This window comes from Castor canadensis, chromosome 5, assembly GCF_047511655.1.
Source record: "Castor canadensis chromosome 5, mCasCan1.hap1v2, whole genome shotgun sequence".
NCBI classification, from domain to species: Eukaryota; Metazoa; Chordata; class Mammalia; order Rodentia; family Castoridae; genus Castor; species Castor canadensis.
Genome location: NC_133390.1, coordinates 3,729,899 through 3,800,746, shown reverse-complemented (window position 1 = coordinate 3,800,746; position 70,848 = coordinate 3,729,899). Strand labels below are relative to the sequence as shown.

Below are 70,848 nucleotides of genomic sequence, written 5' to 3'. Positions count from 1 at the left end.
GTGAGTTCAGAGAGCAGCTGAACTGGTCCTATTCTTGGGCTTCATGCTGAGGATCTGCAAAGTCATCAGTTGATCTCCTTAATGTTGATTCTTCAGAAGTGAAAAACAAAGCACATTAAGTAATTTGTTCTTCCCAGTCCCGGACATCTCCCAAGTCAGAGGCTTGTGTCCAGATGGGATGATGTGTGGGCCACTGTTTCTCCTCCTCCATCAGGCCTGCCTTTCACTCCTGTGATGGCTAGGGCCTCCTCTGAGCCAGCTCTGAGCTGGACACCAGGTCCAACTCTGCCTGGACAGACCTGGATCTGCCCAGGTTCACAAGGCAGGGAGCTGATGAGGGCACAACTGACCACCAGGTGATGACTGGGGGACAACTGCAGGCTGCCAGGGTGGACAGGGGGCAGCATGGGAGGATTCAGGCAACTTTAAGCTGATATCTGAAAGATTTGGAGAAGTTAAATAAGGAGAAAGGAGATAAGCATTGCAAGGAAGTGAAGAGTGACCTGTGGAAGGCCTCACTAGGAAAGAGATGGGGCGGGGGCCCAGTGGTGGCTGCAGAGTTAGCAGCCTCCACCAGCTTGTTTTCCTGTTTCTTTCCTTCCTAAGGGAAGGGCAGACCCATGGCCCTTAACCAGAGTAGCTATCATAGTGTCACCAACAGACTTCCTGCACCATGGCTGCTAGCACAGTTTTGTAAGCACAACTGGGAGGTCATTGTGTGATGAGAAAAGCCTGCAGTCAGTGGCCACTTTGTTTTCATGTAAGTTGCAGAAACTGACATACAAGTCAGCTGTATCCATATCATGTTCTAAGTTCACACTACATCTTCTGTCACAAAGATGTCAAATTGTCAGACAGTCATGGTCACTCACATTAGAACATTTCTCTAAAAAAATCCTGGACTGAAGGTCTAAAGAAACTAACAGCTTTGGGGACCCTCCTAATCTAGGGCCACTGTCAGCTGGGTGCAATGGCAGGGGCACAGCTAGACAAGTCCATAAACCAACGAGTTCATGGAGCTGCCACTGACATGAGGTTCATGGAGTATTAGCCTGGAGAGGACCACCTGCTACCAGCATGCTAGCTTTCAGAGCCAGGGAGTAAAAGCAGCAAACCCAGGGCTGCCAGGTGGGGGTGGGGTGTGTACCATCACTGGTAACTGATTATTATCATGGGCCATTCTGCAAGAGTTCATGTAAACACAGGTGAGCAAAAGGGGAAATCTCAGCTGCCTTCAGATGATACAATACTTTTCTCAGTTTAGGTAGCACGGCAGTGACAGAGCCACTTCTGGGACTTCCTGTTCTTTATGACCAAAGTGCAATCAGATCAATGGGACTGGAGTGTTTGTAATACCAAACTGAGTGGAGATGTGAGAGACAGTATCGACACAACTCTGCAGTGGTGTCCCTGGGTGGAGGAGGATCTCTGATTAATGGCTGGCATGGCGATAAGTGTGTATTTAGTGCCTTCTCACTGGTCATTTTCATGGGAAACACTTGAGGAACTTGTGAAAAACACATTGTGCTCCCCACACCCCTCTAACCCAAGCCCTCTAAGTGTGTGGGGGGGCATGTGTTTTTAAGGTCTCTGGGTGACTCCTGTGCTCCCCACACCCTAAGGCCACCAGCCAGTTGGCAGAGCAGCAAGTCATCTCTCCTGCTGTGCAGCTCACTGCCTCATACAATTTTAAAGTATTTCTGGAGTGAGAGCTGGAATTCAGGATCCCCTTTGATACAGAGAACTTGCACTGCTCTGACCACTGATCATCAGAGCACAGAAAAGATCCTGAAAATCATTGCTTAGTCCTCAGAGCTCAGGAGACCTACACCTCATTGTTTAGATGAGACATTAGAAAATAATACCCATTAAGCCCTTCTTGCCAGATCTCATTCAAAAGACACCCTTGGGTGTCAAAAGTACCCTTGCTTTTCACAGGGGAGTGTGGCTGCAGCTGAGAATGAGTCATGAGGAGGCCAGCCCAAGATCTAGGCTGATCTCAGCAAGTTCCCCCAGTCCAGTGGCCTCAGCTCCCATGTCTAGAGATGAAAGTGGCTTAACTAGAATAGTTCAGAGTTCCTTTCTATCTCAAAATGCAAAACAGGTAAAACCTAAAATGGGTGGGGTTATTGTTTCCACTGGATAAAAAAAAATTCCACTTTTCATGAAGATGCTGATTATGATCAAGTTATTAGCAGTGCCTCTTCTGATTCCACAAGTGATAGACCAAGAATGAGTTCTCTCCTCATGGCTGGGTAGAGTGATATCAGGATAGGGTGGGGGCAGGGGGCCACTAAACTGTAGCTCTCTGAGCAGAGAGCAGGCTGGAGTGTCAACCCTAATCTCTGGATTAGTGGGGATTGAGGTGGGGGAAGGCAGAAAGAAACTCCTGTAGGCGTGGCCGCTGGGCTCAGGGCTCCCAGTAGCACAAACACCAGCACCTGCTCACCTACACTGTCTTTACTGTCACAACATCGATGGCCCAGGATACTAGGAGGGTGACAAGTCAATAGCAGGGAGGTGAGTTACTGAGATCCTATCTGCCTGCAAAATCCTCCATTTGAATTCAAATCAAGCAACCCTCCCATTCACCAGGCTATTCTCTGCCAGGAAGACAGAATGATACCATGGCAAGTGATACTCCACCAAAACCCATCAACATCCACACACGATGCCACAGAAGATGCTGGACTGCTCTGAGCGTGAACCTAGTATGTTATTGCTGCTTCCAGGTGGAGACTTGGAAAAACTGATGTCTAAGACTGTAGCACCTGGCCACAGCAGACACAGAACAGAGAAATGCAAACAAGCCAAGTCTCCGTCCACTCCCTGAACACAAAGCCCCCGACTCCCATCATCCACACAGGCTCAAGTGATTGAGATGAAGGGTTTTCATCCAAGTATTTTCTTGGGTACTGTCAGATCTACTTGCCCAATCAAGAGCAGTGCCAGGACAGGAAGTTCCTTCTCTCTTTCCTTCAACAATCCAGACATAAGGGAACCTAGAAGCATCACAACTAAAGTAGTCATATGTTTTGGAAGCCAATTAAAAAATGACAGGGCATGAGCAGACCACCTCAAATTTATAGAAGGGATGGTTACTGCCTCTGGGCCTGAGACCCAACACTTGCTCAAACCCTACAGAGAACAGGACAAGAGTTGCATCCAAGATTCACTCCTGAATCCCAGCTACTAAGAAGGCTCAGATTGGGAGGATTGAGGATTGCTCTCAAAGAGCAGCCTGGTGGGGGGAAGGGGAGAGAATTATCGAGACTCCATCTCAACCAACAAAACTGGGTTGTGGGGCACATGCCCATCATCCCAGCTATGTGATGTAAATAAGAGGATTGGGGTTCCTATCCAAAAACTAACTAAAGCAAAAGGGGCTGCTGAAGTGATACGTACCTGCCTAGCAAGAACAAGGTCCTGAGTTCAAGGCCCAGTACTGCCAAAAACAAACAAACAAAAAGACTTGCATTCAGTCAGGCCACCAGCACACAGTGGACTCAGCCCCAGAAGTCAAGCCTGTGACACCAGGTCAACCAGGGGTCAGTGATAGCAGCTTCATGGGGTAAAAAAAAAAAAAAAAATTGTGTTTGCTCCCAAGTATGAGGACAGGGCTCCAGGAGTGACCCCGGTAAATGTCCAAATCTGGACAGGTGAACACCGATTCTAGACAACAAGACAGATGTTAGTCAGCTGATCCTGAAGCCCTGTTTCATCCAAAAGGTACAGTGATTTTTTTTTTCAAGGGTTCAGAACAAAGTCTCTTGAATTGTTGGATTCAAGCTAACTTACATTCAAAGCTTTTCTGCTTTTTAACTCCATAACCATGTGTGCCAAGGCCATGGCACTAAAATCAGGCTCAGGGCCCGCTGTGGAATATTTTGAAGGTTGATGGGTCCAGCCTTGTGGCATTCACTGTTTTCAAGGCTGGTGGCTACAGGCTTCTCCTCTGGACTGCCCAGCAGGTGCAGGAAGGACCACGTGCACATATGGGCAAGGGGCAGCTGCAATGCTGGGAGTTGCTACCCCAACCCACCAGGCATCCCCCCATACACACACACCTCCAAATACTAGATGCCAGGAGCTTGTCATTAACCAAGGTGTCTTAAAAGTCAAAATAAGTCACCAAGCAATTAATGATGAAAGAAAGAAGCACAGGGGGGTGAATGACCAGCCCCAGGGGTTGTGCTCGAGGCAGCCAGGTTCACACACTGGCTCTGACCTTAACCTCTTTAGGCTTTAGGTTCTCTACCTGGAAAATGGTGAGGGCACCTATGCCCAGGAGTTGTGCTGATTCAGGAATGTTTTATGCATGGAAAGTCCCCAGTCCAGTAAGTGGCTGGACCACAACAAATGCTCACTATTTTTATATGCGCAGAAATGCAAGCCTTTTAGAAACAAATTCTTGGTAGAGTTCAGCTGTACTAAAGATGGAAGAGAATTTGTGTCACAGTTATTCATTTATCAGGTGCAAGATCAGTAAGTGTCCAATGGATTCCAAGGGAGGCTCACCTGACAGGGGTGGCCCCTCTGAGCATCCCTCAAACAGCCAGTCTGTCCTGGGGAGCCCAAGACCTGGGCTCCTGATGTTGAGTGAATGAAACAGAATCACCACCCTGTCCTGACTTCGCATCAAGGGTCCTCCACTCTGCGAGGTCCTAACTTTCACGGATGCTCTGCGGGTAGTGAAGGCTCACTGCAGGTTAGTCAGGGGCTGTGGCCCGCCTCTGCTTAGGAAGGCTCTACCTTGATGGCCCGCATCGGCCATCAGCTGGCCCCGACCCCGCAGCACCAAAGCGCTCCCAGAAACTCACCCCTTTCTTCTCAGCCTCGCCGTTCAGGGCGGTCACCCAGGCCGCCTGCCACTGGCTCCTCCAGCTATCCAGCGTCAGGATCCAGGACAGCAGCGCGTCCGACTCCGGGCGCTGCCCCTCGCCGAGCTCCGCCCGCCGCCGGGGCTGGGGTCGCGTTCTGGCCAGAGCCCACTGCGTCAGGTAGAGGCCCACAGTGACCAGGGCCGCGACGAAGAGCGACACCAAGACGAACCACTGGACCTCACCAAGCCACGAGCCCAGTCGGGCCATGGTGATGGCGCATACCCGACCCGCCTTGCCCCAACTTCCCCGAGCAGCCCTCGGGCCAGGGTGCGCAGCCCGCGGGCGGCGAGCTCAGGACATCCGCTGGCAGCCGGCCGGGGGCTGGAGGGGGGTGCGGCTGGCCGGAGCCTGGCGAGGCGCGGAGCCTGGAGGCCCGAGGCCGGGCGGGGCGCGCTCGGAGGAAGTGCCCGGCCGGCGCACGCAGCCACGGCCCAGGATTGCGCCCGGAGCGCGGCACACCTGGGCAAGAGGGACGCGGGAGCAGAGCCGGCGGCCGGCGCTCCCTCCTCGCGTGTCTGGGAAGTTCCCGGGACCGCGGCCGGGGCGCCCTTCCTCCTCGCGCGCCGCCCCGGGCGTCCAGCCCGCGGCCCAGCAGTGGCCGGAGGAGGCCCGGCCGTGGGGCGGGGCGGGGCGGGAGGGGCGTGGTCGAGGACGGGGCGTGGCCGGGCCGGGGGCGGGGCCAGGGCGGCCCAGGGAACGCGCGGACTGGGACGGCCCTCCGCCCCCTTAAAGGCCCCGCCGGCCCGCGCCCCTGCCTGCCCCTGCCTGCCTATCCGCTCCCCGCCGCTGCACGCGGCCCCGCCTCCTCCGGCGACTTCCCGGGAGCGGCGACCAGGTGACCCGGCGTGTGCCTGCCTCCTCTCCAGCGCTGACGTGGTGCGCGGTCTTGGCTACTGGTCAGCCAGATCCCAGTGGCTGCTGTGGGGCCATCAGGCTGGGCTGTGAGCTCACGTGCGTGTGTGCGTGCACGGGTGTGCGCGGGTGCGTGTGTGAACGATGTGCGGTTGAAGGGTGGCTGCTAGGGTTGTCGTTTTCCCACCAGCAGGACAGTGTCTGGTCCTAAATCTTTGGAAGCTTCCGCCTGTGACTAGCAACCTAAAGTCAGGGCGTGGGCCTCGCCTTTAAGGTCCAAGCAAAACGCCCCCACCTCTTCTTTATCCATGTAGATGTGTTATTTTGTGATGTGTATGGTGAGATGCATGCGTGTGTGTGACATGTGTACCATATGGTACCTGTGTAATGTGCAGGTGTGTGACATGTTCCTGCATGCTTACCTTACAGAGAAAACACTCATCTTTAGGAAATACTACAGAAAAACAGTAGCCAGACATTCTCCAAGGCCTAAAACAGCCTTAAGTTGTAAGATAGTGGTTCAGTTGTATTTGCTATGGTTTCATTAATGGGATTTGACCTTGAATTTGGACTAGATAGACCTGAGCATTCAACCTTCTCTTACATAGCCAGGATCTGGACTGCAGGCGTGGCTCAAGAGGTACAGTGCCTGCTTTGTCAGCGTGAAGCCCTGAGTTCAAAAATGCACTCCCACCCCACCCCCCCCAAAAAAAGAATATAAAACACAGCTGGGATCAGTGGCTGGCCCAGTGGGAATTCTGGCCTAGAATCAGTGGGTCTTTCCTGAACGAAGAATTGGAAGGCAAACAGACAGACAGCTCCTGTGGGAACAGTAGGAAGGTGGCAGAGGTGGAATTAGAGTGGGGTGGCCCAGGTGAACTGGGGACCAGCCCTTGCTCAGCAGGTCTGTGATCAGAAAGTGGAAATAATGAGGGTCCCAGACACTTCCTGCAGGTTACCACCTACTTAACACTAGCTCTCCATTCAACTCACAGGCTCTTAAGACTGGGAATTGCCCTTTTCTCTTATTACACCTGTGTTATTTTAAGCAGAAACAAAGGAAATCCCTCCTCATTTGGAGGAAAAGTCTAATTATTTTTCTGATCTGCAGCCAGGTCTATGCAGTTGAATAATTCAAGTCCTGCTGGACCTCTTGCCAGAATGACTGGGGTAACTGGAAGTGTAGGCCTACATTCCAGCGTGAGTTCACGTGCACACATGTGCTCTGGATGACACTCTGTGGCCCCATGGGTGGTGAAAGTGATGAGGAGCCTGTCCTGTGCAACCAGTGGGACCGGTCTCATTCCTCCATCCAGAAGTCTCAGAGGCTGCTCACCCCACTGGCACATTTACAGGCTTGTAACAAACTGCAAGCTAACAACCACCCATAGTCTGGAATTTGTCACACTTCCATATGTTTTTACAAAGAGAATGTCAACATGTAGACATAGAATGTCAGCATAGCTTCTAGAAGCAAACTGAGGGAAAATAAGGAATGACGTAAGCTTACACGATGGTGCAGGTGGCCAAAATAAGCAACAGGAACTGAAAAACCTTGTAAATCCATGAAAAAGATCAGGCTCCTTTTGTCTCTGCTCCCAATCTGAAGAACCCATTGGTACCCAGTCCCATTCATCCCCTGGGCAGCTTGGTTCTCTTGAAAGAGCAGCATGCCCCTCCTCATAATGTCTGTCCTCTTCTTCATCCATCTCCTTTGATTTCGGGACCCAGACTGTAGCCCTGCCCAAGGGAGGTCTTGCCCTCATCCATAGACCATCAACTGGGTCAGGTTCTCAGTCACTTCTGCAGTGGTTATGTGTTAGGTTTACCACACTTAAAAGGGAAACATTTTGTCCATAGATTTGCCAATGTGCCCACACTGAGATTCTGTGAGCAGGTGGGATGGAGCTCTGGGGGCAGAGGAGGAGCCCAGGAGTGCTGGCCACTGCTGTCCTTCACTCCATGGTAGTGAGTGATGAAGCAGCTCCCAGATGCTTACCCCAGGCTAGAAACACTTCAGTTGACCTACTGGTGTCACCAGGAACAGCTACCTGCCTGGAGTATTCTTGAGAACTGGTTTGAACTTGAACCCGAGCTTTGTGCATTAGCAGGCTGGGTCTCCTGAAAGAACAGAGGAGACACAGAAGCTGTCTTCTGAATCCCCTGCAGTGTGCTTTATATAGGACATGGCTGCCAGAGCCTACGTAAAGGCTCCCTGGCTCCATTTCTTATTGTAAACCATTTGTGAGATGGTCCTTGGGCAGACAGGAGTTGTCTGCTGCCTGTCTCTGCTGAGTCACCTGGTCTTGGGGCAATTTCCTCCTTCACGCATCAAGATTGGAAGGATTCCCGTGTCTTCCTAAGCCCAAGAGTTGAGATGATGCTGTTTCCTGAAATGAATATATCCAGTGTTATTTTTCATGTCTATCAACAGTTATACTTACTCATATGAGAAATTATTCTCCATTATTGAGCCTGATATTATTGTCGATTTTTAAACATACTTCTGAAGCATTGGGATTTGTTCAGTTTCCAGTATAATTAACTTAAATTTCTACAAGAAGAAAGGAAATGTCTCTGAGTGCCCGAGTTTCCTCTTCTCCTTAAAGTGATTCACATTCTTCATCTTCTTATTACTTGAATTTTCAAGTCTGGCCAAATGTTCTGACAGACAGGAGCAGGGTCTATGATGGTCACTTCCCAGGTCTTACAAGGAGCCACCTGTCTATAGAACCACAGCTTCCCTCCCTGTGCTGCCTCTTTACACTCTGAGAATTCCCTCTTAGCAAACCACTCGGTGTCACAGCCTGTGCTGGGGGAAATGACCAACTAGGGAGTGTAAAGACATTTGGCCCAGTCTCCTCCTTTATCCACATGCATGGGCTCTGTTAGTTTCCTGTTGTGCCTGCTGGCCCATGCAGGCAGCCAGTGAACTCAAGCAGAGGTCACCACCATCAGAGGTGGACCTGGGACCAAATTCCCCTTCCCTTCTGTTAGAGGTGCTGCTTTCTCTGGCTGGTCACTTGCATGGCTCCTGCAGTCCTTGCTCTTGCCACCTTCCCTGGGTGGAAACAAGTCTGAGTACCTGCAACAATATGGAAACACAGTGTCTGAGGTTTGAGACTGGCCAGCCAGCTACCTTCACAGGCATGGACAACAGAAATGGTGTGCTGTGCAGCCAGTCCTTCTGCCAGGGACCATTCCATGTCCCCATGGTGTCCTTGCAGATACACCCAGTGTAACGAGCATCCATCACCAGCAGATACTGCGTGAGATGCTGGACTTAAAGAACCCACTTAATTTTCATGTCACCACTTTAAGGACATCACCCCCATTTTATTTATTTGTTTATTTTTGTCATCACTGATGTTTGAATCATCCTATTTTAAAAATGAGGAAACTGAGTCCAGAGAGGCTGAGAAACTCACCCAAGGTCACACAACAAGAAGTGGCTGAGCCAGGTTTTGACCCTGGGGGGCATCTACCCTAAACCCCACATGCCTTCCATTTCCTTTTATAAGGGAACAGGCAAGAAGATTCCATTTTAAAATATTAAAAGCTGGAAGTGAAGGAGTGCCCTTTCTCAGGCCCATGGACAAAGATCTGCCTTTACTGTCTGAAGTCGAGTCTATAGGGACAGTTGAACCCAAGGGAGAGGAAAGTCATTCAGCAATCCAGAAGAGCAGGGAGCTTCTGTGAGTCCCAAGTCCTGTCTGGGGAGACAGATGAATCAGTCCCAACACTGCTCGTGTAGCTGGCCGGGCAGTCAGATGACCGTCCCGAATGGTCAGTGTCTCTGTAGGCACCCACTAAGAAGAGCCTTCCTGGCCACTCACCAACCCCAAATCATGAACAATTAACAAGACACACCCTCACATCCCATCCAGGTGACGTCTCCCGGGGAGCCTGAGTCATACCAAGATCCAGGGATGCATCAGGCAGCATCCAAACACGGCCTGCAACCCCTGGTGGGCCAGTCAGCCTACGCTGGGCACCCAAAAGCATATGCTCCGGCAGTAGTTAAACCTCCTTTGGGATTTCCTGGGACCAATTCCTTGTACAATGGCTGGGACCAACCTTATGAATGAAAATATGTAATCGACATGTTGAAATACTTTTCCTCTACTGTGTGTTTGCTGGTCACCTTCCTGTGCACTGAGCTCTGGAATCACACTGTGGGGTCAGCCTGAGGGCAGTGACAACGAACTGTATCTATCATTAGAAGTGGAGTTCGTAGGGACTCATCTGGCAGCATCAGGGACAGGTAGGGACTTACCTGTCAGGAGGGTACACTGAGGAAAAGAGATATGAAGGTACTGTAGACGGTTTCCCTCATGGAACCATGGGATGGGCTTCATGCACAGACTCCAGTGCGTGGGAGCCAAGGTGGGGCCCTGCTTGCTGGGGTAGGAACCGGGGGCTTGGCTTATCAAAGCCTGCTGGCGCTGCCTTTGCAACCCCGCTCACTTGGCCAGGACTGACTCCTGAGTAACACAGCTCAGCTTTTTTTTTTTTTTTTAAATTGGTCATGGTCTAAGGGGTGACTCTGCTACAGAAGAGCCAAGGCCTTCAGGGTGGACTGGCCAGGTTTTGTCACCCAGTGTAGGTCATAGGAAAATGTCTCTTATCCCCAGGGTTCTGGGCTTTGCCTGTGTTCTGGCCTAACGTTTTCCTTTGGGCTATTTTTTTAAGCTTTATTTTAAGACTTATTAACAGAATCAACAAAAGCCTGGAGGGAAAATTATTCTTACAGTTTTCCTTTAGGAAAGCCTGGGTGCGGTGGTGTACTCAGGAGGTAGTCAAGAGGATGAGATCCAGAATAGGCTGTGACCCATTGAGCCCTTGTCTCAAAAAACAAAGAGAGGACTTTTAAAACAACCAAGAAGCACCTATTTATCTACAAATAATTAATGTACTAATTACAAACAACAGGGCTGGCAGAGTGGCTCAAGTGGTAGAGTGCCTGCCTGGCAAGTGTGAGGCCCTGAGTTCAAATCCCAGTGCCACTTAAAATTTTTTTTACATTGCTTAGCTAATTACAAACAATTTTATCTATTCTGTGTCTTCAAATGGTCCACTAAGACTAAGAGAACTGTTTTCCTGGCTCAGAATATACTAATGCCTCTGTTTACATGGGCTTCGTAATAATTCCCGTTAACAAGTAAAAGGCAGGGATTATCACCCCATCAGGGAAGGTGGGGGACACTTAGAGATGCTGAGTGACTCAGCAGGGCAAGGTGGCTCAAGCAGGCAGAGATAGACCTGGAATGCAGGTATTACCTGCATGATCCTTTACACCACACCTGCAGTGAGTCTACAAAATGCCTGAACAATGAAAGAGCAACTCTGGAGGCTTGTGGATACAGATTTATGGGATGTTCCCTGGTTCTGATGCAGTAGACATTGCCCCCAACTGCTTAGAGTGAGAAGTATACCTGTGAGTACCTGAAGTCAGGTGCAGTCTACTGGAGCATCATTCTCTACAGTGTCGCCCTCTGGAAGGCCACCCAGAGGGGCATGAGCCCTGCATAGCAGGTCCCCCTGTCAAGGCATCAAGGCTGCCTGTGACCCAGCTTCTTCTTCCTGTTGCACCTGCCAGGCTCTCTTCAAGTTAGGAAGCAATCTGGGACTCTCAAGAGAGAAATGGCCTGGGCTTTTCCTTCCAGGTTCTTCCTCTAGGTGGTGGAAGACCCAGGTGATAAGAAGATGGTGACCGCTGGTTCCAGAGGGAAAGAAAAGAGCCTTACTCAGCCCCATGCTTTCTGCCTGTCAAGCCCACGTCCATCCTGCCTGACATAGAATGAAGCACTGCCCTCTTCAGCATTCTTCCTGACATTGTTTGAACTCAATACCTGTATATCCACTAGGATTCTGGGAAAAATAACCTGAGGACCGTCCTCCCCACCCACCTAAGAAGCTGCAACAGGTTCCAGCTAGCAGCCTTTCAAATGCATGGTTGAACCCCATGGAAGAGAGGGAGCATCAAAGCTCCCCCAGAAGAACAGGAAAAGTGTGGGCAGGATGATTTCTGGGAGCTTGTGCCCTGTTGCTTTCAGCAGGGCTGGACAGGGGTGGGGGTCTCTTGTCACTGAGGAGCCTGGGATTGTAAGGCCATGGGGACAGATGAGTGCTGAACAGGTAGAGAGCTCACATTGAACAGACCCTTCAAGGAGAAGTTGGATGTTTCAGGAGTGGAGGTCAAGGTCAGGGACTTTGCTGTAAGGGTCACATTCACACTAACTGGCCATCTCAGAAATCCATGCAGACATTCCTGTGAAGGGAGTGTCTTAGTTCAGCTGCTGTAACAAATACCGTAGGCTGCGTGACTGGTAAACAGCAGACATTTATGCCCATGGCTAAGATCTGAGGTCAAGCTGCAGCTTGATGGGGTTCTGGTGAGGTCCCCTTTCTGGGATGCAGATGGCCATTGACTCACGTGTCTTTACATAGTAGAAGGAAAGCAAGAGAGCTGCTCTCTGAGGCCTTTATTTTATTTATTTATTTTTGAGGTACTAGGGATCAAAACCAGGGCTTCAAGCATTCTAGGCAATAGCTCGTCGCTGAGCTACATCCCATAATCTGGGGCCTTTTTAAAAGTGCACTAATCCCATTATGAGGGCTCCACCCCCATGACCTAACCACCTCCCAAAGGCCCACCTCCTATGCCATCACATTGGGGTTAGGGTTTGAACACATGGATTTTGGGGGGACAGAGTCTACTGCAGGGGTGTTAGACTGGGAACCCTCAGGACCCCCAGCAGAAGCCTCTCTGGAGGTCAACATTGACCTTATCTAAACTGCCTCCTGGAACACAGGTTCAAAGTTACAGAATCTCCAGGGGTGTTGTGGAAACAGTGAAAAGCAAGATTAAACCACCCGGAACCTTAGCCAACAAAACTAACCTTGGACAAGCCAATAAGTAAAAGTGACCAAAGACACTTTAAAGGGAATTGAAAACACTGAAGAGGAGTCAGATATGGCCACATTTTGATTTCAGCTCTCCCGGTTGCACTATGACAAGGGTAAAATAGATGGTATTATTGCTTGTTGGCAGGTGAGGAACCTGATATCCAGAAATTTTGGGGGCTTAGCAAGGGCCCTGCATGCTTTCTACCAGCATAGTTGAGGCTGTACCTTTTGTCTAGTCCTCCTCTTGGTTGCACATGTACCTTTGCAAATAAGAGTGACTGCAAAGCGACTAAACTTGGTCGGAGGATGGTTCCTGAGGCCTCAGTCCCACCAGGTACATCTTTGGGAATCAGTCAGTACAATGGTTTACAAAGCCCGCCCAAGCTGTTACAAAGGGCTGTGTTCTCTAATACCCACTTGCATCAGAGCTGCTTCTCGGTGGCAAATTAAAATGTCCCCACGGACAGGCTCTGGGACAGCTGAGTTTTCATTGCAGAAAGGAAAACTTGGGGAAGTATGCTCTGTTCCACTCAGGGCCAAAGGAGAGAGAGCCTGGGCAGGTTTGTCAGGTGGAGGTCATGAAAACAAACAGGGCCAAGGGCCAGGCAGGTGCGGCCTCAGGATGGTTCTGAGGCCTGAGGGACTCTGTCGTCAGGAGACCTGGTGGGGCCTGAGGTACCATGAGAAGGAGCTGTAGCCACACAGGAAATGCCTTGGTCCCCCCTCTCCTTGACATTTGCCCTAGAACCATTGCTATGGCAGTCCCAGCTTCAGCCACCTGCTGGCACACAGGTGTGGTGGAGGTGCCTGGTGACATGGGAGAGGTGTCCCATGCAGAGCCAGCAGGGCACTCGCAGGTCGAGAGTCCTGGGAACTTACTCTCCAGGGGCATCACTAGAAATGAGTCCTGCTGGCTGCCTTCTCTTCCCTCCTTGGGCTCCCACTGACTCAGCCTCAGGCCAAGTGTGGTCCTTCCTACGCAGTCTTCTGGTTTCAAACTTCTGATTTTTAGTTGCTCCTTTCAGAGCTCCATTCCTGGTCAGGAAGGGCCAACCTGGCTCTCTGAGGTTAGGTTCTTGGTCAGGTTCTTTGCCATGGCCACCCGACTGTCCCCTCTGAGATCCTCACTCCACATATGATGTGCAGAATGTGTGCCTTCCCTAGGCCAAGGCCCTGCCACCACCACACTCCAGAGCCTGGCTCCTGATTTCCTGTGGAGAATTGTGGATCAGGTTAGAAAGCTTCTCAAAGTGTACCTGTTCCCTTTCTGGGGCTAAGGTGAGCTTCTGTCTGTCAGGGTAAAAACACAAGTCAGGGTCTTAAACTACCACCGGAAAACACTGGTGAGAAATGCCCTCAGGCCCCAGTCAATAAATTCTACAGGACTTCAGTGAGACCCTCAGGGGCCGGAGGCTTGTGACACAGACAGTCACAGAGACAGACACTTGCAAATGCCTCCAAAAGGCTTTCCTGTCAGCTAAAAAACAAACCCTGCTCTTGTATGCAGTTAGATTATGAGGAAACAAGACAAAACAACCTGTACCTCACTTCTGCTCCACACAGGAAGAACTTCTCAGAGTTAATGATACACCTTCAGCTTGTAATGAAGTCTCTCTGCTGTTTTGTGTTGCTATGACACACTCTCAAAACCCAGGTGACTGACAGTGAACAGAGACTGGTGTGGCTCTTGGTTCTGGAGACTGGGTTAGGGTTGGTTCACCTTCCACAGCTGTCCTATTTGAGTTTCCAACTCATGAATTTTGGGGACGCAATCAAACCAAAGCAAGCCTTCATTTGAAGACCACTCACGGCCTTGTAGACACACAGACTACTGTTATGTCCCCAGGCCTCCAAGTTCAGCTTCCATACTAAACTCCTCCTTCAGCACCGGCCGTATCTGTGTCCTTGGAGGTTTAACATAAGATGTCACTGTGCCAAGCAACAGGGAAGCTGCTTCCCAGATGCGTCACCTCAGCCTCTGTCCCCTTTCAGGTCTGTTCCTGGCTGCTTTGATCAGTTCTTGGGTTCTTACTTATTCTAATTTGTGTTTAGATTAGTACCTTGGTAACCCTGATAAGAAAGTACATCAAGAGATGGAGGAAAAGAAGGAAACCTACACACTAAAGCCTCAGCCTTGTTATGGGAAGTAAAATCCAGGTGAGAGCCAGGCATTTGCCAGTGAAGAAGGTGCCAGGGACCTCAGCTCTTCCACACCTTGTCCTAGGGCCTTGGGGATCCCGTTGCCCAGAGCCAAGGCTAGACCCTTGTCAGCCCAGGAGGAGCGGGAGATGGAGGATGCTTTTCGGGACTTAGACTGTGGTGCTCTTCAAAATAAAATGTGCAGGGAAGCAATTTTTATTCTTCATTTCACATATTCATATTTCTGTTTTTTCCCTAAAGTCAGTGTTCTCCGTTCTGTTTTTATGGTCAGCAGTTGGTTACCACAGACCAGCCCTTTGGCTTTCTTCCCATCCCAGTGTGTGGACACATCCCCAGGCCAGTCCCATCACCCTCCTTTGAAGGACTCTTATGGCCTGGACCCGGCAGAGGATTGAGCGGGTTCTGAGGTCTCAGGTAGCCTCCCCATGTTTTCTTTCTTTCTTTTTAGCTTAGGCTTTGCCCCGAGGCACGTGATGTTCTAGCATTTAGCATATCGCAAATTTGATCAGCATCCTTGTGGCTTCAAAGTCTTCATCAAGAAATGGGGGTCAGCGTTGGAGGAGGTGTAGGAAACATGGGGGGAAAGTCAGCCAAGGGTGCCCTGGCCCTGGGCCTGTGTCCCTAGGGCTGGCTCTTCCAAGACCCTAGGGACCCAGGCTCTGAGCTCACTGCCTCATCCCGGTCACAAGCACCCCGATTCCGAGCGCTCACCACTGATTCCATCTGATATCCATCTGGCTACTTGTTTCCATCCATTCCTTCATCGCTTCAGCATTCCCTAGGTCACAGCCAGCTGCTAGCCGTGTGCTTCCTGTGGCTGTCCCTGTTCTGGGTCACACCTGAGAAGAACTGCAACCTGCCTTAGGTCACACCCTCCTGATGTCCTCCTGACCTACCTTGTGGCCTCAGCCTCACTCTGGCACCGGCTGTGCACACTCTGCTTCAGCTGCATCACGTATCTCTCACTTCCTGCCCCAGTTTCTCTACTGCCTCTGCAGGGAGCTGGCACCACCACTTGAAGTGACAGGACATTTTCTTCTTGGGGCAGACCTGGGCCAGTGGGTGGCAGGGATGGAGGACAGATGACAAATGCTTGCCTCTGTGTTTGCTCTCTCATGGATGCTTTCCTTGGTCTTCAGAGGGTCCCTGCAGGGGGAGCTCACCATCCCACACCACACTCAGGTCCCCCTTCTTCCCTGCTTTGCCTCTCCTGAACCCTTCTGCAGCCCTGGAATTGCTTCCCAACAGAAACCACTAGGTAGAGAGCAACTCATGTTATTTAGGGGAAATACTAAGGACAGCCTCAGAGCCATGGCCACTGAGATGGGGACAGGTGCCCACAAAGAATTAGGGAACGGTGAAGTGAGTGCCACAAAAGGGGCATGTCTTTGTTTTGTTTTTTTGGCAGTACTGGGGTTTGAACTCAGGGCCTTACACTTGCTAGGTGTGATGTTGGTATTTTCCTAGATAGGGTCTCACAAACTATTGGCCCTGACTAGCCTTGAATGGAGATCCTCCTGACCTCTACCTCCTGACTAGCTGGGATTACAGGTGTGAGTCACCAGCACCAGCTTCTTTGTAATTTTAATGGTTTGTTTTCTTCTAGTACATTGGAGTCATTGAAAATATTGACAGAAAGAAAAATAGGGATCTCCTTAACATTATTTAAAGTTTCAATATTTTATTAACACCATAAACAGAATGTATTATAATTTTACTTTCTTATTATAATTTTACAAACACAATGGTATTTTCTTTGGTGGCACCAGGGTTTACCACAATAGTATTTTCAATATCTACCTCTTTGTTTATCTCATTTTTCTGTTCAGATTGCTGTGATGTTTGACGATGTCTCTTCAAATCATGATCTAAAGTAACTTTAAATGTACATTAAAGATTATTTTCAATATCAAATAACATCAAATATTTTCATAACTTTAAAACTACTTAGTCACCTGATCAAAAGAAATGATTACACATGGCAATTTTCTCATTAAGTGTTATTATAAAATGGCAGAAGCTTTATTAACATTAAAATTATCTAGGAATCGTCACTTCATTGCGTGGATCCAGCGTCCTGGGTGCTGGTTCACCAGTTTTATTGGTGTTTGTCAGTTTTCTCCGTACGCAGGCAAATCGGTTCCTGGTCCCTCCTCCTGGCCAGAAGAGCACCTCCTTGACGGGGCTGGGCGGGGGCTGCTCCTCGTGCTTTTGGTCAGTCACCTGTACAGCCTCTTCGTGGCGGGTCTGCTCGTTCACTAGCTCTTCTTAATCTATGCAATCTACTCTTCAACTCATTCCTTGAGTTTTCAAATTTTTCACATCTTTTATTTTTCGTTTCTAGAAGTTCCATTTGTTTCCACCTGTTCAGCCCTGATGCCCTCGGCACTTGTCATCCTTCTTGTACCACTTTTCACTTCTTTAGGAGTCTCGCAAGCACCTATCACACACCCGGCCTGGACACCTGCAGTGTCCCCACGGCCTCCAGTGCTCTGCCCGTCCTGTGGGCTTGCCTCCTCGTGTGCTGAGTGTGGGCTCTGGCCTCACAGAAGCCCATGTCAGAAAATTCACAGATAGCATTTTCTTGCTAGCCAAGGACACCACAGACTTGAAACCAGGAGCGGGGGCCCCCAACAGCACCCCTCAGGTTCAGTGACTTGCAAGGACTCACAGAATCTGGCAAATAGTGGTGTCATGGTCTTGATTATTTATTTATTACGGCGACAGGATACAGAGCAGAAGTAGCAAGGGAAGAAGATGCAGGATGTCACCAGGAGTCCGCTTCCAAGGGTGGGACCACACAGGGTCCTTAAATCCTTCTGCACCTTCTTGTGGCTCCATGAGCAAGATGTTGCCACCAGGCAAGATTCTTAGATACATGGTGCAAGGCGGTCAACTGGGGTCTGCTACCAGCCGGGACCAGTGTTTCAGACTCTCAGAAGGAAAGCAATGGTCCAGGTGCAGTAGTACACACCTGTAATCTCAGCACTCCGGAGGCTGGAGTAGGAGAATCACGGTACCAGGCCAGCCTGGAATACATAGCAAGACCCTGTCTGAAACACAGAAAAGAAAAGAAGGAAGGGAGGGAAGGAAGGAGGAGAGCAAGAGGGGGAGGAGGAGGGAGAGGGAGGAAGAAGGAGAGGTAGGGAGAGAGGGAGAGAGAGAGAGAGAGAGAGAGAGAGAGAGAGAGAGAGAAATTGGATTTGGATGTGGGAGAGAGGAACACTGGGCATAAGCTTCCCAGTCAGTATGAGTTGCTCGGGCAGAGAAAGCGCTGTCACCAGACACTGCGAGAAGTCTTGAAATCCCTGTACCTCTTGACAGGGAGGGGCTGCCTGGCATCCCTGCTGAGGACAGCCATCTCAGGCTCCCTGGAGAAACTCTGTTTGCCATTCCAGCCCCACCCCCAGAGGGTCCCCATTCAAGGTGAGTCACAGACTCAGCATCCCAATCGCTGGCCGGGGCTCCGGGTGCCCCAGCAGCAGGGCTAGGAGGGTCCATCCTCCCGCAGCCCAGCTGGGCCCCGGCTTCCAGTGCTGATGCTTGTGTGTCTTATCAGCAACCAAGTGTGGATGGGAGGGGGGCTCAGAGTGCCTCATCCATCACGCATCCAAATCCTCTGTATTTACTTTACATTTTTAATAAACCTCAGTAAGAAGCCAGATGCCGGTGGCTCACGCCTGTAATCCCAGCTACTCAGGACTCAGAGAACAGGAGGATTGTGGTTTGAAGCCAGCCTGGACAAATAGTTCATGAGACCTTATCTTGAAAAAACCCATCACAGAAAAAGGGCTGGTGGAGTGGCTTGAGGTATAGGCCATGAGTTCAAACCCCAGTAATGCAAAAGAAAAGAAAGAAATCTCTATTAAGATCTATTAACCCCAGTTATCCAGGCAAAAAAGGAAAAAAAAAAAATTCACAAGCTTTAAGAAGTTGTCATCCATGAAATAACTTTCTAACAGAAACCTTGGAACCCGTTTCTGTTCCTTTGTCAGGGAATCTGCTTCCTGGCTGCCTAGTTTCTTCCTTTCACCCTCCTGCCTCACTCCTTCCTCTAATCAGGCCAACTTATCCACTAAGCACCATAGGCACAGTGCTTCCAGCTTGGCAGAGCCATGAGAGTGGCTTTATTTGAAAATCAGGAGAAAATGACCTTTTAGGATTGAAGATTTTTTTTTCATTTTTAATCCAACCTACATTATAGTTGTCCTTTTATCACTGCAGTCATAAAATATAATTTTAATACCTTTTTTTTGTGGCAGTACTGGGGTTTGAACTCAGGGCCTCACACTTGATAGGCAGGTGCTCTACCACTTAAGCCACTCCAGCAGCTCTTGTTTTTGTGTGTTAAGTATTTTCGAGATAGGGTCTCATGAACTATTTGCCTGGGTTGGTTTCAAACCTTGATCTCTGCCTCTTGAGTAGCTAGGATTTAATACCTAGCTACTGGGTTTAATACCTCTTTTTTTATGGAAAAAGGCCCCCCTCAAGGTGTCCAAAATGTAGCCCTACCCTCACTGTATTAAGAGCGCGCACACACACACGCGCACACACACCCCACTTACTGGGGACGTAAAATCCTCATAGTCTGGTGTTTTAACGCTGCATTAGAAATGTGAGTATTCCAAAGAAGACCATTTCCAAGTTGCATGAATTGTGAGACTGTTTCTGGGCTCTGGTGACTCTCAGCTGTCACTCTGAACCAAGCCAAGTAAGTTTCCAGGGAAGACCTTCGGAGAGCCTGTGTTCCAAGTCTTTTCTTGGTGGTCGCCACTGTTACCTGTAGCCTCTCACTCCAACAAATCAGGGACGGTCCCCATGGGATGTGTCTAAAGTGGTGTGCGCGTGCAGGGGCTGGCAGATAGCCCAGCTGGTCTCAACGTCAGGACAGCCTGGAACACAAGTTATTTTGTTGTAAATGCAAGGGTGAGCGGGTGCTTTGCACTTTATGCCCTCTCACCTTACCAACAAATCAGACAAAAATAACATTAGACTTTACACATCGTTCAATAGTCTGCCCTCGGCCTTTGATTTGGTGAAGAGAGTGGCTCTTGATCAGCTCAATGAAGTCAACTTGGAGACCCAACTTTAATGTTATGAAAGCCTGCTTTTTTTTTTTTTAACCTTTTACTCCTTAAATTCTTTATTTTTTGAATTAGCGTACATTAGTAAAATGAAGAGCACCAGAAATGTAATATATTTGGGGGACTCTAAAGACTTTTTTTTTTATTAATAAATACAGCCTCTTTAGGGACAATTGACTGAAGAAAAAAAAATGAATCACAATGAACTTGGGGGCTTCCGACATGCACAGAAGTGAATGAGTGACGACACAGGCCGGGGCTGGGCGGGAAGCCTGTTCTGGGGTCTCCTACTGTACGTGTGGAGGAAGAGTATCGCCCGAGGGTAGATTACGAGGTAAGGCGAAGGTGTACACTCGGAACCCCAGAGTAACCACTAGACTAAGAGGGCGAAGCAGCAGGGGGTCCAGCAAACCCCTACCTCAAAAAGGCGATTGTTGCCAAGGGAAAGGAAAAGGTTTGAAACAAATCGTATTCTGTTGGTAAAGCAAACAGCAGTGAGAGCAGGAGGAAGGTTTTCAAAGTCGCATCAGTAGGCCTGGAGCAGTGTGTGAAGCGGTATTGGGACCCCACTACTCCTGTTCCCCCACTTGACCATGAGGTGAGCAACTTTGTTTTGCCAATGCTAGAATGTTCTGCCTGACCACAGCCCCAAAAGCAATGGTGCCTGCCACCCGTGGACTGAGCCTCTAAAACTGGGAGCCAAAGCAAACCCTTCCTGTAAGTTATTTCAGGTATTTTGTCAGTGACACAGGGCTGAGTAACACAGGATCCTACTGTGGAAGATGGGGGTCAATGGCTAACTGCATGACACCCAAGGTCAGCTTTGACAGGACTCATGCTGCTTCATCTGTGAAGTGCTTCTACAGCAACACGGGACCTTCCTCTCCCACCATCTGCCGGGTTTGAGCAACACCTGCCACCTAACTTTTTTTTTCCAATTCCCTAGAGCTTATGTTTGCAAGAACAGGCCAAGATGTGCCCCTGGCTGGGGACATGGTTTTGCCAAGGAGGATGAGACAGGAGCCTGACAAACCCAAACCTCAAAAAGACAAGAGAAGGTTTTAAAGAAAACAGTATTTGGTGACGAAGTGAACAGCAGGGTGAAAGCAGGAGGAAGACGTTAAAGAATCATGGCCAGTCCCCAGTGCAGTGCTCAGGAAAGATGCTCCCATGAAAGGCGAGTTTAGGAGACTGGCGAAGGTAAACCAAGCCACCAGAAAAGGAAGGGCCCGCGGCCTGGATCCACTGGCCAAGGCAAGGTCTGTCTGCCCTTCCCTCCTCTAGCGCCTTTGTGAAATGCCCACGCTCAGCTCTCACGTTACAGGGAAAGCTAATATAATACGGAGGGGAAGATATCCCCGTGATACGTAAGAGCCTCGCTAGAAGGAAAAGTGCGACAATGCTGAAGGCTTTAAATCTGGAAATAAAACTAATTTACCAACCGTGTGCTGAAATATCAATGCTTACAAATTCTTTTACTGTATTAACAGCCCCTCCCCCACACAATCACTGTTGAAAGTAAAGAAAAAGGTAGCTTAACAACTACTCATTTCAACAGGAATGAAAAAGGTGGAAAGGCACCTTAAGGTGGTTTTAATCAAACACCTGTGATGCCCAAATAATGGGAGCTTTAATGCACACTCAACTCCACAGCAACTTAGGATGGGGAAAATCGAGTGTCTTCACAATCTACAGGAGGACTTCTTCCTCACTGCCACGCACCATCAAAGTGCAAAGCACAACAACGAGACTGTGACGCAAAGCAAAATACAGTACAAATTTATTGACTCCAATCATTCTTACTCAAGATTTAAGCAAAGTAAACAGACAATAGAATTGGATACAAGTAAGCAATGGATTAACCTTATTTTACTATGAATTTTCAGTTCGAAAAAGCTCATTCCAAAAAAGTTGAATGATTTACTCTGCAAAGGCATGACAAAACTTACACAGTTATAAAGTCACTCATTTGTTTACCTTTAAACAATAAGCGTATATTCAGTGAGAAGTGTGAGCTAGTTTTGGATTAATGTCAGTAACCAATGACCACTGTCTTAGAGATAGTATTAACCAAGAATAACTAGAAATCAGAGAGCACTGACAGATAACCGAAGAGCATTGACTCCAATTATTTTCAAGATTTACGCTAAAATACTTTGGTTCCCCAAAGCCTGTCTCTTAATGGGAATTGTAAAAACACCTGACATTCACTGTTTTTCTCCGCCAGACTGACTGCTGGTCTAGTTTTCTCTCCAGAGAAAACTCCCAGTGGCTTTCCTTCTAGCTGCAGCCCTGGCTGGGACACTGGAGGAGCAAAGAGCGCAGTTAAAATTATGCAAACGTCAAACTTCTTAAAGTGCTAAAGCCACAAAAGAGGAAAACCTATTTTTTAATTTTCTTAAGACAAGATTTCACTATGTTGCACAGGCTAGTCTCCAACTCCTGGGGCTCGAATCAACCTCCCAAGTAGCTGGGACTACAATTGTGCATCACCACACCCAGCTGAAAACCTATTTTAAAAACTTAAATAAGTTTAGTAGCCAGTGTCAAAGAACACTTAATAAAAATGTATATTAGCATTATTTAAATCAATAATGCATCTCACAATTATTCAAAAAACATCAACGAGACATCAGCAATTTACAAATTGACTTGTAATATTCCAGTAACAGTTAACTGAATGAAATGTATAAAGCAATCTGTTAGGAATGATACCCAACTATTTTAGTACTAAGAATCTGAAAACGTTTGACTTTGTAAAGTTCTGCATTACAGTTGCTCACACACATGCACGCACATAGCAGCCCACTGGAGGGAACAAAAAGACCAGTGTTGGCTCTGCCAGTTGTACATTGCCCTCGCCCTGACTTCCAGGAAAGGGTGCAGTTATTCTTGCCCCACAGGCCCTACTCTCATCAGCACCAACAGGGGCTCCAGCAGATTTAGGTGACAGCCAGTTAAGTGCTGGGCAAATCTTTACAGAGAGGCTATAAATTAAGTATTCTAACAGAAAACCAGGACAACTCACCTCTCCCCTCAGATGCAAATGACATCGAGTTGTTAGTTGTACATTTGATAAAACTATAAACGCATACCAGACAATTTTTAAGGTGAGTATTCTATTAATGTTGAGTACTCACATGACTTAAAACTCACACAATTTGTTACCTCCATTGCTTACTCTGAGTGGTAAGAATCCTGTTTTATGCTACTCCCTCCTTCCCCACATAAAGAAAATGACTCAATAACAAGTTCTCAGATTAACAGAGAATATATTAAAACATTTTACATTCTTCCCACAACTGCATAAAAAAAGCAGGCATCCTGAATACCTACAAGGACTAATGAGCTTTCTACACTTGCAAAAATTAATTACAATCAGAAAAAACATTTACAAGAATATCTTTACTATCTAAAGATTTGCAACAATGAAAAACCAACTTATTTTACACCAAGTATTTGCCAACTGGCTGAGATAAACACTCTTTAAAAAACTGCTTACTGAATAAAGCAATTAATGTGTCTTTCATTATTTTACTTAACATTTAAAATAGTTATGTGAGGGGAAGCATTTTTTTGACCACCAAAATAAACTCTTTCAGCCTAATGCTTTTAATAAGGTACAGTATAAAAAGCAATAGAAAAACCAGAACTGCATTATAAATGTTTTTGGTTCAAAATTTTATTGGAAATCTTATATTTCTTACCTACACAAAAATTGCGAACTAACGAGACAAAACACTGGTAATTTTTAAAATCTAACAGATATGCAGAACCTATATTCAGATCAAAAATATTTTTTTACTGATTAACAATATTAGTTTAAAAATCTTCAAAAATGTAGCATAAAGGTTCAAGTCCTTGGGGCTGAACTTTCCATGTCAATAGCGTGTGTCACGGATTATCAGACACTCTACGGCCATGTAGATGAGGGATGACTACTTGGGAGACTGTCTTCCTAAAAGCACTGCCAGCGTCAAGACGCTCAGTGTGAGATCGTGCTCTATGAGGAGGGGTGGCCAATGTACGATGATCCAGCCTGGCGTTCCTTCTGTTTAAAGGGCAAATGCTTTTGTTTCATCTTTAAAATGCATAGATTTCAAGAAAATATCAAGATGGCAAGAATCAGTAACTGCAACCTAACTTTATTTCCCTTCCCCATCAAAATTAAGAACAAAATAGAAATTCCTAAAAATACTTGGGGCCTTTTGGTAGCTTTTTCAAGTGAAAGGATACAAGGCAAATTTTCATACAGAATCTCTATAATGTACAAAGTCAGTAAGTATTGTATAAAAATGCTGTTTCAATCATCAATACCTTTCCTACCACTGGTGTGGAATGTTGGGAATAAGAATGAGGGGCACAGTGATTTTTTTTTTTTGGCTGGAGTGCAAACTTAAAATTATTTTTCAGTCATAGTAGCTGACTTTTAAAATGTGAAATAACAGCGTGTAAAAGTGTATAAATTCGGAGACTTAATCTGTATCACTATCTTAAAAGGATTTTGTAGTTTCAATGTTTCTTTTTTATATTACCCTCCCCTCCCAAATGAAATAAAAATTTTACCTGTTGAAACACTCTGTTGAACTTTGGATAACACTTACTGAAAGATTACTAATTATAACTTACACAAAATAGAAAAAAAGCCCAAACCTTATGGACCAAAATAAGTAGCAAAACATTGTGGACCCTTCATAGTATTTTAATACATATTATGAATAGTAAGAGCAGAATCATTCTGCTATTGACATTTGAACCACCACGGACTCCAAGACATTCTAACAGGTCTCCACAAAAGACAGAGAGGCAGGAAAAGGTGTATGTCATCTACACTGTTGTGGGAGGTGTGCTGAAGCTGTGGGTGGTGCTTCTTCCCTGCTCTGAAGTCTCTGGAAGGAAGGGGTGGTCTAGAACGTGCATGGCTGTGCTGCCTCTGTGTGCGGGACCTATCTAAACACAAGTCCCCATCTCATCTGCTGCACTAATGTGAAATTCAAAATGAGTACCATATGCTTGCGTTGTTTTTTGTCCCAATGACACTCAGATTTTCAAGCTGCGACAGCACAAATCAGAGGACACCAAGCACCTGTGGTCCTTCAAATTCGGCTCTGAATTCAGACTGATGTGGTGTACACATCAGCTGCAACATAGTGGCTTTTACAAGGATGCCATTTGCTGCTGAAGCTCTAGTGAACCGACTGTAGGGGACTCTGCAAATCAGGTTCTATGTCTCTGCCTCCCTCAGGGCATGACCTTCATTCATTATACTGAGAGCAAGTTTGTTATTTTATAAAAATGTAAGTGTGACTATTGCTCATTTTAATTTCTTACAATTTTCATACAAAAAGAAAGCTCTACATTACCACAAAATACCAAATATTGGTCTTTATCAAGTGCCAGGATAACTTATTAAAGTTGAGGTTTATCTTTTTTTTATTGCTAGTTAGTCTATGCTCTAAATCAATACTGTGAAGGACTCCATTTCTTCCTGATACATTTTTGGCCTTAAGAACATGGCTAAGGTTTAACTAGGACTTAAAGTGTCTGAAAAGAACCAAAAGAAGGAATACTTGGATGGCATTCCGCTAATTAGAAATCAGTAAAAAATCAAAACCTCAATTAAGTGATTCTACTGACACCCTAGAACGACTCCTGTAATTCACCCATGGAGACTGAGCCAATCTCAACAGTGATGAAATCAAGCTCTTTGTTGCTTGGCGGTCCAGAGCTGTAACATTCCAAAGTTTATTTCTGAAGCCGAGTGAGGACATTTCTAACTAACTCAGTTTATCTCAAACTTAAATTCAAGCATAACAATTTCCAACCTTTATTATTCTTTTGTAAAAACTGCAATGTGTTGTAGGACACAGCTTGCAGGTCAGGGGCCTCCTGCTCTCAGTGGTCAGAGTGTGGCCCCTTCAGTTGTGTGTCTGCTCGTGACTCCAAAGGCTGAAGGCAGTCTTGAATGTCCTGTGGCACAGCTTGCACATAAACTGTCTTTTAAATGTGATTGCTGAAAGGGGCGGGGCGTGGTAGAAGAGTGTGTCTGATTCCTGGGGTGCAAACGGCTTCTCTGTGGTTGGGGTGGGGTTCTCAGGCAGGCCTGTGGGGCTGTCGGGCTCCAGGGGCTGGATCTTGGGCAGGGGTGGTGGTGGTGGCAGCGGCGGTGGTGAGGGTGAGTTTGTGGGTGCAGGGCATACCTCTGCCTCTTTATGCACTGGCTCTTCTGTGGCCTGAGACATATGGGACTGGAAATGACTCCAGAGACGGAAGTTGGTGCGGAAGGCCTTGTGGCACACGTGGCAGATGAAGGGTTTCACAGAGCACAGCAGCTCCTGGTGCCGCTCCAACTGCCTGTGTGCTGTGAACATCTTTCCACATTTCTCACAGGGCCACAGGCCAGCCTCCTTGCTGGGGCCCACTTCCCTGGGGGTGGCATTGGCCTCAGGCACCTCCTCCTCAGCCTCCTCCACGGGCTCTTCTTTGACATGGATTTTCAGCTGCTTAGAAAGACTCAGGTCTTCAGGGAGACAGGAGGAATCTTCTGAATCAAAGTTCACTTGCTCTGAAGAGTCACTGAACACGGTGTCCTCTTTTGGTGCAGCAATGTGGTTTACCTTATTAGGCTCGGGTGGAGCCTGAGGCCTGGAGGCGGCAGTCACTTCACCATTGTGATCCAGAGCAGGCAGGGAGACGTTCTCAGCAGGAGCCATGTTGTTCTGGTTATGCACTTCCACCTGGTGCCGCCAGATGCTGAAGGAGGACTTGAAGGTGCGCATGCACTCAAGGCAGGTCAGCTTCTTGTACTCACACCTGTCCTCATGCTCCTGCTTCAGTGCGGGCGAGAAGAACCTGAGGCTGCAGTAAGGGCAAACGGTGGCGTTCCGGCACAAGCGCTCGTGGTTGCCTTGCTCTAGAAGAGAAGAGAGCTTAGCATTACAGAGGCGGCACGGGTAAACCTCCTTGCTCTCTACCGCACCTGCCAGAGGAGCACGCTCTTTTGGCTTAGCAACTTTATTTACTCCAAGGGGTCTTTCTCCCGGGTGCATTTTTATGTGCTGCTTAAACTGAGAGAGAAAGCGGTAGGCCTTTCCACAGTAAGAACAAATGTACGCCCCCTTGGCTCGGGAGCGCAAGTTCCTCTTGATGACTTGCTGTGCTGGGCAGCTACTCGGGCCCTGGAAGCCAGGCTTGCCGCGCCTCAGCTTAATGATCAGGGCTTTCTTAATCTCCCTCTCTCTCACTATGTCAATCAGCTTTCTTTGGAATTTCTCATCCAAAACTGCATGGGAGCTAGAGGCTGGCGACGGGTTCTTCACTACGCCGTGCTGGGTCTGACAGTGTGTCCACACTTTGAAGTTGGTGTGAAACCTCTTGTGACAGATGTCACAAGCATACGGCTTCTCTGGGTTATGGTACATGTTAGCATGGCGGTGAAGACCCGCTGTGGATCTAAAGATCTTAAGGCAATGCTTGCATTTAAACTTTTTATTTGGTCTTGTCCCCTCCAACTCACCAAATTCCTCTCTGCTTAAGTCAGAATCTGGGAAATTGCCGTCCAGGGGAGGAGGGCTCATGCTGTGCTCACAGTTGTCTGCTGAGACAGGAGGCCTGTGCTCATGTGCCCGGGCCTTCTTAAAGGGTGACCTTCGGTCTGCCTGGAACCTCCTCTTTGCTGGGAGTCTGCTCATGTCCTTCTGGTCATCTTCTGTTTTCAGAGGCAGGTCTCTCGTGGCTGCTGTGGCTGCATCCCCCACCGTGACTCGGATGATGTCAGATGGGTCCGACAGTGGGCTGCTGGGCTCGGTCTTGATGCGCACATCAGTCACGGGGGAGGCCCCCTCCCTGTCTGTGGACTGAGAAGCACTGAAGGACCTGAGGCGATGTGGTTGTGGCACTTGAGGCCTGTCATCTAGGGCTGTTTTGTCAGCACAGTCTTTTAAAGATGACTTTTGAGAGAAAGCACAGAACACATTCCCTGTTGCACTGTTTGGTGCTGTGGGTGACCCCTGGGATGATTTCAAGTCTATGGCGGGTGAGCAGACAGGAACCTGGCTATCCACAGACAGTGACCGTCTGAGGAGGCTCTTTACGAGTGGGCCACTCCTGTCAATGCCTTGGTTCCCAGAAGCAGACCCACTGGATGGGATCACAAGGCCCAGCTTGGAGTAGTACAACAGGTTTCTATCCTCACCCTGACCACTTCCTTGGTTAGCTTCTTTTAAGACATAAGGAGTCTCTGATGAGCTACGAAGAGACAGAACAGGTGGCCGTGGCCTTTTCAGAGCCAGCTCTATAGCTTTTCCCTTTGGAAGCTGACCACTCACACCTGGTTTATCATCCGTGGCGTCTCTGTCTTGCGCAGGCTTTGAGGGCAATGCTGCATTTCTTTTCACCAAACTGCTTCTATTAGGCTCATCCAAAGTCCCAGAATGCTCAAGAGATTTCGCATACCCCACAGCGCTATCTTTCGGCCAGCTCTTTTCAGTTAATGACAGGCTGTGAAGAGGTTCCACTGCCTTTGCAATATGTGGCTTGCTGCTACTGGTCTTGACTGCAATGCTGGGTGAGGGCCGGGGAATGTGGCTCAGGTCAGATAGATTCTGACTGACAGCTTTCCCTTGTGCTTCGCTTCTACTCTGGCACACGATGACACTTCTCTTTTGGGAGCTACTCTCGTCATCTTCTACCGACACCCTTTTTCTGTTGGGACATGCAAGAAAGGGGGCTTGTGGGGCTTTGGAGACGATGTTGGTCAGGAAGGAGATCCCAAGGCTATAGCCCAGCTCCTGCACAGCAGCCAGGCTGCCCTTCTCCACGAACAAGGATGAAGAATAAATGTAGTTCAGAACATTATCGAAAGCATCTGGTTCACAAAAGTCAAGCTGAAAGACAGTTTGTGACTCATTTTCCTTATTTGTGAACAAACTCTGGAAGTACTCGCTGCTGGCAGCCAAGACGTTTTTATGAGCTCGGAACTTCTGGTCCCCAACAATCAGGAGTACGTCACACAGCTGTCCCTTGAGCCGCTCCTCATTGAGGGCACTGAGCAGAGAGATGGCATGCGCTGGGTTGATGTAGTGCAGTAGTCCCTCCATCGCTCGCCTTATCTGAAAGACAGAAGTGAAATCATCAAGAGTACCATGGGGGGAGCTCTCTACGGCGGGAGGAGCTCTTCAAGGGCAGAGCACTCCACTGTTTCCACAGGGCCGATGTTCAGCCACCAGGGCTCTCTGAACAACCCTACTTAAATAACACTGATAACAGAAAACATCTCATGGTTTAGGTAGGTTATCAGCCATTAAAACTGAAAACAATTAGGAACCAAAGACTACATCTTATGCATTTTATTCTATCAAAATGCTGCTAGAACTTGGCAGGTATAGAAGTGATATTTGAAAATAAAGGTTTATTATTTAGGATCCTTACCCACTTGATGCTTGGTTCTATTTCTTATTAATTCAGAGAATACATAAGAGTGAATTATCAAAACTCCTAAAATCTATAATTCTACATTACCTTTCCTTATATATGTAAACATAATGTGAATGTTAACAATGGGTCACTAAGTCAGACCTTTAAAAATAGGTAAGAACTTGGAAAGAGAAAATCATTTGTTAATTACCGAATCAAAGTGTTTGGTTAGAAGTCTGATGCAATAAAAATGTTTGTTTTTCTTCTTCTTCTTTTTTTTACTATACCAGGGTTTAAACTCAGGCCCTACACCTTGAGCCACTTCACCAGTCCTCTTTTTGTGATGGGTTGTTTTGAGATAGGGGTCTCTCCAATTATTTGCCTGGGTTGGCTTCGAACAGCGATCCTCCTGACCTCTTGAGTACCTAGGATTATAGGCGTGAGCCACCAGCGCCCAGCTGGTTTTCTTTCTTTCTTACACTAATTTGTTTTCAAATTTCTTGAATATTATTTTCTTACCAAATCATGTTCTCAAGGAGTGTACAAAGAACTTTGGTCTGGCTTTAAGCTAAATTAAGGGGTTTGAACTAAGGTTTCACTGAAATTATCTTCAAATCTGACAATGAGACATGCAGGCCTGGGGGCAAGAGTGAGTGCTGGTACCAGACACTCGGTTGAGGGGCCAGCTCCTCCAGTGCGAGCTGATGTCTTTAGGCAGGCCTGCTAGCCGCTCTGTGTGCAGGCCCCTTGTAGGAAGTATGGTAACAACTGTACCCTCTTGCAGGGGTGTGGCAAAAATTAGGTAATCTGGAATCTAAAACATAGCAACTGCTCAACAAATGCGAAATCAACTTTCAGCATTGTAGTAAAATAGGCATTTAATTCAGTATCAAAGAAAAGGATCTAGATTAACCCCACCCCATGCTCTCAGTGAAGAATGCATGGCTCTCCACATGTGCCCCTCCACACGGGCTTCTGTTATGCTAGCACCTCATCTCAACGGTTTAATGCCATCTATTAAAAATACTATTACAGGGCCAAGAGGTACCTTAGTGGTAAGGCACTTGCCTACCATGCATGAGGCTCTGGGTTTGATCACCAACACCTCAAGAAATATTGTTGACATTTATTTTTATTAGAATGGATCCAAGGTGACTGAGAACATTCTGCAAAGGCACACTGCAGATGAACCATGTCTAGCCCCAGCACGCCTGTAGGTTTCCCTCTGGCTTCAAGGGTTCAGCCTCTGCTGGTCACCTCAGGCCCAGGCTTTTTGGAGGACCCCAGAGAGTACAGTATGGCAAGCTGCCAGCTTAGAGTGATCTGCATAGTACACACCTCGCAGCACTCTTGCTTTCTGGCAAGATGCTGATGGGGGCAAAGCTCTACTGCTAGTGATGAAGCCTTTAGGAAGGCCACAAACCCATGCCCAGGCCAGAGCCCACCTGGTTTTCCTTTGTTCCTGCCTGCGACCCTTTCAATTAATGAGAAAATGTAATCCTTCTACTGTGACTGCTTGACAGAGATACTTTCCCTTCTCCATTAGACAATTTGTCCACTCCTCCTAGTATTCTATCAGAACCACAATCTATCTGTGTACAGAAACCCTTCTCATCTTCACAGAGGTCAGGAAAAGAAATGAGTTGATAATGCCGTAGGTATCAACTCAACCATGTATTGGCATTTGTAGCACTATGAATTAATGCTGCCACAGGGAAAAGCAGCAGATCAAAAGCAAAGATTGGACAGGTATTTGTCAAGTGGGTTCTTAAACTCAACTTAGTGGTTTGAAACTAGCAATGCAAAACAAATAAAACTAGGACAGAGCAGACAATGTCAGAATGCACCAGACGTAGTAAGAGCTTCGGAAAGTTGTTTCAGTTATAGACAGACATATCCACACATGCAAGTGGGCACTGAGTTGAGATATAAAATGCATCCCCCCTTCCTGAGGGAGAGTTTGACCACCAGCGTACTGGGCTACCCAACTGCTCTGAGCCTCAGTCTTTCCCACTGCACACGAGGGACAATGACAGCAGCTTCCATACAATGCCATTGTAAGAATCAAATGAAATTATAACTGCTGTTACAAATGGCACCAGGAACTTCTCATGTCATTCATTCATTCATTCATTCATTCAACAAAAAGCATCTGAGAAGACTCAAGGGAGTGAGGGACAAGCCTGGAGATTCTAAGGGAAGACTGCATTGCAGAGGGAGAAGCCAGATGAGATGGGGTTGGAGAGAGTGAACTGGAGAGCCATGGATAAGGACAACTGAGAAGCAATGAGGAAACAGACCATGTAGGGCTGGTGGGCTTCTGAGGAAGATTTACTATGTAGACAATGGAAGACAGCAGAAGATAATGAGGGAATACAGGGAGGAGACAGACAAGAAAAGTGAGGGCATACCATGGGACAAGAACAGTGTGTGCAAGGTCACAGACAGGACTGCATAAGGCATCCCAGGTGGTTTCACCTGACTTGAGCAAAGGATACACATAAGGAGTGTGAGGCTGGAGAGGGAGATGGAAGCACACTTTGGGAACTAAAGTAAGATCACAGGAGGATTATAAGCAGGGGCATGACATCTTCCATTCTCCCCAGGATGTAAATCTAGGTCTGGAGAGAGGAAAGAGGGTGCTGGGTGGTGTGGACTCCTCACCTTCATTTAAGGCACTTCCTTTTACATTTTAACTCAATTATTATGTCTTGAAACAATTTTTCTTTTCTTCCTTTTTGCAGTACTGGGGCCTAAACTCAGGGCCTTCAAGTTGAGCCCCTCCACCATCCCTATTTTTGTGAAGGGTTTTTTGAGATAGGGTCTCACAGAACTATTCACCCAGGCTGGCTTTGAACCGTGATCCTCCTGATCTCTGCCTCCTGAGTAGCAAGGATTACAGGTATAAGCCACCAGCGCCCAGCTAAGAGACAATTAACATTTTGAATTTTTATGTTTTACCCACAGTAAGTTATCTGTTTATTGAGTTTAACCACTTCACTGAAAATATGAAATGCTACATTGCAAATGTAGGCAAAAAGGGAAAATCACAACTGCTGAGTATCATGTGATATCCAGCAAACCTCAGCGGCTGGTAGAAGTGCAGTCAATGTCTCTGCTGTCTAGCCCTCAGGGAGGCCAGTTTTGTTGCTGGGTATACTTCTTCTCAACCCATTTTTCTGATCCAGATAGAGCAAATGTGCTGGCACACAAACCCAGCTCCCTCCATGTCTTAATGATGCACGAGCAGGATCTTCCTTTAGGAGACCGTGTATCTCATGTTGCTGCTGCCACCCAACGCCTGCTCCTTCTCCACCTGACTCTCTGATACAGAAGTTTTGTCCCTTTAGCCATGGCAGAAAAACCCGGGAGCTTTTAAAAGGAAAGTGAGTGAGATGTGAAAGAAAAGCCCTGTTTATGATCAGCAAAAAAAGCTGAAAGGAAGCTCCCTGGAAAACCAGATTCTGAAGTGGGGCTGACTTGCTTACCACTTGGATTCCCCCACAAAAATACCTTCCCAAACTCTGCCTGAACTGTTTCTATTTTATGTTGTTTCCTGAAGATTCAAAGTGACAGAATCATTATGGTTAACAGCTCATGGTGGAAAAGCCTTTAAACAGCCCTGTCTGGTATGTAATTTTATAAAAGCCTTTCTGAGAGCTAGTTTCCTTGCCTGTTACTAACAGGGATAGCATGACCTGTACCACAAGGAACTTCCATGAGGCACAAATAAGCAACATCTGAGAGTCCTGGTCTGCACAGAGTGGCCCATTTGGCAAACACACATCTTCTGTCCTTCTTTTTCCTTTCCTGAGCATCTTTGTGGGCCTGTTCTACATCAAGCATCAAGAGGTGCTAGTGATAGGAGATGAGGAAGTTAGCTGGCATCCTGTGTTCAGACAGCAATATGATAAAGAACACAAGGAGTACTATGAAAGGCCCAATCTGGCCAGGGGTGGGAGGGTGGACAAGTGATTAGTGGGGACATCGGGGAGGATTTGGGACTCACACTCTCTTGACCACGACCCTAACACCGACGGCTCCCTTCCTCACACTTCTACTATAGACACAGCTCCTAGAGCTTAAAAACTCCTGAAGCTTGCCCTAGCCCAAGTTCCAATTCTCTACAAGGACCACAAAGCCCTTCACAGCTGGATCCCAAGAAATTGCTTCATACCATCACCTCGGGTACACTAAATGATAACTCCAAGTATTTTCCCCCTAATCCAAGTGTTACATCAGGTGCCAGGAATGATGTCTGAGAAGGCAAAAGAGAAGGTGGGCAATTTAGAACACAGAGCCTCCTAGGAACAGAAGCAGAAGACAGTGACGCAACAGCCACACACTCAATACAAAGACACTAAGAGTTGAGGGGCAAGAAAGGAAGATGGAAATGAACCAAAATAATCTCACCTACTTCCAAGCTAAGTTATCATAGCTAAGGAGCGCTGTAACTTAGTTTGGCTCTAGGACTAGCCCAACAAGCTCTTACAAACAGTAGAGAAAACTTTTTCTTCAAAGCCCAAACACTAACCTAAAATTGTCCTCTAGGAATCTGGATCCTTTGGAATGTTAGAGACTGCTTATGGAACCCCAACCATGATACTGGAAAAAAGAGGGGATGCACGTAACACAAGGCAAACACCAAGCTGGACACTCAAAGCTGCTCCAGCTGACTTTGGAACATAAGCACACATACTCATTCCTAAGCCCTCACCTCTGAATTTAGCCCTAACCCTCTCCAGTTGATCTTAACTACTTGATGACAGGAAGTTGGCTCTAGGTTACAGTCTCATCTTCACTGACTTGGTGACAATGCAGACATCCAGAAATTATCTAAAGCTCCTCAGATTTTAAAGCTAAACTAGCTTACCTGTTCCTACACAGGGAGTCAGGTTACTACCCTGTAGTCTACCTCATTGCATTTCTGGTCTCTCTCTTTCCAGTTTGAATTTGGATCAATGGTGCAATCTCTGTCATGACCAGGGGAATAATTCCGCTATAACCCAGTTCAGGCTCTTAACTGCACTGCAGTGAGTGGACTCTGGTCGCAGCTTTTGTTGGTCTGTTCTGGGCACCTCTTCCTGCAAATAGCTCCATGATGTTGCTTTGCAAGAACACTCTTGCCCTACCAGTACAGTCTGGTCGTTGTAGGCACACACTCAGAGCCAGGCCAAGGAGAAACCTTCTCCCTGGACTATGGTCCTGAAAACAATATGGAGCTGCTTTGGTTCAATGATGGCCTGAAAATGCAACCCACTAGCGGCTATTGCATACATTCCTGGAATTAGTTTTTTGTTCTTCCTGACCCAAGTTTTTTTTTTTTTTTTTAAACTTTTCCTTAAGCCCCAAGAGCAACCACATATCTTTACAATAATTCCCTTTTCAAAGTCAGCCAGTTTCTGTTCTCGTTATGAAAGAACCCCAACGAATGTTTCCACGTGGTATTCACTCTTCCTGTCATGCCTTCCAAACCAGTATTTTAATAATGCTGCTGCCAGACTAAGCTTCCTAAAGCAAGGCTTTGATCGTCACCCAACACAGACATTAACTGTCTCTTATTAATCCAGCTTACTCAACTCTTCTATGTGCAAGGCAAGGTGAAATTATCTGAAACACAGAGGTGCTCAAAACAGATAAAGCCCCACTTTCTAGCATGGTAAATGAAGTGAGGAACAAGGAAACTAACCAAAAAACGTAACTTTCGATGTGCTAAGAGTCCTGATAGAAATGATGGGCGTGACAGCCAGTGCACTTCCTAGGGATGCAAAGGATGGTCAGAAGTCACTTTGATAGGTTTTGGTTGAGACAAACAGAGCCAGCCTCTGCCCTGGTTAACATTAGACTACAATGCAATATATTACAAACATGAACCCCTGCTTTCAAGTAACTTAAGTTCTTTTCCTTAGTTCTTTGTGATAGTTTTCTGATTCTGATACTCTGTCCTTAAGACACAGCCTGACCAGCTGAAGCATCACAGACCACATCAAACTTCTCTGCAGCTCACTCAAGCTCCAATCCTCCAGGCAGCCTGTTGAGCTGAGCCATGAGCCCTGTTCATGTTGCAGTCTTAACCCTTGGCACCTCAGAACCAAATCATATTTAGCAATGAGGTCTTTACAGATGAAATTAAAATGAGGGAATCAAGTTAAAATATGCCCTAATCCAGTAAGGCTGGTGTCTTTAAAAGGAGAGGAACCAGTTAGGACCCCAGGAGAAGATACCATCTGAAGCCAAAGAGAAAGCCCCAGAAGGGAACATTACTTCTGACATCTTGGTATCTCCCAGCCAAGAGATACATTTATTTGTGAAAAAATAAATTTGTGTTGTTTATACCACCCAGTCTGTGTTCTTATTATAGACTGGCAAACAAGACTCCTCACACTCCAGTCTCAATTCATTTCTGCATCCTTACTGGGATAGCACCCCTTACCATCTACCTCCAAACTAGCAGACGCAGTTTTGTGCCACCTAAATTGTCTTTCCTACCTCTTCTTTACTTGGCTACTTTCTGTAGAAATATCCAGCTGAAATGCCACTGTCTTTACAAAGCTTTTGCAATTTGTCCCTAGCCAGCAGCTCAGTCACTGGAACCACCACAACACTCCATCACTCTGTAATAACCCCACAATGATTTCTGCACATCTGCTCTCTGAGGGGACTCCCTAAAAGGGACAGCACTTGCTTTAATCTGTGTGTTTCTAACGCCAAGCACAAGGCCTGGCAGGCATCTACTGCGTAAGAGAACAGACCTGGCCGTGCTTACCTTTATCTCTCCAGGTTCTGTTACAGCCCAGCATGGGGCATTTTCTTAAGATCTTGTGGCTGTACCAGCAACTGGACAAGGACTCTCACACTTGCATCTGTGTTCAGACTTGTTGAGATTCCAGCCTCTTAGATGCCTACTGAACATTCATCCCTGCATATTCCACACATCCTCTACAGCATTTGTGACTGGCACCCTGGTGTTCCCACCCTCACATCTGCTTATCTTTCACAGTCCCTACTTAGTTTGATATGTTGTCAGCCAAGTGTCCTCAGCCACAAATCCCTTCTCTTTCTTTACCCTTTGACCCAATCACTATGACCTATAAACTCAGTTCTCAAAGAGTTTTAACATCTGCTTCCCATCCCTGCGTGCCTTGGGTACAAGTAAAATGGTCCCCTCAATTATGTCTTTCTCTTCTGGAATCTTCCTCAATAACCTCACCCCTCTTTTGTTACTTTTCACTTTCCATTATCAGTCTGCACATCTTATATTCCTCACTATGTAATACTGTAAATTCCTCAGATGAGAGCTTACTTTCTTCAAATTTTTACTTCCATAGAATGAAGCACACCATACTTTCAATAGTGTCAAAAGACCGAATTAAACGTGCTACTTTTAAGCAAACCAACGCCTCAAATTTCTACACTCACTTTAACATCAGTATTTTGGGGTGAAGCTAATTAATGATTAATCGTTAGACGTGGAGGCAGCATTTACTGGAAAAAAAATTAAAAATAGTTTTCAATGAGAAATCTTTCTAACACATGGATTAACCCACTTTTTGTCCTCGTAAGCAAGGTAGGACAACAAACCCCAGAACTCATGACTCAGGGTCATGCTGGTGAACAATCACTGGACTATGCTGTAACACACATGCCTGCAGACGCCAGAGGTGAGCAGAGCTGTTAGCTCGTGCACTAAGGCAAAAGAACCCAAAAAACCAAAAAGCAAAACCAGGCTGTGCTGGGGCTGCCTCCCCGCTACCGCCCCTCAGTCGGAGTACCTGTCTAGCCCGCCCGTCCCCCCGCAAACGTGCAAGCGGGGTGCTGTTCTCCAGAACCCGAGGCCCCGGGGACAGGAAGTGCACGGGCCCGGGCGGTCCCATGACTGCAAGGTGCGGTCTCTGCAGATGGGCACAGGTCGCGCTCCGATGAGCGAAGCCGGAATGGGGGTGGGGGGTGGGGGGTGGGGGGTGGGGTGGGGAGAGGATCAGGAGAGCCAGGCCAGGGTCACGGGGGTCTTTCGTGCTGCGTCTGGACCCGCTCGCCTTCCCCGGGCGAGAAGGGCTCTGTCCAGCGGGGCAGGCAGCTGGGCGCAGAGCCCTGGGGCAGGGACAGGGTCTTCGCGGGCTCGGGAGGACTCGAACGAGCCGCGAGGTCCAGGTGTCTGCGGGCCGGGCCGGATCTGGCCACCGGGCTGTCACGCGAGAGAGAGCCGCGCCGGGGCGACACGGGCGCCGTAGGTGCGGGTTATCTCCACGGCCACCCACGCTCGCGAGCCAACCGGCCGGGATTCACCAACCCCACACCTGCCCAGTACGGGAGCACGTGCCCTTCCCCACAGGGCGTTGCAACGGCTCCGCGGAAGAACGCGCGCCCAGGCCCGGCGCGGCCGCTACCCGGGACAACCCGGCCAGGTTGAGCAGACAGCCGGCCAGGGCGCCGGGCATGCGCAGTGGCGAGGGCGAGGCCAAGTGCGGGCACGGAGCATGCGCAGTGCGAAGACACAAGCGGCTACGTGGGAGCCCGGGCATGCTCGGTGAGAGCCACGGCTCCGCGCACGCGCAGAAGCGCCCGGAGCCCGCAACCCGCTGGTGGAGGAAAAAGAGAAAAATCACCTCAGAGTTACGTCAAGAAAGGCCGCGTTTTGCGGGGAAGCTGTAGCCCCCCACAGGGCCCCGTAGTTCTCCTAGAGCGAGGGGCGTGACAGTTACTCACCGCTCTTTAACCCCGGAGCAGGCGCCGGGCCCCTTTCCGCTCACACTCGGCTCGCGCGCGCCGCAGCCGCCGCTGCCGCTGTGATTCCATCCATCTTGAATTTGACGTCATCCCACACCAGGGATGAGGTCATCGCAGGCAGCGCTCGTCACGTGCGCGGCGCTGGGATTGGGCGGCCGGCGCCGGGGGGCGGGGCGAGGGGGCGCGCGCGCCGGGGGGCCGGGAGGGCGGGGCTGTGGGAGCCGCGCCGGGGTTCCGCGGCGTCGGTGTCCGCGTCCGCGACCAGATCCCGCACCCGCGGTCCCTGCCTGGGGGCGGCCAGGCTGGGAGTCCGGGGTCGCCTCTGCGAGGACGCCTGGCAGAGGCCACCGTGGCTGCCGGCGGTGGTCGCCGCGGTCATTTTGCGGTAGTTGTGCCCAGCGCGGCGGGGGCGGGGGGCGCGGGGTGGTGGCGCTCAGGATCGGCTTCTGGCTGGGCCTTGTGACTGGAAGACCCCCTGGGGCGCGGGGACCCCGGGGACCCCTCGGCGTCCCAGAGGGAGAAGGCGAGAGCCTTGACGTCTGATGCCCTGAGTGTCGCGAGGCGCCGGCCGGGGCAGTGACCAGATGGCCCTGTCGCTGTCGCCGAAGTCGCTGTGGCAGATGCGGAGTTGGAGCATTGCCCCTCGAGTTTTCATTTCCTCCTGACCTGGTCTGATCGCCGCGGACGGCGCAGAGAACTGAGGCAGAGAAGTTCTGCTCCCTTAGATTCAGGGGCGCCCGGGTTATCGACTCCGCGTGGCATCTGCCTGCCTGGACTTAAATTCTCTTTTTTTTTTTTTTTTTAAGGACAAGAAAAGATGGAGTTAAATGAGGCAGCAACTTATTCTCGGCGTCCCTAGACTTAGCTTCCTTGCATGAGTAGGACAACTCCATTTGTTAGACTTCCCTTACTTTGAATTAAAACCAGATAACAGAAATGTGAAACCACCAGCTCTAAAGAAAGGCTCTCCAGTGTAGACCAGCCGCCTTCCAAAGTGCAAATTCCTGGTTCTAATCCAGCTTCCATACTTTTCCAAGTCTATGTTCGTTTCCAAATCTAATTTTCGAAGGTTGAGTGTCTGCCCCTGATCCTCGGTAAAATAATATATGAAGCATTCGAAGAGTATGGGGAAAATAATCTTGCATTGGGTTGATACAAATGAAAAACTCGTCCCCAAATTAATAGCTCTTGTCAGTTGTTTTAGTTTCGTTAATTCGAGACTTGTCTTACAAATCTCACACCTAAAAATTTCTCCTAAAGCTATTTAAGAACTTTTAAAAAATGCCTTTATACTTTAAAAAGATGATAGACAGCATCTTTTTAAAAGGTCTTGAATTTTAGGGTCACCTGTGAGGAGGCTGAGGGGGTAGACACTGTTTGCCTCTGCTTTACAGGCAGGAAGATCGGTAGAGCCGGATGCCCAGCTGGAAGCCAGGTCTTCAGTCCTCAGTTTACTATACCCCGTGCTGAAAGCAGCCTCCTTCCTTTGAGTTTTCCTTGTGAGCTACCTGTGTACCTGCTGTTTTCAAGCCTTAGTCTCTCCTTAAAGCCACAGGTCATCAGTTCACTAAAATCCACCTAAGTGCCAAATGCCACAGAAACCTTTCCATTTTTCTGCTGACTTCTGACTTGTGATGCTCCCCCCACACCCCCATTCTTTCTTGAAAATCAATGACTGCAGTTACACCACATTGCCCTGGGGTTCCTGCCTCTTGTCTGCTCCCCCTCTGCCTGCTGTGTTGGCTCTTCTACCCCTACCCGTGCTCACACTTGGGGTGTCCCAAGGGCTATGACCTTGACTGTCCACTTACACTCACCCTGAGCAGACTCATCCATCCCTGGGACAGTGGTCCACTTAACCCCTAAAAGCTCTGGTGGTGTAATCTCTTTGTTCCACTTGACATGGCTTCCTAGCAGCTCCCAGCCTCCAGGTTTACCTCTTACTCCACCCTCTCTTGGCAGCTAATGTAGTCTTAAAGTGAGAAGTGTGCTGCTCCCTTGCTCGAGTGTTAAAGGCTTCCAGTTGCTCTTAGGACAGAATTCAACCACCACAAGAGTCCGATGCATTGGCCCACCACTGTGCAGTCAAACACCCTCTCTAAACAAGTTCCTGCTCGGCCTTCTGCCTCTGGGCCCTAAGTGTGTTGCCTCTTCCACTCAGACTGTCCTACCTCTCCACTCCCAGTTCTATCTTCCTGAGTCTCCACGACTTCCTCACCCCTCCAGACACCTTTACAGCCCATTCTGCGATTGATGTTCCACTTCTGTGTGCCCATAGCACCTTGACTGGCAGGACCCTCTGATCCCCTGTGTGCATCTTGTCCATCTCTGCCTGCTGCATGCCCAGCACCATGCCTGGCCTGTGTAGAAGCTTGCTGTATTTTTATTGCATGATAGGCATACCCTGAAGTATCCCAAGCAGGATCTCTGCCCACTCCACACACACGTGTTTATTTATACAGAATGCATGTTGTTTATTTAGCCACCTTGTTAGATGTCACCATCTGGATAGCACATGGCTGGGCTTAGCAAGCTTACTGCTGAACTTGCTATCTGTTCTATCTTCCCTTAAGACCATTCTTATTTCATTTTCATGGTCTACTTAATGAAAGGGCTGCCATGCTAAGTGAGAAACTGGCTTTGGTTATTCCTCAGTTTCTGTCTTTACCTGTCACTAGGTCCTATGGGTCTATCTCTCAAATCCCCCTTAGGTCCCTTCCCCCAACCCACTCATGCCTCCAGGTATAGCCATTCAACCACATCCCAGCTTCAGTTTTGTGGCCTTCCCTTCTCAGTCTAATCCATCTTCAGTCAGACTCATCTTTCTAAATGCAGATCTGATCAGCTTGTCACTGGGTATCACTCCCATTGCTTCCAGTGGTCTGTAGCCTCAGTGTGTGTTGTGGCTGCCAAGGGTTGCCCAGGTGGTTTGGCTCTCTGCCTGCCAATTCACTCTGCATGAACACCCAGTTTTTCTTTCACATGTCGGGCCAAGGCCTCTTCCCTCTGTGCTTAGGTTGCACCCCTCTAACATCTGCCCTGTCTCTTCCTGGCTGCTCAAAGGCATTTCTCTAGGTACTGTGCTTCTTTGGTGCAGAGACCACGTCTAGTAACCTGTGTATTTCCCGAGCTTTGGGATTGTTGCTAGGGCTGTGTCTTGGCCCAGCCGCTCCCGATGGCAAGAGTTTTCCCTCAGAAACTGGGTGTCTGAGGCTGTGGTGTTAGCAACTCTATAAAACTCTGCTTACATTTCTTGTACTAAGCAAACACATTCATCAACTGGGGGAGCACATCTGGTGTTTAAACAAGCCTTTGATATATATTTGCAAGTGGGAAGCTAGATTCAGCTACAATTCTCTTAACGTTTCATTTTGAACACATATCTGGAGATCCAGATTTTACAACCTGTGGTTTGGGTGGTTGTCCCTTTAAAACATTAGGCTGGGTAAAGGGTGACATATCAGTTTCCTAGCACCGCTGTAGCACCTTACCCCAAACCTGGAGGCTGAAAACAACAGAAGTTTGTCTTTCGCAAACAGCAGTCTGAAGTCCAGGTGTCTATAGGACTGTGCTCCTGTGAAGGGGACAAGGAGAGTCCTTTCCTGGCCTCTTGGCTTCTGATGGCTGCTGGCATACCTGGCTGTGGCTGCATCACTCCAACCTCTGTTTTGGCACATTGCCAAGTCTCCTGTCTGCCAAGTCTTCCTCTGCCTCTTGAAAGGCATTCAGGACCTCAGGCAAGATAGATAGATGAGGAGACAGGGAGATTATATTATTTTAATAAATATTTAAAGAGTGAGACTCTGACATTGAAACAAAGAAGTAAAGGCTGGAGAGCCAGAGCAGCTAACCCCTCCCAGCTCCTTTTAGATGCTAAATTACAGGAACAGGGAAACAAAGAGGAGCTCCCCTGCTCCTGCTTTCCTCTGTGAGATGTTAACAAGCTGCAAAGATCCTTGGATGGGTGGAGAATAATCCTGTGTAGTGAAGTGGAGTTTAAAGCAGCCTACTGTCCCTGTGATTTGAGTGGGCCAGGATGACCCCTCCCTGTTTCAACAGCCATCTCAGCCACCCAGACCCATTATCTTTGACCACGTGTATTCCCCCAGCACCAAAGAAGTTGGGTCAGATTAAGTGTTGATCCTGCAACTGAGAAGCCCTGTCTTTAAGTGCTATCAGATGGGAAAAGGGTCACCAAGCTGAAGTTCCTCCCCAACCAGAACAGGAACTGCTGGTGTGCTTCCCTCTGAAGGGTCTGATGGTCTCCTCTTCCCTCCTCACCACCACATCCTGGTTCTCATCACCTTGAAGATCAGCCTCAAGGTCTCTGCTAATAACACCTCCACACCAGTTTCTGGCAATTCTTTTTCCTTAAACAAGATTGAGATAGGAGTGTGTGTGTGTGTGTGTGTGTGTGTGTGTGTGAAACAGTAATTCTGGCTATCTTATTCTAAACTATTTTTTTTCTTTTGACATAGTCTTGCTGTGTAGCCCTGGTTGGCCTTGAACTCTCAATCCTTGTGCCTCAGCCTCCTGAGTGCTGGGATTACAAGGGTGTGACACTGTACCTGGTTGATTATAAACATTTTGCTCAGTAAGAAAAATGGATTTAGATGTGTTGCTATCATAAAGGGAAGTGAAGAATATAGTTCCTTCAAAGTCTGCATCATGGGATTCTTTGGTAAAGAAAGAGGGGTGCTCCATCTCTAAGGCTGTAGACTGGGGTGAAGAATGACAGCCAGGGTTTATCGAGCGTCTACTGTGTGCCCTCTCTGTGATCTCATCTGCACAGCCACTCTGCTCTTCAGGAGTGATAATTCAGGGCTGGAGGTGTGGCTCAAGCAATAGAGTGCCTGCTTTGCACACAGGAGACAGGAAGCCCAAGTTCAAACCCCAGTACTACCAAAAAAAAAAGGAGTGATAATTCCCACTGCAATGAGGCTCACAGAGGCTGGGAAATGGACTTGGGGCCTGAACTGTCTGACAGCAGTGTCAATAAATCATGCTACTCTGGGAATAGTTCGGATACCTGTGGTTGAATTTAAGATAAAGGTAAGTCCTTTATCTTCTTCCTTGATTGGAAGGGGCAAGAATGTTGGTGGAGAGAGGGAGGGGGCAGGGGATGGAGGGAGAAATGACCCAAACAATGTATGCACATGTGAATAAAATGAATAAAAAAAATTGAAAGGGGCAAATCCAGAAAAATAGCATTTTTTAGCTAAATGATTTGGGAAGGGAGAAAGGTGTGTGTGCCTGGGCAGGAGCAGGAAGGAAGCTGGGGGCAGAGGGATTCCCTCTCCAAAGCCTGTGTTTGATCAGCGTCTCTGTCTGCCATCACCATTGTTATCTGTGTGCTGGTTGGGCTTTGAAGAGGACTACTGTGTGATGATCTCTGCCCTCAAGGCTCTTCTCTCCAGGGAGACAGACATGACCTGTTGACATAAGTGGCAAATGCCACAAGGCCTGTGTGTTCAGGGGTGTGAGGCAGAGGAAAGGAAGCAGCTGATCCTCCCAGAGACCAGGTGAGCCCTGGACCAGCAAACAATGGTCATGCCAGTCTTTGTTCTTGCAGTGCATGGAGCTCCCTGGGCAGGAGCCTGACAAGCATGAGCTCTGGGACCCATCAGTAGCCCCCTTACCACCCAGTGGCCACTCTGGTTCCTGGGTTGGCAGAGAGTAGCTGACAATTGCTAGTCTGGGTTTGAGGCTGAGAACTCGAAGATAACTTACCAGAAAACATCCACGTGGGTAGTCCCTTGCTCACGTCACAGGCTGCATGTCCACAGGGCGGTGGCATTACTTCTCCACCATAGTGGTTCCAAATAGCCAACAGCAGGTGCTCAGTTGGGACCCAGAGCCTGTGTGTCACTGTGTACATGCCCAGTGGCTGGTGAGGAGATTAATCTGCTCCCCAAAGCTTCTTAAGGAGTCCAGAGATAAGACTGACTTTTTGCTTGTCTTTCTGCTTTGGTTTTAAATCTTGGAGACTTTAACGTTTGCCCCTACCCTGTGATGAAAGTCAGCTCACTGATTCTGCAGAATAGCAGTGGCCTTATTAAGAGCAGTAATATAAAAGCGCATTGAAATTTGATTTCAAAAGTGCCACTCTACTCAACAATCCCGGAATTAGTTTTTAGGTGTGGCATGCTTATGCTATAAGCTTAATACATTTAAGCATCTGAATCCCGATTTACACTCAGATTTGTGTTAAGACGTTGATTTGAGGACTAGCTTTGAAATATTATAGAGCTTACACTGGAAGTCTGGTTGCAAAGCACTTTCACTAAAACCAGGTCAAATGACTCAATCTGTCTCCTCCCTTACAGATGTGACTCAGTTGGTCTAGTACCCTGTCTGGTCTCTGGTGCCTGTGAAATTACTACTTCTAAAAATAGGTGCTTGGCTCCTTTTCTACTTCCTTCCCAAGGCAGGCTGGTGATTGCTAGTGTTCCAGCCCTTTGGAAACTGTCAGGAGGTGATGCCCAGAGATCAAAACCACAGTGACGTCACCTGCGGTTTCACAAAGTCTGCGTGTTGAATTCATTTGACATGCTGTTTCTATAATAAGTCTAAAAATTTTAAATAATACTGGGAAACAGTCCCAAGAATATGGCCTTTACAGTGAGATGATGTGAGGGCACGCCAGGGTGGCAGGTGAGCGACACCTGGCTTCCAGTGAGGAAAGGTCTGGCTTCCTTTCCATAGCCAGGTCTCCTCTTGCACCCAGTGGCTGGAGCAGTTGTTTGATATCATCATGGGGGCAAATCTGCAAGAGAAAACTTGTTTCTGTACTCTGTTCGCACACAACATGCTCCCAACACCAAATGTGGGTTTTCCCACACACACCAAGGAAGCGATGCTGTGGCACCAGACGCTGGCCCAGTGGCCTCTAATTAAGCTGTCTAGATGGAAGTAGTGTCAGACCCACAGGTTGAGTGCTGTGTCCCCAAGACTGTCCCCACATTACTGATGCCTTCTGTAAGCCCTAAGTTTTGACCTGTGCTTCTGATGTCTGATTATAAATTAGGGTTTCCATAACCCCCTCCTCAGGTTTGATTAATTTGATAAAGCAGCTGTCAGAACTCAGGGAAACACTTGCAGTTTATGATAAAGGATATTACAAAGGACAGAGATGAAGAGGAGCAGAACATCCCCACCCTCTCTGAGGACTCGCCCCCAGGAACCTCCACATGTCCAGCTATCCAAAAGCTCTACAGAGCTTGATGGGAATGTGACAAATAACTCACTGGCCATTGGTGATCAACTTAACCTTCATCCCCACCTCCCTGGTTCTTGCCTTGGTCCTTCAGGTGAACATTCCTCATCCTGAAGCCAACTGGGGGGCTTCTAACAAGCATACAGAAAACTTAACACTTAAGGAGTTCAAGGATTTTGGCAGCTGTGCGCCAGGAAGTGGGGAAGAAGACCAAAAGTACATTTAGCAATATCACAGTATGGATAGCAAGATAACATTGTCACTGCTTTCTATCAACAGTGCAATAAAATGAAGCCCTGTGTTCTCTCTCCTGGCCTTGAAGTTAGCTCATTAAAGTCCCCCTCAGTGCTGCAAGTAGGGGGTGTTGCTGCTTTTACCATCCTATGCTGGCCAGTTCAGTGGTGGCCTACCCTGGGTTCAGGTGCTGAGGAAGTCAGAGTGGTCTCAAGACAACCAGGCTACAGTGGAGATGTCAAGTTTCTGTTTTGTTTTGGGGTACTGGGATTTGAATTCAAGGCTTCTCAAAGTACCTGACTACTTGAGCCATGCCCCTACTCCTTTTTCTCTTTCTTGAGTTTGTTTTTAGATACAATCCTGCACTTTTTCCAGGGCCCAGGCATAGATCTTCCTACCTCAGGCTCCCAAGTAGCTGAAATTATAGACATACACTGTTACACTGGGCATTTTTTTGTTTGTTTGTTTGTTCTGGTGCAAGGGAATGAAACCTAGGTCCTCCTGCAGGCAAGCTAAGCACTCACTACACTGCCAGCCCAGCACTTCTTGTTTAAGCAGGTATAAAGTAACCATCAGAATAGTATTGTCCAGACAGTGTTTAAATGTGACCAAATCCATACCAAAATGTAGAGAACGCAAGTAAAACTGCTACCCACAATTTGTCACCAAATATATTACAAAAACATAGTGTGAAGTTGCACTATGACAAAGAGTGATCATTGAAGCCTAAGAACTGATACCCAATCAACTATAAAGAAGCTTCACTTGGAGACTGGTTTACTTCCAAAATTAAGAAAAAAAAGAAAAAGGAAAGTGGCCTGGTGATGTCCAATGGAAGAAGAGAGCTGTAGTGATTTTGCTAGGCACAACTGGTGTGTCTGAGACACAGCCACACAAACATATATGGGGCTTTCTTTTCTTTTTATAAAGGAGGGTAACAAAAGACAGAATACATCATGTTGGGAGCATGGTATCAGGGTACCAGGCATGAATTCAAGTGCTAGCTCTTCAGCTGGGTGACTCTGGGGAAGAACTACCTAGGCACCTTCAGTGACCCATCCACAAGGGGGTGGGGCATTGACTGTCAGCTTCCCTACTTGTGCATGAGGGTTAAGTGAGGTGATAAGGGAAAGTACTTCCCACAGCGTAAGCACTGAACAAGAGCTCAATACTCTTGCCATTCTCGTGACTTCTGCTCACTAAGAGAAAGACGGGATGGAAGGCCATGTCAGAGAGAAGTATTTGGGTCCCGTCAAAGTGGATGGGATCCTGGCATGCATCGTCAGGGTGGGTGGCAGGGTGCACGGGAGGAGGTCAGGCTGGGGGGACACTGACATAAGATTAGGAAGCAGCAGTCACTTTAGCAAAAATATTACATGATAAATATGGAATGACGATAAACTGATAGTAGCAATTTGTGCAGAATATCATACTTGCTCATTTACTAAAGCCAGGGAAAGTGAAAATTAGTGTTTATAGAAAAATTCAAAGAAATTCCATACAAATCTGTAGTAGGGGAAAAATAGGGTGTTAGGAAGGGTTGCTAGTTCAAGTGGCATTGCATTCGGGCTGATTGGAAGGGTTGTAAAATAAAAAGCCACAAGAGGCCATGGTTTTTGTTTTGGACTCCTGCACTGGACCCCAGCAGCCCAGGCTAAAAATCAACATGGAGTCACTGACGCTAAAGTTTCAGTCACCAAGCTGGCATGGTAATGAAATTCTCTCTGCCTTGTTCCATATGCAAAATGGTAACCTGTAGCAACCTGATGCTAACCAATCAGTTACCTTCCTATTGTTCTGTCTCCCTGGTCCCGCTTTACAAGGAAAGTGATTTTGAGATAACCAGTCCATTTTGGTGTGTTATTCTTTCTGCTTTCCTCAGCCCCTTTCTGTCCATAAAACTAACCTCCTCTGCTTGGTTCCTTGGAACACTTGCTCTGTTTTATGGAATGAGGTGTTTCCTGATTCTAGAATGGGAGATAAAGCCAATTAAGATTGCTAAACTAAATCGTGATTTTTGTCCTTTGAAAAAGGTTCCAAAAACTGACCACAGAGTTGTAATGACAAAATGGCGATTCGTTGGTAACCAGAAGAGTGTTCTGAGTTTTGCAGGATTTCACACAGAAGAATGAGAGCTCTGGAGAAGGAGTTTTCAGTATAAAATGGACCTTACCATTGTCCTTTGTTTGGGTATGTGATCTGTGAGTGTAGCTCTGCTTCAAATGGCATCCCCAGCCCTGCCACGCCTGCCTGCTGAACCCCTCTTTGGCTGCATTAATTAATTCTGGGTGTTTATTCAAAAGAATTGAAGTTGGAATACCGAAGAACAGCCTCACTGTCACATCCATGACAGCGTTGCTCACGATAGCCAAGAAGTGGAGGCAGCCTCCGTGGCCATCAACAGAGGAGCAAATAGAATGTGGTGATGTGTACACCACATTCGGTGGTGTATGCTTTTTTAAGGTTGAAAAGTGGGACAAGGAAGCACATGAAAAAGTGCTGGACATCATTAGGGAAATGCAAACTAAAGCAATAATGAGATACCACTGCACACCTCCCTGAATGGCCCAAATTAAAAATACAATGCCAAGTGTCAGCAAGGAGGCAGAGACCACTGGTGTTTTGCCCATGTCACCACAGGAAGGTAAAATGGCACATCTACTTAGGAAACAGTTTAGTGGTCTCTTGTTCATGGAACATTCTGCATAAGAAACTGCTGGGCCCCAACAACTTCACTGCTAGGTATTTATCCAAGAGCAGCTTTTACACCAAAATTGGAAGCAGCCCAAGGTCCCATCAACTGTACTTGAATGAAGAAATAGCAATCCATTAGACAAAGAAGGCTGATCCAAAGCCACGGGTGACATCAAAAGAGTTATGTTCAGTGGACAAAGTTTGACACTGGAAGCTACATACTGTCCAACTCTATGACATGCTGGAAAAGGAAAACTACAGGGACATAAATCAGGGGTACAGAGGGTTGGGGTGGCTTCCAGGCCAGAGACATGCGTGAGCTTTTGGGGTGATGGGAGTGCTCCGTGCTAGGACTCACATGGCAGGCATCTTTCAGCTCCTGTGGACCTCTGTGCTTGAAAAGAAGGCATTGCTTTCACACCCAAATTGAAAGCAGCAATTGGGATGAATTTTTCTTAAAGAGAAAGGAAAACAGAAAGTTTAGAGAAACTCTTCCAAAAGGCCTCAAAGCTAACCTTCTATTGTTCTGGAACCTGATCCATTTTGCCTACCACACCGCATGCCAGTCACAGCAATGATGAGTTCTGCGGACTCCAAGAAAGACTTTACAAGTCCTCCAAGCATGAGGAGATGGGAGAGCAAGTCTCAAGGGATTGGGGGTATTAACTGAACAAAAAAACAAGCAGGTGGTCTGGGGTGTTGGAAGGTCATTGAAGGTGAAGTCATCGGTGGTCACACATGTGCAGTCATTTTTCATGTCTCTTCCTGGGACCCATGGTGGTGTGAGCATGGCCTGCGGGTGGAGGTCTTTGATGGTGACATCAAAGAGGTCACCCATGTGCAATAGCCCAAGTAAACAATTGGTGGTTTCGACAAAAGTGACCTTCAAGTTCATGAAAGGTAACCCAGGTAGCCATTGTCATCATCACCCACACATTAAAGTGTCACTTAAGGCAGAGCTAGTGAACCATGACATTACTTGGCTCTGTGACTTCCAAAGTTGGTGATTTTTAATATCGACTAAAAGCAAGTATGGCTAGAGGGTTTGTTTTTAGTTTCAACATGATCTTGAAGCCTTCCTGCCTGCCTTCCTTCCTTCTTCCCTTCCTCCCTTTCTCTCTCTCTCTCTCTCTCTCTCTCTCTCTCTCTCTCTCTTTCTCCCTCTCCCTCTTTTTCTTTCTTTCTCTCAACGAACCCAGGGCGTTTGCACATGCTAGGCAAATGCTCTACCATTGGCCCTTTCTGTGCTCTCCTGAAAAACCCAAAGGACAATAGGATTTCTAATGGTCCCTTCTGAGTCTTTCTTTCTGGGTTTTAGGTTGGGACTGATTCCTTCCTGCAGGGAGTGACCTCCGGCTCTTCACTGAGCAGTTCAGCCTTCTCTTCTCTGGAAACCAGGGTGTGAAGAAACAGTGCTTCTGGCAAGTGTTGCTGGTTGAAACTTGTTTTCTTTGGAAAACCTCTATAAGCAGAAATGTGAATGGTGAAATCAGTCACTCATTTGGGTATTTTTGCAGTGACAAGTTCAAACTCTGCTAAGGTTCTGATTTATACGCCTTGAAAACTTGCCAGCACCACAGTCACCCCGAGACCTCTCACGAGTGGCTGTGACTGTGGTGGGAGCAGGGCAGGCCCTCTGCCACCTGTCCCCTCGCTCAGCTTTGCCAATTGCAGTTGCTAATTCTTGCTTGTCCTGTCCTTGTGCCAGGCCTGGCCCCTGTGGGGAGAGCTGCCATGCTGATTGGTCTCGGGCTCAGTTTACTGGAGGACAGGTACTGGCCTGAAGGTCACGCAGAAGACTCCACCTGCTTCTGGGTAGGACCTGGTATAGCTTGGGCTCACCCCTCCTTCTGGCCCAGACTTCTGTCCTGTCACTTTGCAGATCTCTCCTTGGGAGGCAGAGCCAGGCTGTTCTGAGTCAGGAGCTGATGTGTATAAGTGAGCCAAATTTGAGCTGGGTTGGGGGAGTAAAGGTTCTGTTAAGCGTCCGGGTCTCAGCTGTGGCCTCCAATTCCAAGGTGGCAGAGAAACGTGTGTTGGAGGCACTGCCAAGAGTCCCTCGTGCAGATGTTGAAAACACAGCTGCCCCTCCTCCCTAGTTTGCCTCTTGTCTCTTGCACACAGCGACTCCTCAGTGGGCTTCTGTGTTCCCATCCCTTATGGCACCTCTGGCCATGTGGTCTACCCTACATGCCCCGCTGTGGGGCACCTAGAAGGGGCAGCTGCGGTGACACAGCTGCTCAGAAGCTGTCTGAGCTTCATCTCCATCTGTGGGTGCAGCTCAAACATCCCAGGACATCCAGGAAGAAGTCTCCCGAGCCACCATCCTTTCAGGTCCTACAATGGCACCTCTTCAGTCTGTTAGTTTTGCATCCTCAGCTCAGCCTCGCATTGTTGTCATTTTTAAGCAAGTGTTCTAGACGGAAATCATTGGAAACTTACAGACAAGCTACATGTGTAGGAGTGCAGAGCCCATGCCTTTCCCCCACCTACCTGCTGTCAGACATTGCCCTTCTCACTGGTGCTCTCTGTGCCACCAATGACTTGGGATCATTTGAGAATCAGTCGTATTCATTGTGACCCTGACCTCCAACCACATCAGTGTTAGTTCCTCAAAGTAAGAATGTGCTCTCCCACAAGCATGGTCAGATTCTTGGTGAGAGATTGGTAGACAACTCCTGGCTCTTGGTGCCCTTGTCCTGATGCATATCAGAAGAATTCCAGCCAGCTCTTGGTTGACAGTTACCCCGAATGGAAAAGAAAGCCACACCTATGTCAACATGTACCAGGGCCACAGCAAAAACCTTTCCAGGACCCTGCTTACCCCTCAGAGCTAGGCATCGCCAGTGGTGACCAGGACACACACTTTGCTTCTTGGAACCCAGCATGCCAGGCTCCTGAGAAGGGCATTTGTGCCTCACAGGTCCCAGATGACTAGGCTAACCAGAGAATGCCCTGAGCTCCCCAAACAGCTCCTTCTCAAAGTCTCTTCCATGAAACACAGCCCTGAGGCAGTTTCTGTTTTGCCTGGGCCTGAACTTGTCTTTGCCAGTTTTGTATCCTGCCCAATCCCACGATGCTGGAGGCCAGAGCAGGGCATGTACCCTCCTGTGCTCTAACCATGGCTGATGTTCTCTCTCTCTCTCTCTCTCTCTCTCTCTCTCTCTGTCCATCACTGCCCTCTTCGTTCTGGAATCTGTGAGGAATATAGCTGCTTGTGTCATTTTTGGGCTTTGCTGTGCTGCCTCCTCCATGTTTCACCTGATTGCACACCTGCACCTGACTCTCCGGGCAAGGGCCAGAGTTTATAGCTTCTCTTGGGAGGGGACCTTGGAGCACATTAGAGAGACAAGGTATTTGCAGAACCGTGTGTGCATGTGGTGTGTGATGTGTGTGATGTCTGTGTGAGTGATACATGTGCTGTGTGTGTGGTATGTACATGTGTGTGATGTATAAGTGACGTGTGTACGTGTGTGTGTGGGGCGTGGATGGCATGTGTGGTATGTAGTGTGTGTGGTGGGTGGTGTGTTTGTTGTGTGTTTTGTGTGGTTTTATGGCATGTGTGGTATGTGTGGTCTGTGTGTGTGGTGAGCCATGTGTGAGTTGTGTACGGTGTGTGGTGTGTGGTGCATGTAGTGTGTGTGTTGGACAAGGTAGCAACAGACTGAAAGCATGGTGCTGTCCTTACAGCGTGTGAAAACCACCATTCTGCTTTTTACACAGGGACGAGTCTCTGTGGCAGTCGATTGCTTTAAAGTGAAGCCGCGCCTGCCATCTCCACAGTCCCCCTCGTGTGGGCTTTGCCGTCCCTGTACCAAGCAGGAAGATTCTGTGGCAGAGATGGGTGCACATTCCTTCCTACTTCCTCCTGCCTCTTGCTCCTTGGCAGTGGTGGGTAGTCATTCCTTTCTTCCTCCCTTCCTCTCTTCCCTCTTCCATACTACAGATTGGGGAAAAAACTATGGGTGCTTATGGACTGAGGGAGGCAGGAACCAGAGTTGGATTCCACCAAAGGCAAGACGGGGAATGGGACATCTGGCAGGGACGAAGACATACCACATGGGGTGAATTCTGGTCTGGCAGGTCTAAGGACAGAGTAGCCTCCAGGCAGGACCACTGCCTCAGCAAAGTACACAGCTTCAGCTGACCAGGAACCATGGGACTTAAGAGCTGAGGCAGCTGCCAGCCAAGTGTGTCCCCCAAATTCCTCCACTGAAACCAAAGCCCCAAAGTGATAGTATCAGAAAACTGGCCTTTGGGAGGTGACTAGGTCATGAGGGTGGATCCCTCATCATTTTATAAAAAGTCCCTAGAGAGCTCTCACCCTTCCACTATGTGAGGACACACCTAGAAGGCGCCATCTAGGAGCCAAGGGGCAGCCCTCACCAGACACGGAACCTGCAGGTGCCTTGACCTCAGACTTCATCCTCAGAGCTGAGAGGGGCAGATTTCTGTGGCTGATAAGTCGTTCGGCCAGAACTGACTAAGACAGGCACTGCCCATGGCTGTACAGTGTTGGGTGAAGATGACGGACACTAGAAATGAAGACCATGTGGCCTGTAGGCTTCCCGTCTCCATTCTCTCTGCACCCCTGCTAGTCAGGCGTGCATGTTGACTATAGACTGTAGACACCGATGTCATGCTGTGCTTGTGCAGATGGAGGACATCTCAGTGACATAATCTCAACCTGTGTTTCCAGACACCAGGAGCATCTCACACACAAGGGTGTATAACACGTAAGGACTGGAATCCCCCTCTTCTCGCTTTACTTGTTCAACATTCAGGCTTTAAACAAAATCCTTTTTCATTCAAAAATTGAGCTCAGAAGAGCCAGCGGTATTACTTATTGTCACCAGATGGCATTTTTATTCTGTGCTTAAATTGGCTTCCTCCTTTCCTTCCAGACCCTGTAAGGGCCCTCAGATTCCATTGTTGAGGTGAAGCTGTTCTGTGATCGACCACAAAGCTCAGGACACCCGTCTTAGTCTCTTCCAAACTAATATAGCTAAAGGAAGGTTTTGCGAACGTACACACGTCTAAGTGCGCATTCACTTTGAGAACAGGGGAGGGAAGGCATCGCAAACAGATGGTCTGGTTACAGTCCATGTTTTATTGTGCTGCAGCTCTGTGCTTTAGTGTATGACATCAAGACCAGAGTCACTTGTCTGGCTGTGTGGGGTCAGCAGTGAGGGGACCTTCAATGAGAGTGTGGCTGTGTGCTCCTGGGTGAGCAGGTACAGCTGCACACTCAAGGCCAACCAGTAGGTCCATTCCTCTGACTTGAACCACAATCCTCTTGCTGCCACCAAAAGGTGTAGGACTTCAGAGATAGAACTTGCCAATCTCCTGGTCAATTGTTCACTTCCAGATGAAGAGCCCAGCTCACAGATGCCAGGGAGGATGGAAATCAGAGCTCAGACCCTTTGGTTCTGAGGCTCATGGATTCTAGGGTGGAGAAACTAGAGAGCTCTTTGTGGACCCTGTCTTCTGCAGGTTTCATGATTTGTGACACCAGCTTTTATTGCAGGTCTCAAGGACCTTTCAAGGAAGCTGTGACCTCTTCCTGTCAACTGGAGATCCACACCCTGGGCTGGCCTTATATAAGGAAGCAGACAAGGGCTAGTTGCACTGCACCAATGGCAGTTCCTTTCCCTGAGAGGAGGCAAAACATCAGCAGTAGTAGTGAGCTTGTTTCAGAATGGGTGGTCTGTATGGGGACTCTCTTGTTGACCTAAGAAAATGATAGATTCCCTAAAATCAGTCCACTCGTCTTTTCTGGAGACACCAAAGCCTATGGGCGAAACAGAGTCACCTGTGGGGCATTGAAGCTGTTTTTATCTTGACTTCCAGGACGAATCATGTGAAGAGATTGGTCCGTGCTCCCATGCTCTGATGAAAGAGGAGAAGAGAGGCTGTGGGAAAGACTGTAGTGAGCTTCCATGAACTTGGGAATATCACTTTTACTAGAGCATATATTGGAATTGTACCCCCTAAATTCCTATGTGGAAGTCCTAACCCCCAGGACCTCATAATGTTGTGATGGGGTCTCTAATGAGGAAATCAATGTTAAATGAAGTCACTAATGTGGGTCCTGACTCAATCTGAGCTATCAGGATACAGACACACAGAGAAGCCACCATGTGAGGACAAAGGGAGGGTACACCATCAACAAGCCAAAGGGAAACCCTGCAACACCTTGATCTTGGCCTTCAGCCTACAGAATGGTGAGAAAATGAATGTTTACCATTTTAAGACTGCAGTTTGGGGTGTCCTGTTATGGAAGCCCTAGAAAATTAACACACAGGGGATGACAGTCAGAAGCAGAGTTTCACCTCAGTGAAGTCTTACAGATATGGCCAGCTCCAAGCCCAAGGGCAAAGTAGGTTGTCTTATGCATTCAGTAAGTGCCAATATTTACTTGGTCACCACTGGCTGGTCAACAGACAGGCCAAGGATGCAGAAACAGCTCTTCATTTTGTTTGTTTCCCTGCAATGCCGTGACTTCATGCATGTCAGGCAACTACTCCGCGGACACCCACACAAACCTAGGAAGCAATGTTTTCTTCAGCCACAACCCTGACTCTCCTCACACGCTAACCATGCAAATAAAGGAAATCACTTGCCTATAAAGACTTTCTTTTGAACAGTATAATAAGCTCTGATGGCAGATGTTACCAGTGCCCACCCCAACAGCCAACCTCTGCTTCCCCTTCCTTCTCAGTAATAGAACTCAATTTTATTTGTGGTAGCAGTGTGTCCAGCTATAAGTCCACCTTTTCCAGCTTCTTGGTCCTCTTGATGTTCTTCCATAAAAATATACATGGAAATGTGCTATGGGAATTCTCAGGTCTTCTCCACAGGGAAGGGGGCACTTTTCTTGCAAGCCTCTGTTCTTTCTATTGCTTCTGTCATGGCTAGGGCCCCAGCAGCCATCTTGTTCCATGAGTTGATGTAAAGAGAAAAGGACACATGGCAGAGTAGAAAACCAAAAGACATAGGGGTTCTGTGACTTCACAAAGCTGCTATTTTTGCCCTGGAATGCCTGTTTTTATACCTGTTTTACACATGAGAATGCAACCTTTCTATGTTTACACCACTATAGTTAGGTCTTTGTTGTATTCAGCTGAACTGAATCAAAACATTTTCCATGATTTCAGGTGGAATGAAGGCACCTTAGTTCAAATATATATTTTTTAAAAGTACATGGACAAACATTTGGTGCCCAGAAATAACCTCCTTCCTTTCAGGTCTTGCAGGATGTGAGAACCACGGGGCTGAGTGGGTTTGGTGAACTCATGAAGTCTTCTTTATTTCCAGATTCATGTCTCTACTTTCTCTTAGCCAGTGATGGAGAACAAAGTCCTACAAACACTCTTCTCTCTGCAACTTTGAAGCCCACAGAGGCAGAGGAAGGCCTTTTACAACTCAGGCAGCCACAGATCACAGGGAGTAGTACAGAGCTGCCCCTGGTAACCCAGTGAGTAACTTTTCCCGTTCCTTTTCTTTGTGTCTCCTGTGCTTGGCTGAGGAGAACAGGCTGGCCTGCTGTGGATTACTGTGTGTTGTACAGAGCAGCTCTCAGGCTGTGCTTAACTCTGACTTACTCCATGTTATAAAGCAACAGTTTTGGCCTAAGTCACTCCATGTTGAGTACAAATGCCAAGATAGAACCACTGTACATTTTGTTTATACAAGTAAGCAACCACCATCTGCCAGCACACCATGAAGCACAAACTGACAAACAATTCATTTTTGCCAATAAACAATTACACTGTGAATATATCAAATCATATCAGAAAAACAGACACTTGAGCTTATCTATCACACCAGATGTAACCCTGTCATCTGGGACTACAAAAGGGAAGGGCATGCCAAGACTGAAATGGGTCAGGCTCGCTGATCTGTCACCCAGTCATTCTTCATAAGACCCATCCAGGAAAATCACCACAGCAAAGAACTCCATTTGTCTGTCCCCGGGCTCTGACTTGAGGTTCCAGCTCCAGCTCTGTTTCTCGTGCCTGTGACACACAGCTCACTTCAAGCTGAAACAAAATTCCTGCCACCCAGATCTGAGTTTTACAACTCTGTTCCCTAAACATCTCCAAGCCTCCTATTGGTAAAATTTACCTGGTCCTCTTCAGAGACTTTCCTTGTGTTCATATGAGGTTTCTGCCCTTGTCTTCAGAAAGGTCTCTCTAATCTCTGCAGCCTCATAAACCCTCTCTCAGCCTTTTGAAACGTGTATGCTGTTATTGTGAGAAGTGCGATGTGTGACCTGAGAGTCAGTAATTAAAATTAGGATAAAGGAAACTGTGGTTGCCAATGGTCATGACTACCAAGTGAAATCAGTAGTACTGGGTGAACTAAAGCCAATACAATTGACATAACTTGTGGATTTGATGCTCAATAAATTCTGACATAATGGAAAGACACAAACATGTCTGTCTGTTTCTGGTAACTTGCTGATGACATTGGCCCTAGCTCAGTCTCATCCATTTCAACATTTCACATGTTTTCTCTGTAAAGTGACTTTGGAAGTCTCAGAATTTTGCAGGTTGGAAAAATAACTGGAGGGAGAAAAAGTGAGAACTGAGTGAGACCATTAGGGCAGTGGTCCAGGGTTCAGGGTCTCAGGATGGCTACTGTCCCCAAAGGCAGGCACGTGACTGGGGTAGGGGTAGGTGGGTTGAGGGGGACCCTGAAGGCACCATAGAGGCATTAGCATTGTTTCTGTGACTACAAGGCAGACACTTCAGGCAAACATGGGTGATCTGGTCCCACTATGAAATGATTATTTGGACACAAGTAGAGAAGGGCAGGGCCAGAGCAAGGAGCCCAGTGGGCACTAGACAGAGTGCAGTGGGTTGATTGAAGGAATCTGCGGTTGAGTGGCATGACCTATTTTAACACAGCAGCCTGACCAGGTGTGGTTGAGCTTCTCATGGCAAAGATTCTCTCCTCCTGTATTAGTGACTAAGATTCTTTCTGATGTCACAAGGACCCAAGGACTGGCTGACCCAACCAGTGGCCTCCAGAGTTGTTCTGATGTCACCCATGACAATGGTTTTGGAGGACTCTTGGAGGTGTCCTTGATGTTAGTCTCTCCTCTAGGGGACACTTCTCTGTCCCAGGCTCTGCACTGGGGTGAGGGCTAGTTCTATTTTTAACTGTCCCAAAATTCTCTTCCATACCCTGTTTATAACAAACAGATTCTATGGCTTGCTGAGTGCTGGTCTGTCTGTGTGGGGAGTCTATATCATGACAGGCAGTGCAGTACTTTCCAGAGGGCTTGAAGGGAACCTGCCTTTGTCTCAAAGTGAGGAGGCTAGCTGGATCCCCACCTTGCTCCTGGGTTCTTACACACACTGCTTAGTCTTGGCCTTTGGCTCAAAGCTCATTTTAAAACAAAGAGTTAATGAATAGGTAGATACCATTGGTTTTCAGAACTTAAATTTTTTTCAAAAAAAGAAGGTACACTGGCTGCTGAATCTTCTTTAGAACAATGATGGATGGAGACCCAGAACCTCCTCTGCCACAAAAGAGGCCTCTCTGGTTGCGATTTCAGCTACATCCTGCCAGCAGATTGGAATCTCCTGGAAGCTTTCCAAAAGCCTGAAGCTGGACAGCTCTGCAGACTCTCCAGCCTAGCCTCTGGGGCAGGCTTTGGAGCCCTGGCCATCCCAGTATGACCCAGAACACAGCAGGGACCAATGGGCCCTGCTTGTGAGAGCCCAGCTTGCTGAAGGCATGTGCACCTCCATGTCAGAAGTCCAGGTGCTGTGACCAGGGCCTGTGGTCAAGTGATCTGGGCCGTGGTGGTTCTTCATGGTTGACAGCTCATACTCATTGTGTTCTGAACTGTGGATCCTCATGTGTAGCCTGGGATAATGGCAGCCCCATGCAGGCTCAATGTGAGGACATGGGCACCTTGCTGCCTTCTCTCCAGGGCCCAGGAAGCTTCAGAGATGGGAGGCCCCCAGTCCCTCCTCTTTGGCATCTCCTGGACACCTTAGCTTCTTCCTCCTCCAGGGACCAGCACTTCTTCCATGCAGCCCTCTTGGAGGTGCTCCCCCTCCAATACAGATCAGAGAGGGTGATCAGAGTATCCCTGATGGGGTTTGGAGCTGATGCCTTGAGACACTTCACATTTCCTGACTGGTATTTCTGCTTCCATTCAGGGCCTCCCCATCCCGTTCTTGTCTGGGTGGAGGTGCTGGTGCATTTTGATCAGACCCTGGCTTATGCTGCTTCCTGCTGGGCTGTGCTCTACCACCTCAATCTCTAATCTTCCCCACTTCCATGCCTCTGGTTAATTTGACCTTGGTTTTCCCCACACACAGGTCAGTCTGGGGACACTAAATGCCCCCCATGTGGTCATCACCTGGGCACCTCACTGCTCTGGTGTATTCAGGGTCTCTTCCCACCATGTCCCCTTTTCCTCATAACCCAGAAGTCCTTTGGTGGCCCGGGCAGACAAGCCAATGTCACATGAAGCATGTGGGCATATAGGTGTCACACTTGGCGACACTGTCAGTGGCTTTGATCTCCTGCCTGTCAGTGTTTCACTCATTCTCTCAGAGGGTTCCTACCCTACTCACAGCCAAGAACACAAGAACTAATAAACTGACAGCAGTAGAATTTGACCTAAGTGAAGAAACATAACGAGAATTGTCCACTACCCAGCAGGGAAAGGACTGGCTCCAAGAATTCTATAATGATAGTGTTTGGATGTGGACAGTTCTCTTGGCAACATAAACCATGGAGTTTTGGTGAGGGTTATGAAAAATGATTTTTGCATGTGTAGGCGCCAGCACTGGCATACTGCTGAATGGCACCTTCCCACAAAAGCCTTACAGATAGGCTGGACTTGAGCACAATCGTGGCTCTGTGGAGCCCACAGCTACTGCTCTCCTCCCTACCTGGTTCATGGATGGAAGGTGGAGGGGCAAGGCAGCCCTCTGGGGTCTCCTTTATCAGGGCACTAATCCTATTTATGAGGGCTTCAGCCTCATGACCTAATCAGCCCCCAAAGGATCCCTCTCCTAACCATTACCTTGGAAGTGAGGTTCTAACACAAGGACTTTGGTGGACACAACGGTCAGCTGATGGCAGATGATGACTATGTTGTTTAAAGTTACTGAGTTCAAGGTAATTTGCTACAGAAGTGAGAGGAGACAAACCCAAGGGCTGGGTATTGGCAAAGGCAAGAACACTGCAAGCTTAACAGAACAGGTGCTGTAAGAAACCCTAAAGTTTCCCAGCTGTGGTGAACACTGGCTTTCCCCAATGTTCATAGGCCCAGATCTGTTTCTACAGCTACTTCTCCAACTCTCTGTTGAAGCTGATCCAGGGAGCTTCCCAATTCCTTTGGAGAGTCAATCTTGCCCAAACCTGGCCAGGCTTGGGCCAGGTGTTTTGCCACCTTGTCACAGAGCAGCTTAGCCCAGGTTGGCCTGACCATATGTTCTGACAGGTAACATTACCTGTTTGGAGCCGGACCCTCTCTGCCCTGGGACTCTGGATGCCCCACACTTCCCTTCTGCACTAGAGCATCTTGGAGGAGGGGTGAGCCCTATGTCCCCTCCCAGATGTCAGGTGACTCCACATGCCCTTGCAACATACCTTCTGAATGCCTTGGGGGTGGGGTGGGGACTTCGCAGCTTCCACCCCTGGAAGTCTGCCTGGCCCTTGGCATCTCCTAGGTAGCCCTGGAGACTCCTATCTGGGTTTCAGGCCTCCCTGTGGCTCTCTGTGACTTTGGACCCTGAGAGGATACCGTCTGCCATGGGGCTGGCTATTTCCTTACCAGGGCTTAATGGTGCCACCTGGGTTTAGAACTATTGTCTTGGCAAAGTCTACCTCCTTAGTGGGACCCCAGGTCCCCAGGCCGACCACCTTGTGCTCTCTCTGGCTGTTAGGAGTATTATGTTTGCTGTGCATTAAACATATTGAAAAAATGTATAAAAATATAATATATTGTAAAACCTATAGGAAAACAATATTGTGTGCACTTGTAAGCCCTTTGATGTAAACAAACACCATATGGTGCCCGATATGCAAATCAGTCAACCCCCAGCTGGTGCTGACAAGCTGGCCTGCTATGAATATTTAAACTCCACTCGCCACAAGACCAGTGCCACCTCCTTCCAACTGGCAACACGCATTACGCTGATCGGGAGCAGTCCTGGACGAAGTGGACCGGACACTCTGCATGGCCCGTCAGATTCCCTGGCCGTACTGGAGGCCTATGGAGACTGACAACTAGCCAGGACCTGTTCGGAGCCAGCCGCCGGCAGACTAAGATTCATGTCGCAAGGTGAGCACAGCTTGGGGAAGGCTGTGCGCTGTCAGGCGTTGGTTGTAACTCTCTGCAATAAAGTGTGTGTATGAGCAACTTAGTTCCTGCCTAAGTTAATTCATTTAGCACCTGATTGATGGTCACTCTGCACCGTCGCCTGCCCAGCAAGGCTGACAGTGAGAAACAAACAAACAAACAAACAAACAAAAAAGCAGGTGGCTACACACACTGAGACAGAGGGAAGGGAGTAGCTGAGGCCAGAGGGCAGTGGTCTCAGTGAGACAGGTTCAGGAGACTGAGGTCCCCAGATGGGGGCTGATGGAAAGTGGGGATGAGGGTTGAAGGTGCCCCCATCTCAGGCGTGAACCACCCGTCATGTGGAGTCCTCTAAGAACAGCAGGTGCCAAGAAGCAAACTGTGGGAGGAAGGACCAGGTTCCTCCTGTAGGTGCCCCCATCAGCACAGGTGGGATGAAGGTACAGGATGCAGCAGAGAGGAGGGGAGCTGCTCCAGGGGACCCCACTGTGACTACTCCACAATGCTGCGTTTTTGCACCCATGTGCAAACGGAAGCCCTCTGGTATGTGGGGATGACAACAAACACTGATCACACCGTTGTTGCCGCCAGCTCCCAGCCACACACTGGGCCTCCGCACAGTAGTCCTGTGGGGTGCCCCAGCTGCCTTCTCCTGCCACAGACAGCAGCTCCAGGGTGTGTTTTGCTTGACCCCTCAACCAGCTCAGGTGGGGACCCTATTGTTCAAGTGCCACCCTCCCTCCTCAGATGTGTTCCTGGATGACTGCCCCATCCAAAAAAAATCAGCTGTCTGCTCTAAAGTCCTTGTCTTAGAGTTTTTAAGAGAGGGACATGAAACGCTGGCATAAATGAAAGTTCTTATGTAGCATGCTGGACTATGCCCACTTAACTGAAAAATTGATAAGGGTGTTTTATTTTTTCAATGAGAAAATGTTATCCTGGGAGTCACGTCCTGTGATAAATTTCATCCAATGTAAGGCGTCCAACACATTTATGGTGAGCTTTGGGTACTAATAAGACTTTTGGAGCTAGGCTTTTCTGACATTTAAACCCTAGTGTCTAAATTCATTTGCCCTACAAATCAGACATATGGTTGCATATTGCCCTCCACTCTGATTAAGTCTGAGGAGGAGGGAATAAACCCGGCAGGGATGCATTTTGGGCAGGTGGCCTTCCTTACACCTTTCAGATCACATGTAGATGTCCTGTGTGCTGCTTCTGCACCTGAGGTTGACCCCAGCTTAAGGTATGAGTGAGCCTCTTCCCCTATTATACCTGCCTAGTCTCCCTCGGGGCGAGATCTGAAGTAGATAGACACACTTTGGGAGCTGGGATGGTAGAAAGACGGTGCTGCAGGTACCCCTGTTTTTGAGCCTGTGGCTGGGAATCCACACGAATTGGGTCTTGGATTGTTTGAGTTTCTAGAAGAGGTGAATCAAGAAGGTAGACACTCTGCTCTGACCCAACCCAGAGCCAAGGTCACGCAGAGACTCTGCTCATTGCCAACCTTCTTCTAATGCTCCATGCTTGAGGTGTAATTGCAGCCCAGAGAGGAGTGAAGCCTGAGTCAGCTGTGTGGGCTGCAGGTCACAGTCTCCTCGATGACAAGGCACAGGTGAGCTGAGTGGAGGAGGCAGTGCAGGTCAGAGGACTCTGGAATCTAAAGGTGGTATAATATCCAGAGCATCTGCTTACCCTGCCCCCTCCAGGACAGATCCTTCCCTCTGGGGCTCCGACCTTGCTCCAGCCTAAGGACACAGGGCGCCCGGGTGCCGATAACCCTACACTGACCACCCTGCGACCACAGGGCCAGTGGACTCTGCCCGAGGATCAGAGGGGAAGTGTGAGCTGCAGCATGCCTGCCGCACATGCAGACAGTGGGTTGAGGGAGGACCGTGGAATTCTAAGTGAGGTCATTGATTAGTATTTCCAACATGAACATCAAAATATGAAGCCAAAAGCACTCCATATTTCACACAGGATCTTCACATCAAGGGTTTCATTCATTCTTGACAATAATTTGGGATCTGGGTGTCACTCTTTATCCTCACTTTACCCACGAGGAAGCTGAGCTAGGAGAAGTCAAGTGCAGTCTACTAGCTACTGTAGCTATGGCAAGCATAAGATCTGTGAGCCTCCCGGGCTGGGTTTGGGGACCATGGCTCTTCTCTGGACTGTTGTGGTGCACAGGAAGGCAGCCACATGGGCTCGGCCACAGCAGCTCCCTCCATGAGGTCTTGAGTGGTCCCTCAGAGCCAAGCCCATCCGTTTTGAGATGACTGACCAAGGGCCATGTGTGACCTTAGACTCCATTGTCATGCCTCAAATGGCTTGAAAGTTTCCTATATGACTCATCCCTTCGGCAGGGGGCCTCTGTCCACTTCATGTACCCCTTCCCATCTTCCCTACTATCTTTCTTCTTCAGCTAGGATGTCTCCTGGGCCCCTCGTTGCAGCCTCCCTCCAGGTGCCCATACGCGCCTGCCACATGTTGCCTGCAACTTCAACCCCAGAATAGGCTTCTTTGAGGGCTGGTGGCCCACAGAACTGTAGGTGGTGTTCCTACAGCAGCTGCATCCCTGAAATTCTGTCATCACATAGATACCATGGCATCTACTTCTACCTCCAGCCTGGGCAGGCCGTTGCTTGTGTTGGGTGGGAGGGAGAAAGAAATTGATAATCCTGTACATGAAATAATGCTATTTCTGTATTTCCCTCTTCCTGGCTATAGGAGTTATGGAATTTATGCGAACAGATACAAGCCCAGCCTTCTCTTTCTCTGGCCCAACCCCTGCCTTCCTGCTCCAGCCCTGCCCTGTGCACCCCTCTGGCTCTGTTCAGAGCAGAACTTCAGCCTTGACCACCTTTGTGCTCTAGGACTGAGCCTACGCTCGCCCTCTCACTCTTCCATTTGCCTTTCCCTCTTCTAAGAGAAAGAGAGAGAGAGAGAGAGAGAGAGAGAGAGAGAGAGAGAGAGCAATCATCACGCATTTTTCCCACCTGAAGCCTTTTTTTTTTTTTTTTTTTTTTTTGGTGGGACTAAAGTTTGAACTCAGGGCTTCCCACATGCAAAGCAGACACTCTACCACTTAAACTACACCTCTAGTTCATTTTGCTCTGGTTATTTTGGAGATGGGGTCTTGAAAACTACTTGCCTGGGCTGGCCTTGAACCATATCCTCCTGATCTCAGCCTCCCAAGTAGTCAGGATTTACAGGTGTGACCACCAGTGTTCAGCCCTCCTGAAGACTTTTGAGAGCTGTGGACCTCATGGTTTTGCTACCCTTCTTCTCCCCCAACCCCTAGACATCCATCTTGGGATATCCTTCCTTTCCCATCTTAGAACAAGGGTCCCCTGTGGTTGTCCTGTGCTTTGGTGTCTGTCTCAGTGCAGAATGCAGCCTTTGGCACTTTGCCCAAGCAGAGGCCTGAAAAGGTGGGAGGGCTTGGAGCACCACGTAGGCAACTCTTCCTGATGGTTGGAATTAGCAGTAGGAAGTTTAGCACAACTAAAATAAGGATGTGTGTTTGAATGTCTCCTTCCCTTCCCCCCAGGGCTTTTCATGGGACCATGTCTGACTTAAGCTAACACGACCCCTATCCCCTGGCCCATCCTGCCTAGAACACCCCCAGAGGAAGGAGGAGGAGGTTGGAAACCCGGCCAGAGACAGGGAAGTACAGGGCAGTAGCAGCTTGTTTATAAGCAGTGGGAGTCACCTCTACAGCTTTACGAGCCACTGCTGTCCTTAGGGATGACAGGAGGGCAGCGGGGAGGCTAATTGTTATAGTTTGGATCTGCAGTGTCCCCCAAAGTCCCATGTGTAAAGACAGTCCCTGGCTTGGCTCTACTGGGAGTGGTGGAGCCTTTAAGAGGAGGGGCCAGTGGGATGTCTTGAGTCACTGGGGTTGTGTCCTCAAAGAGATCCTTTTTTTTCCACCCTGCTATAAGGTAAGCAGGCTTCCTATCCTGTGCTCCCACCATGATGTACTGTGCTGTCACAGGCCCAAAAGCAACACAGCCAACCAATCACGGATTTCCTCCAACACAATGAGCTAACATAAACCTTTCCTCTTTTTAAGTTGATTATCTCAGGTATTAGTTGGAGTAACGAAAAACTGACTGACACACAGATTGATACATGAGCTAAAAAAAATACAAAGTGGAATAAGTGTGCTTGCTTTCCATATAGAATTTCATTTAGGAAACATTCCCACTCCACCCTGGTCTCTCAAAGGATCCAGAGGTAGCTCCAGGATCAAGAGAGGTGGAGCTGGCAGGTGACTTTAGGTAGCTTTGGGGGCCCTTTTCCAGAGGCAGCACCACAGCCTCCATGTCCACTTTCACTTAAAAGATGTAGCACCTGCTGCCTGAGGTGGACCTCCCACGCCAGCTGAGCAACTCCCCTTGCCCTAAACTCAGCAGCTGAGGTAGTGACCAGTGCCTTTGCTGGGCCCACACCCAGCAGGAGGACACACACCTGCCTCTCCAGGGCCTGAAGCACCATGGGGTGGCGGTCCTCATCTCCGACTCTCGCCTTCTGCCTTAAACAGAGGAAAAAAGACAGCTGGGCTGTTTCAGCAGATTTGGGCTGAGGCCAGAGTGGAGGACTATAATCTTTAAAATTTGTTTTTAAAACAATAAGGCAGGATTTAGACACTGGCAGCTGACTCTTCCATGTTTATTTGGAGCACGATGGAATCTTGAATGGCAGTATTTATTCAAAACCAGTCTCAGTGAAAACAATATTTGGTGTCTCAGAGGCTGTGCTGGGGAAGGGAGAGTCCTGGGAGACCAAAATTGCATCTCTAGTCCAAACAGTCAGGGAGCCATTGGTGTCATGTCTGTCAGGGGGTTGTTTGACTTCTCTGGGCTCAGTCCAACAGCAGGCAGCTTGCCCTCAGAGGGAGAGCTTCCCACCATGTCTCACGGGCAAAAGGCCTGACACACAACTGTGGGTTTACAGGATGAGGACAACACCACGAAACTGTGATGTTGGACCTTGGACAATTCATTTTGGCTGAGTGGAATTCATGTTAAGATCTGAAGTCATCCTCAGCATACTTCATCTTGAGTCATTTGTCCTGTCTTGGAGACACTTTGGAGGAAATGGCTTGCTGAAGCTTTCTTTAGGTCATTACCATGAAGCTGAGACAAGGGCCAGGGGTGAGGTCACTGACTGGCTCCGCCAAAGGCAGATTTTTGACTGAGCAGTGGAGTACTGAACACGGATCAGCCACCCTGGTTGGACATTTGAACTTGGTCTGCTCTCTGCTGATGGCCATTAGCCTGCCAGGGACTGGACTGCTGGGGTCTGTGGTACAGGGTGACAGGACCTGGGAATATGAAGACATGCAGGGCTGCTCTGTTTCTTATGGGTGCAGGAAAGCAATTGAACTGCTTTCTCTCTTCCACAGTAACAATGGGCAGCTTGCCTAAGGGCATCCAAGAGACCTCTCCTATGACAGGCATGTCAGCCCCTTGTCAAAGATCAGGGACCAGTGGAGCAGAACGCACTGGAATTTGCATTGTCTGAAATTCTACTAATTGCTCCCTGGTCTTAACATCCTCGACTAAAACTTTTGCCTTTTTTTTTCTCCTTCCTTTGTTTCCATAGCAAGCATAGCTGACATCGATTATTCTGTAACATCAGTGGGCACAGATCATCAGGAGACCTTGGAAGACTGAGGGTTCTGTCTCCACAGCACAGGTTCAGATGCTGACGTTGTGGTCTGGGGCTGGCACCTGGGAGAGCGGGACGCCCCCCCCAACACTCCCTGCCTCCTCTATCCAGGAGACCTCTGTGACTGGATTGTGGACGCTGATTTTTCTTTAACCTCATGCTGGGTCCACCTGGGTGCTGGGAACACTTCTCAACACTCATTACAGGTGTGACCTCTCTGGGAAACAGCATAAGCAAGGATATATAATGAGTCTGTGTTTTTGTGAGCTACATTTTATTTTTATGATTTTGCATTTTTCATTATCTATGAAGGGGTACACAGGAGTCTGTCAATCTGAGAAGAGTGGAAGATAGCAGAGTCTGGCTAGACAGAGAAGAGCCAAGGGTGGAACATGGAACTAAGTGGGTGGCTCGCCCTGTCAACCCTGCTTGGAGACCAAGAAACTGTAACTGAACCGTCACTACCATAGTCCTGGTTCTAGAACAGCAGCTGGCATGTGGTGAGTTCTCAGTACCAGGCCCTGGGATGCATGGAGTGGAGGTGGGGTAGAATTAGGAAATGGGGTTGGTTGGCATGTGACACTGGATCTGGCCCACTAGGGGCCAGGGTGCACCGGAGTTAGAGGTGTCCTTGTGTCTGGCTTCTATACCTGTGGTTCCTTCCACTTCTGAGCCGAGTAGTCATGGCTTTCTGGTGAGAAGTTGTGTGGAAGACACTGGGCTCAGTCTGACACTGGAGAAGAAATCCTAGGGCTTGGTGGAGGCCCCAGGGCCACCAGCTGTGCAATCCAGGGAGACAGATCCAGGGGCAGGGCTGCACCTGTCCCAGAACCAGGCGACCACCAGCCTGGGTATCCAACTCCAGACACTCCAGGCAGCTGCTCAACTTCAGTGATGCTTCCCTTCAGTGAAACTCACGGCACACCCCAGCACCAGCCGCTGCTCCATTCCTCCCAGTAGACCACCTGTCCTTCCCAGCCAGCTCAGAGGAGATCAAAGTGTTGAGTTTCCCTCATAATGTTTAATGCATAATGTTAGCCTTTGAATAAAATTGCAAGAATATGACAAAGAAATTCCTGTACCCTTCATCCCATTTATCAATTACCAGGATTCTGACCTGCTGTGTCTCTTTTCTTACGAAGATGGCATCATTTCTGTCCATATCGATATATAAATTAGGGGTGGTGAGGACTACTTGGAAAGTGGTTGTAGACATTGCGGCTTTTACCCCAATGACCTTCAGTGTGTATTTGTGGGCACACTGGAATTCTCAGACACCCCTGCCATCACTGCATCCTGCTTTCAGGTCCACTGCCTGTATTTGTTCCAACTTCTTTTTTCTGCCCAGGATCCTCAACTGGATCAGACATTGCATTTAGTTGTCTTGAGAATAATGATATTCAGGAGAAGGAAAATTTTCACTTTCTTTAGTAAAGAAGAGCATAAAACTAGAGGCAAAGGCATGAGGGTTGCTTTGGTTTAAAGGCTTAGAATCAAATTCTCCCCACTGACAAGCAAACAAACAAAATAATAATAATAACAAATCACAAAACATTTTCCCTGGCTAATCTCACACACTGAGCCCAGAAGGCAGGTGGATCTTTCAGATGTGCCGTGTGGGAGGTAATAGCTACGGGACCTGGCCTGTTTGGAGTTCATGTCATTGAGAAGGCAGTACCTGATTCTCTGGTTTTAGAGGCTGCTTTCATATTAAAGGACAGGTTTCTGACTGTGCTCTTTGATCAGAAATTTAATTAGAGATTTTGTCCTAACTCTGAAGGAATGACAATTTACCAGCTAAATTAAAGCAGTGAGTAGCCGGGTTTCCACGTGATCAGCTTGTCTTTCCATAACTGAATAATAATTCTTTGTCCTGGTGTGATGTCGGTCACCCCCTCAAAGTCCTTTCATGTGGTGACTTTATCTCTCTGAGGCCTGTGTGGGGCAGATAAGGAGAGTGAGAGGTGATGATGGGATCACTCTTGGCCACACTCCATGGGCCCTGAGCCAGTGGCAGGATTCTAACCACAGCTTCCTGACCCAGCTTTTAGGCTGAGAACTCCTGCATCCTTTGGCTCCAGGAGGGGAGTTGAGGATCACAAGCAATGGCAAGGTGCGCATTTAGCCTGCCTTTTATGTAAAATAAAAAACTTTTACCTAACAGCAAAATGTCCAGATGCTGTTAGGCTAAGTAGGCTATATGTAAAAACAAGCTACACCTAACTAGGGTCACACAGTGGAGGTTTCCCATGGGTCACGTGCCAAAATGTACTTGATTGTGATAATAAAACAACAGTATAAAACACCTGCCTTCACCTGCAGGAGAGGAAGATAGGGCTCAGAGCTGATTCATGTGGACTCAGTTGATGAGCTGTGGAGCCAGCCTGACCCAGGGGACACCCAGAGGTCCCACTTAGAGATCACACCCCAGAAGTCACACATAAAGACTTATCATTACAGAGGTCACCAGTTCAGGGGTCACCACAGTGCTGCCACCTGGTTCAGGGGGCTGGCTGCTGGAGCACTCAGTGAACAGCTGCTTTGGGGGAAGATTGGGGAAGTGGTCACAGTGTCCTGAGAGCAGGGAATGTTGCCTTGACCCTGACCTTCCTGGAGTGTTCTGCTCTGATCCCTTTGCTGATTAGGTGGGTGGGTGCCAAAACAATGCTCTCTGAGTCTGTATTGTGTATACAGCCTCATCTGGGTTTGAACATTGGTACGTTTTTCTCTCTGCTCGATGGGTTGTTTCTAGGATTGCATGAAGCCACACATATAAAAGCACAGAGCATCTTGCTTGGCTCTTAACAGGCATGCAGTAAAAATGGTAAACTACCCTCTAGGGAAGAAAGGGAGCATCTCTGTAAGCATGGCCATCTCTCTATGCTGATGGCTCCTTGCCATTGGCTGGCAGCAAAAGTGTTTCCCAGGGGCCAAACTTGTTATTCTAAACTTCATAGTATGAAACATTTTAACCCACGGAGTAGTTCCAAAGAAGGAATTCTAGGTTCTTAATTAGCATTTGCTACCCTTGCTTTATCACACATCGTCCTGCCTCTGTGCCCCTCATCCATCACCATGGACTCTCGTGTTCAGTGCAGGCCTCCATGTTTCCCATAGGGTCTCACCACACACACCATTCGTTAGAGCCCAACATTTGCTTCCATCCTTTTGCTTTCCGAGGTAAAATTTAGATAGAGTGAGATGCGTGATCGTGAAGGGTGCACACACTGAGTTTGGATCACGTATGGGTTCCTGTCAAGGTGCGGAGTGCGCTGGACCCCACAAGCTTCCCCCATGCCCTTTCCTAGAGGACACCACCTCCCCCCTCGGAGGCAACCGCTGCTGTGAGCTACGTGCAGCGCATCTGTTACGTGCATTGTAGAATCTTGCATAAGTGCAGCCGCGTGGTGGGTCCTCAGGCGTGTGTGAACTCAGTGCAATGCTTTGTGGGGCACCATGCTACTTGTGGTTCATCAGTAGGTCATTTCTTTTTGTTACTGAGCCACGTTCCATTTTAAGAATCGACCCCAGGGGGTTGGGGATTTAGCTCAGTGGAAGAGCGCTTGCCTGGCAAGTGTAAGGCCCTGAGTTCGGTCCCCAGCACCGAAAAAAAAAAAAAAAAAAAAGGAAAAAATAGAAAAAAAAAGCAAAACAAAAAAAAAAAGAATCGACCCCAGTTTGCTTACACCTTCTCCTGACAAAGGATGCATGAACTGTTTCCACTTTTTAACTATTGTATGTAAGAGGGCTATGAACATCTAAGTACCTGTTTTCATTTATCTTGGGTAAATGTGTAAGATTGAAATTGTTAGGTCTGGGGTAGGTGTATCTATACTTTAAAAAGAACCTTCCAGACCTTTTCCTAGTGGGTGCACCAGCTCACATTTCCACCAACGATGTTTGTGAGTTCCAGTTTGTGAGGTCCACGTGAGTGTTTCGTGCTGTCTGTTTAGATGTTAGCTCTTCCAGAGGGCGACTTCAGTTACTTTCAGGAGACCCAACATCTTGTTCCCTTTAAAACCTGTATACCATCCATAATTTCTCTTTGCCTCTTCTGAGCCTCTTGTAGGCAATCTTGCTGTCAGCTGGCTGCTGTCAGGACACCATCTCTCCCTCCTGGGTGGTCATCTCTCCACTGATCCCAGGTAAGCCTTGGGGCCAGCTGTCCCTACGTTGGCATGAAGCAGTTCGTATAGGCTCACTTCTCTTAGGAGGAAGGCTTGTCCTGGGCAAGAACAAAGGCTAAAGTGCTTAGTGCCTCCTCCCTGCTGCATTTTAGCTAGTTACCAATTCTCTATTGACAGATAAGGAAACTGAAGCCAGTTTCATTATCTGAGGCCATAATGCCAATTGGTCCCTGGCAGAGGTCTGAGCCCTGTGGGGTTCAGAACCTGGACGTCTGTGGGACCATGGAGCCCAGTGGCAGTTCATGGACTACTTCCTGCCTCTGTCTCTCACTCGGCCTCTAAGAAACCTCCAAAGATGAGATGTCCAGGCAGAAGACCCTGGGCAATGCAGAGTCCTTGCCATGCTGTGGTTGACTCCCTGACTTTCTTCCCCCTCACATTCCTTATTGTGATAAGGAATCTTCCAGATGAATGGAGCTGTGAGCACTGAGTCTGGGAAGTCTGGACCCACCCTGGCAGGAGTGGGGTGCAGGCT

The 70,848-nt window shown here is 48.2% G+C and overlaps 2 protein-coding genes across 6 annotated transcripts in view; both read right to left on the bottom strand.

Moving 5' to 3' along the window:
• Positions 1-5,492, bottom strand: part of C2cd2 (C2 calcium dependent domain containing 2) — an 8,122-nt gene extending 2,630 nt beyond the window's left edge. Inside the window, exons 1-3 of one of the 2 annotated variants that reach the window (XM_074072609.1) lie at positions 4,821-5,492; positions 3,406-3,445; positions 1-437 (exon numbers count right to left, since the gene is read on the bottom strand). The exon at positions 1-437 is cut by the window's left edge and continues 2,630 nt beyond it. In XM_074072609.1, coding sequence (XP_073928710.1) covers positions 3,410-3,445; positions 4,821-5,090 — 306 coding nt within the window. In that variant the 5' untranslated portion in view covers positions 5,091-5,492 and the 3' untranslated portion in view covers positions 1-437; positions 3,406-3,409. Of the gene's footprint in view, positions 3,446-4,820 lie in introns of both variants that reach the window. The other variant, XM_074072608.1, reaches the window with a different exon arrangement.
• Positions 5,493-21,641: 16,149 nt separating this feature from the next.
• Positions 21,642-38,139, bottom strand: Zbtb21 (zinc finger and BTB domain containing 21). Of its 4 annotated transcripts, XM_020175669.2 has the most exons (3): positions 37,075-37,247; positions 27,405-28,998; positions 21,642-26,801 (listed from the first exon to the last, which is right to left on the bottom strand). In XM_020175669.2, exons 1-3 carry the CDS (start codon positions 37,174-37,176, stop codon positions 25,807-25,809), a joined length of 2,691 nt encoding a protein of 896 aa, XP_020031258.1. In that variant the 5' UTR covers positions 37,177-37,247; the 3' UTR covers positions 21,642-25,806. The 4 variants fall into 4 exon arrangements, with proteins under 4 accessions (XP_020031258.1, XP_073928707.1, XP_073928706.1 ...); XM_074072606.1 differs by lacking the exon at positions 37,075-37,247 and adding an exon at positions 38,009-38,139 and having other exon boundaries at positions 21,642-28,998; XM_074072605.1 differs by having other exon boundaries at positions 21,642-28,998.
• Between the last annotated feature and the right edge of the window lie 32,709 nt (positions 38,140-70,848).

Bases quoted from the DNA above. Each gene is read 5' to 3' on its own strand.
- Zbtb21 (XM_074072605.1), bottom strand. From the start codon at position 37,176: ATGGGACCGCCCGGGCCCGTGCACTTCCTGTCCCCGGGGCCTCGGGTT. The intron at 28,999-37,074 runs GTACTCCGACTG...TCTGTCTTTCAG, and splicing joins GGGACGGGCGGGCTAGACAG to ATAAGGCGAGCGATGGAGGG.